The following is a 72089-nucleotide window of genomic DNA, read 5'->3' as shown; positions in this document are numbered from 1 at the left end:
TGTTAATTTGAGATACACAGGTATTCACCTCTGCCTTTAGTGTGTCTCAATCATTTTTAACATTTGAAAGTGTGATCTTTATTAGATTGGTTATGGCAAGTCAAGCAAATAAATTAGCATTGCCTAGAGAACCAAAGGGAAAAAAACCCCAGACTCAGGTTAAAGTCAGAGTCAGGGCAAGACTGAAATATCTTCCTCGTTCTGGCCTACTAGGCATGGAGATCACAGTTGACTATTTCCAGACAAGGTGAATTTTCTCATCTGGAAACAGCGCTTACCTGCAGTCTATCAACAGCCAAGTGAAGAAAAAGGCAGGACTCTAACTTCTCTCCCTGAATCAGGAGAGACCTGAAGAAGCACACCTATTCATCTAATCTTATCTTTTTGAACACTGGCCATGGTCCACACAGAACAGAAAATTTTGTTTTTATGCTGCTGCTGTATGTACATTGATAAACCACACATAGGCTTTATTTGTGTGTTTATGTGTGTTTCAAGTTGGCCTGTGTGTTTTCACATGTACATATCCTGACAACTTCTTGATTCTTCGATTAACATTTTGCTTTAAGACTAATAATATTAAAATATGTGGTATGGTTATGTTCTATTCTTCAGCTGCCATATAGCATTCTACTTTATAATGTCCTATAATTTAATGATCTTGTCCCATATTGGTGGACAAGTCATGTTTTTCCAAATTTTACTGCTATAAACAGTATCACACATATCCCGACATGTGTGTGCAAGAGATTCTTTGGACAATATGCCTAAAAGCAAAATTTCTGGTAAATAGAAGTATTTTCAAGATTACTAAATATTGCTGATTCACTCTATAAGCTTCCCAGTAGTTAGACTTCGTCAAATACCTGATATTTGATAGGAAATCTGGTTTACTGTTCAAACTAGTATTGATAAAAATCCTTAGGTTTTTGTTGATTTAATAGATAAATTTAAAATTTGCTATTGAGTATAATGTTTTATTTAGTATTTTTCTAAGTTTTTAAAATCTAAGTAGTCTAAAATGTGCTTAGTCGCTCAGTCATGTATGACTCTTTGTGACTCCATGGATTGCAGCCCACCAGGCTCCTCTGTCCATGGGGGTTTTCCAGGCAAGAATACTGGAGTGGTTTGCCATGCCCTCATCCAGGGGGTCTTCCCAACCCAGGGACTGAACCCAGGTCTCCCGCATTGTAGGCAGATTCTTTACCATCTGAGCCATATGGGACGCTTGCCATAGTTCATGATATTTAATTTTATTTTAATATTTCTGATTTTTACCAAAAATTAGCATCAGAATTCATTGACATTCTTCAGTATCTAATTTGATAATCATAGCAAATTAGCGCGTTAGTTTTTTAATGTTTAATTTATAACATACAATGCTAAAATAGCTTCATTCTTCAATTAAATGCTACCTAGTAATTCTCTATTTTTATTTGTCATATATTATAGAATATGAGTTGCTTGCAATTTATTTACAAATATTGCAACTTTAATGACAGATTTTTTAAATTTTCTTCTGTTACCTCCGACCAGTTTCAAGATTTTACTAGCATTACAAAGTGATTTTGTTTGCTTATTCTTTATCTAATATTATCTTAATATCTTTAAAATAGAAAGTAATTGCTTAGTATTTAAAGATTTAACAAAATGTTATTAAAATTGCTGGGTTGAATAAATTTAGAGTAATCAAAGATGAGTATGCGAAAGAAAATAAGAGTTCTGTCTTCAGATTTTGATTTTACAACATACAGTTTTGCAGATTCAATGATTTCACAATATACAGTTTTCTCTTTTTGATCATTGGTGGTCTTTCTCACTTTTGTTCTTGCTTTTATGCTCACATATATATTTTTTTCCTTCCTTTTTGTTTATTCTGCGAATGCTATAGCTGTGCCTACAAGTTTTCATACAGAGAACTTTTACTAATTTTAGAGTAAATGTTTCTAAGTCTCACCTATGATTTTCTCTTTTACTCAATATTTATTTGAGAGTACATGCATGTCATTTCTAAAGTTATAGTTCATTATACTTTTATTATAGTATACATTTTTACCATCAGGGCATGTGATCTGTGTGATGTTTTTATATTTTCCTTGCATTGTTCCTAAAGATTGTACTAGCATTATAAAATAATATTTCTTTTTTTAATATATTCTTAAATTTGAGGAAAAGAATTGACAGTTATATAAAGGAGTAGTAAAACTTGTATTGCTATGTGAACCTCCTATTATTTGTTTTTTCTGTAAATATATGGAATATATATTTCTGTCTCTTATGATTGTTGATAGATATATTTGCATTTATGATAACTATTCTACTTATGCTTTTTTGGTCACTGATTTCTCTTTTTCCTTCTTCATTAATATCCACTAAGTTATTCATTGATCTTTCTTTTTTCCCTCTTCATTTCATGGGATTTTTTTGTTTTCCAAGTTCATAGACTCCAGTTTGTCTTATTTCTCAGATGCCAACTCTTAATATACATCTGGTTCCCATAACCCCATAATCTTCTAGTGTCCTTTTATACTGAGTTGATTCTTAATTTGTATGATGCGGAGGTTTCAGTTATTTAAATTGCAGCCACAAAGTATGTTTTAAATGTTATGGTATACCCAATATAATAGTGGGGTTACATTAGGGGGGTTAGGTCATGTAAGCTTGAGTTGGGGTTCAGTCAGAACAGCCCAGTTCACCATATTTATACATCTATGAATCAAAATTAAACACACAAATGTGTATATATATATATATACATATATACATATATACACATACATATATATACATATGTACATATATATATTCACACATACACACATATCTATGTGATTTTTATTATTGCTATTTAATGACTCTCTTTCATAGACAGTAAGATGAATGTATGTAGGAATCATGGCAACACAAAATCCAAACTGCATACACTTGAATTTGTATGGCCCAGCTATGTCAATGTCTGGTACACTTCAACAATCAGCATTTTCTATTTGATTACAAGTGACAAAATTACTGGAACAGGAAATAAAAATGAATAGTACAGTATTCTTTAAAATACATATGGTAATCTGGGGAAAATTCAAAAAAATTCCATTCAGAAACTTATTTAGAAACACAAACACATGAGCCTACCAGGCTCCTCTGTCCATGGGAATTCTCCAGGCAAGCATACAGGAGTGGGTTGCCATTCTCTTCTCCAGGGAATCTTCCCAACCCAGGAATCGAACTGGGGTCTCAGCATTGTGGGCAGTTTCTTTACCAGTTGAGCTCCTAGGGCAGCCCCTAATTAAATCTCTAGGATTTATTAACCTGGAAAAAATAAACACTACATATGTGAGCATGTGTACTCAGTCACTTTAGTCGTGTCCACCTCTTCGTGACCCTATGGACTGTAGCCTGGCAAGCTTCTCTGTCCATGGAATTCCTCAGGCAAGAATACTGTACTGGGCTGCCAGGACCTCCTCCAGGAGATCTTTCCAACACAGGAGTTGAACCCATGTCTCCTGCATTACAGGCAGATTCTTTACTCGTGAGCCACTTTGGAAGTCCAAAATGAACACTACAGGTGACATTTACTTAAGTAAATTATCTAGTTGTCAGAGATAAATAACTGGGCTTAATGTACAAATAAAATAATTTGAAAAATTTCTTTCTCTGTCAAAAATAATTTCAACAATATCTCCAAAATATATTGGTAAAATTCTAGTCATTGAATTTTGTATGTAAATGATGTCCTGAGTAGTTTACAATTCAAACTCCTCATAAGGTGAAACATGAACCAAATAACCTCTTACATGTTTCTTTATATTTACTAAATAATTTTTTTCCAGACTTACATACCAAATGGGGCTTCCCTGGTGGCTCTGATGGTAAAGAATTCTCCCAAATTGCAGGCAGATTCTATGCCGTCTGAGCCACCAGCGAAGCCCAACTGCACAGTATAACAATTCGAATTTCCTAAACAGAGAATTCCTCTCCTTTAATGTAGTGTTGATTTTTTGGGGGGTGTATCTTGGTCTTCTTCTCATCACATTGTAGGAGCTGAGGTTCGGAGAGTTGGCACAAGAAAGTGCTGGTGTTTTGCAACTTTTCTTGCTCTGAGTAATAAATGCCTTGTCCCTGACACAGCTTTTCATGCCTTTCTCTAGGATACATGTGAAACTGTAGCAGGATAACTTGTTAGCTTGCAAATAGGATAAAACCTCATATCTGTTAGTTGTTGACAAACACTAAATAAGATGGAGTTAATTTGTTTATAAACACAACCACATAACCAGATACAAATTCATATGAATGCACACACAAAGCTGAGTTTTTCTTTTCTCATGTGTTTCAGAGTGTACTCAAGGAAATAAAATAGTTAATGCATATACTTCCTTAGAAAATGTCTATGCCAAGTCTCAGGGCAAAATGCTAGTGAGAAAATCTTGAACTGAATTATTATATAGTGACTTTGAACACACTGCTGTGATAATGATTATCTTTTAACATAACATGATCCTTAGAAATTTAGTTTGTTCGACATCGCTATTTAGTTTGTTCGACATCTAGACACCTCAAATAGTGCTAAAGCAAAGCATTTTAAACATTTATGTACATATTCTATGCCTCTAAAATTATGTTTTAGATACAGGTTTCTTTGATCTTATAATAAAATTCCTTAGTTACAAAATCACAGACTGAATGGTCAGAGAGTAATGGAAAGTAATAGAATCTACTTACATAGTCTCTAATATATGTACAGGAAAATAGCAGAGCACAAATAAATGGGGCATATCTAAGCTAATAGCCTGAAGAATTCATTTAAGGGAGTGTTTCCACCCCAATGGTTGATATCATAGAAAACCAAGTCAAATAGCTCTGAACTTTTCAGAAGCAATGGAGGAAAAAGTGTAAAGTTCAAATGAGACTATGTTTTATATTAGCTCTGAATAATTAATTGTAAAACATCTTTTCTCTCCTTATGTTTTAAAAATTGCTACACCACGGAAACAATCACAATCATCACAATATTTGTGAAGGCCACTGATAAGAGCTTTACATGTTTAGTATAGGGCTACTTTAGAAATGGCACTTGTTTCAATTTTCATCAGATTTCTTATCGTGGAGTATTTGGTGAATTAGAAAATGTTCGTCTTTCACTTGTTTGATTCAAATAATACATATGACCAGCTAAACTTTTCAGGACTACTAGGTCTAAGTTAAAAGAAGAATAAACAGTACTCTCTGTAAGTAAGAAAGATTTTTAGTTTTTCCTAATCTTTTCACGTTTATCAAAGTGAAATCATGAGGGTCTGAATATATCATAGATGCTTTAAAGTGTAATTTACTTTTCCAGTAATTAAGCAAAATAAAAACAACTCTTCTTCCTAAATATGGTGGAATACAAATTTAATTTAAAGTGCTTAATTTGTATTTACATGTATTCCCAGTGCACCAGCCCCAAGCACTTGTCTCATGGATCCAACCCGGGCTGGTGATCTGTTTCACCCTTGAAAATATACATGTTTCGATGCTGTTCTCTCAAAACATCCCACCCTCACCTTCTCCCACAGAGTCCAAAGTCTGTTCTGTACATCTTTGTCTCTTTTTCTGTTTTGCATATAGGGTTATCGTTACCATCTTTCTAAATTCCATATATATGTGTTACTATACTGTATTGGTCTTTATCTTTCTGGCTTACTTCACTCTGTATAATGGGCTCCAGTTTCATCCATCTCATTAGAACTGATTCAAATGAATTCTTTTTAATGGCTGAGTAATATTCCATGGTGTATATGTACCACAGCTTCCTTGTCCATTCGTCTGCTGATGGACATCTAGGTTGCTTCCATGTCCTGGCTGTTATAAACAGTGCTGCCATGAACATTGGGGTGCACGTGTCTCTTTCAGATCTGGTTTCCTTAAATCCATGGCTGATTCATGTCAATGTATGGCAAAAACCACTACGATATTGTAAAGTAATTAGCCTCCAACTAATAAAAATAAATGAGAAAAAAAAAAGATAAGCAGGACATACCTAAAATCCCTGAGGACCTCTGTCTGATGTCCTAGGAGCCTAAACCCAGGTTTACCTTTGTTTACACAACAATGAAGTCTGTACCCCACGGCAACTAACAAGCATCTCTATGCAGATGAGGACCCTGGTCAGCAGTTGACTCCAGATCTCCGAATGCTACAGAAGTCCCTTAGGACCTGTGGCACAGAGAGACTGGGTAGAAATAAAATATTTCTGGGTGAAAGATAAAAACATAAAATAAAATAAAATAAAATAAGTGCTTAATTTGTCAAGTTCATTTGAAAATCAATATGTATATCCGTAACTATATGTTTCTCTAAATGCAAATACAATATATACCTCAATCTAAATTGTACTGTTCATCATTAGATAATGCATTTATATTTTAGCATGAGTAAACTATAGTGTAATAGTTTAAGAGTTAGTTACATGTGAAATAAAATGATGACCTCACTCTGTAGATACTTCATAAAAACCAATTTATTAAATTTCTAGGACTGACTTAACTGAACTTAAGTTCAGATTTCCCCAATATCCAGAAGCAGAACAATCCTATGACATCTTTCTTAAGTTGAAACGGCATACAGGAAGTAGAAGAAACAACTACCTTTAGTCGTATCTTACTGACTGATGCACAAAATAAAAGGAGATAAAGCATAAACGCTCACAGACACAGTTCAAAACCATGTCAGTTTGAGGTCATGATGCCAAGTGTAGTTTCCAGGTCAGGAGATGGGCAGTGCCACTCTTTGCTGCCGCGACACTTGGTGCTCAGGACGCATCTTGCCTCAGTAACTGCTGACGACAAAACCAACGCTGAGCATTGTTCTCGCTTTTCACCTTTATTTGTGAAAATTCTCTTTGAATCCTTTTTCAGTTAGTGACAACAGGTACTGATGCGGGTCTTTTGTAAAAGTGAAGTAGTGTACAGTGAACATTTGAAAAGAGGAGGATGCCTGCATCTCAGGCTGGGCAGCTTAAACAACAGATATCTGTTATTTTGGAATGTAAGTTAGAAGTCCAAAATCGAGACGTCCAGAGGCTTGGTACCTTCTGAGGTCTAAGAGGGAAGGATCTGACCCACACCTTTCTTCTTTCTCATAGAAAGCCAAATCATTAAGTCTCTTTTTATCACCTTCATCATGAGAATGGCTCTGTGTCCAAATTTCCCTTCTTAATAGAGACACCAGTCATATTGAATTAATATCCACCATAATGACCTTGTTTTATCTCTGTAAGGATCCTATCTTCCAGGAGGTTACGTTCTGAAGTATTGGGGGCTGGGTCTCCAACGTATACATTTTGGAGGAACACTTGTAACAACTCATAACATCAACTCATAACAACCATTTTGTACCATGTAAATCTAAAAAATCAAGGATGGTATATAAATTTATTATAAGCTGTTTTAAATTATTATTGAAGTAATTATATGATTTTTACATGGGACAAACTGATATTTTAAAATAGTTATTTATTATAATTTTTAACACACTGACTCAAACATATTTTGAGATTTTAACATGATAAAATATAATATTAGTGTATTCCTTATTCTTTATTTTTTGTTTCTAATTTAAAAATCATTTCAAAGCCCAGGACCAGATGGCTTCACTAGTTAATTCTACCAAACATAAAAAGAATAATCATACCAGTGCTTCTCAAATGCCTCTAAAAACTTGAAAAGGACAGAACATTCTATAAAGCCAGAATTGCCATGATTAAAAAATAAAAAAAGCCAGAAAAACACACTGTAAGAAATTAAAACTGCAGACATCTATCCCCAATGAACAACAGGGATAATGCAATTGCTGATATCAGCAAAATAAATATTATGTTTGATGTTAAATGCAATGATAACAGCACTGGTTATAAAATCAGCCAATTAGTCATGTTCTATGTTAATGGCAATTAATCAGGAAAAAAATGTAATCTTCAATGTCTGCTAGACTTGTTTTGCGCTTGAACTTTAACACTCTTATTAGGATATCTCTAGGGAAAATAATCTAGGTATAGAGCACTTTGGATATATTATTACTCCTTTTAAAATAACATATACAGGTATGCATGCTAAGTCACTTCAGTCATGTCCAACTCTTTGTCACCCCATGGACTGTAGTCTGCCAGGCTCCTCTGTCCATGGGAATTCTACGGGCAAGAATACTGGAGTGGGTTGCATGCCTTCCTTCAGGGGACCTCCCCAACCTAGGGACCAAACCAGTGTCTCTTACATCTCCTGCATTGGCAGGCAGATTCTTTACCACGAGTGCCACCAGGGAAGCCCATTTACATGTATATGCATTTTTATATTTATAATTGTGAAATGTTATCAAGGAAATATTTAGAGATACCAAGTAAATCTGACCACAGTAATAGAAACACAAAACAATTTTCATTAATATTACTAAAACAACATCTACATTGCTGTTTCTTGCTGTAAATTTTATTAAATTACTAGAACTGCCACAACAGAGTATGATAGACTGGATGGCATAAATGGGAAATTTATTTTCCCATAGTTCTGCAGGCTAGAAGTCAGAGATATCCCTTTTTGCCTCCTAGTCATGTCTTCACAAACCTCAGGTAAATGAGTGTATCTTCCTGTAGATAAATAAACAAAAATACAAATGTTTAAAAACTGTTCTTCCTTCTTTGCATTGCCAGAGTGAATATGTGTGTTTTTGTTTTGATATTCTTTTCTTTACCTACTTATGTGATACATCGACTGAAACATTACATGAGATTTAGTGCTTGATGTAAGATCATTTGGTATGGTTTCAGTCAGGGAAATTTTGGTTATGTTCCATGAAAATGTATTCTTTATTCTCCTTTTCAAGCTCAGTAATTAGTTTATGAGCACTCATTTTTATTTTTTGTCTAATTTTGGTTCATAAAGTCCATCAACTCAAGTGTGGAAGTTTTACTTAGAGGCACAAAGGATGTTTCATTCATCACACCATTTTGTGTACAGCATAACACATCTCAGACCATAAATGAAGAGGCTTAATTTTTTTTCCCTCAAACTAAACTGATCTTCATTTTTAAAAAAGTACATATGCATACCAAAACATCAAAATTTGTCATGAATTAAATGTACATTAAAAGTAAATAATGGTGCCTAGAAACAACAGCTTCTGACTGCTGCTCTTGCAATTCCCTGAACGATCCATGGATTCCTCTTTCCCATGCCTGGGTTGTGCAATTCCTCCTCCTACCTCAGGAAACCCATTGTCTCTTAAAAATTTTTTTTTTCTTGGCTTAAACTAGCCAGAATTGATTTGTGTTGCTTGCAACAAAAAGAACATTACCCAATTCATTCACTAACAAGGTATTTTTAAACCTCATACCCAACTGATAACTGCCTTCCACTATCTGAAGAAGAGTAATGTGGAAAATAGGCTAAATTTATTCTCTGTAGCTCCAAAGGACCGGTAAGTGGAAGTTGCATGGAAGTTAGATTTCATCTCAATATGGGAAGAAATTTCAAACAATTGAGGCTGCCTAGGTGAAATAATGAATGTTCTGTCCCTGTCAGGAGTTTTCTAGAAGGAACTCTCATGCTAATACGAGTGGGTCAGGAAGAATTTTACCAGGCCTTATTTTCTGCATTTGTTCATAAAAACTGTATGTATGTGAGGGATTCCTAGGTGGCGCTAGTGGTAAAGAACTCACCTGCCAATGCAGGAGATATAAGAGATGTGCATTCGAACTCTGGTTTGGGAAGATCCCCTAGAAGAGGGAAGAGGGCAATCCTTGCCAGTACTCTCGCCTGGAGAATTCCATGGACAGAGGAGCCTGGTGGGCTGCAGTCCATGGGGTCACAAAGAGTGGGGCACGACTGAAGTGACTTAGCACAAATGTATCCGATATTAATAGTGACTTGGAATGATATCACAATCTGATGCGGATTCCTATCTAGAAAAATTATATATTCTCAGTGGAATATTAGATGACTCATTGACATTTGAAGAATAGTTTCTAGGTAACTTTCTGCACTGGGATGTCCCCCTGCTTCTTGTCTCTAGCAGTTTCCATAGCTGAGAATCCTGCCTAGATTTTACACGGCAGTCCAGACAACTTGCCTGAGTGCTGCATTACATATCAGCTAATTGGACCACTAATGAGCTGAGTGACTTTTTCATACCAACTGCCTACAAACCACCCAGTGTGATTGCAGATGGCCTCTTAAAAGCGAGCCACTTCAGGATTAACATGCCTTGTTTCCTGTCAGCAATGTAAAGCACAAGATGGGAATTTAAACATTTGAATAGCAGTCTATCACCCTTCAACACAGCTGGAAACTTGATCTTTTTCTTTCAAGTAATATACAATTAAAATAGCCAGAATAACCATGAAATCAAGAAGTTCATGTAGAAAATTTTATTTTCTCTGTGCTAGTAAGAATTATTTCTACACTAAAGCCAAATGCGTTTCATAATTTTCAGTTTTCTCAGTTAAAGCACAGCTTTTACTTGCAGACATACACCTTTGACATTTTAAAATTAAGGCACAGATTAAGAAAAGCAACCTGATGTTAAAACCCTCAGATGTAATTTTCATAGATGTTTTCTACTTCCTTTACCAAATGGCTGCATCTAGGCTTATATATGTAAGATAAATAAAGCTGGCATAACCTGGCTTGGGTACATCTCTTTAATTTCAAAGAAAAAAAAAAAACTTAAGCTTAAATTTGTGGGGCTTTGTTTGCTTGTTTTTTATAGGCAACCATGTGGGGCCTCCAACTATAGTAATCTACTGTCTCTGAAAATGCTCTATCAATATCGTGGTACAGTGGTAAAGAATTTTGGACTCTGTGGGAGAAGGCGAGGGTGGGATGTTTCAAGAGAACAGCATCGAAACATGTATATTATCAAGGGTGAAACAGATCACCAGCCCAGGCTGGATGCATGAGACAAGTGCTCGGGCCTGGTGCATTGGGAAGACCCAGAGGAACTGGGTGAAGAGGGAGGTGGGAGGGGGGATCAGGATGGGGAATACATATCCATGCTGATTCATGTCAATGTATGACAAAAACCACTACAATGTTGTAATTAGCCTCTAACTAACAAAAATAAATGAAAAAAAGAAAAAAAAGAATCCACCTGCCAATGCAAAAGAGGAGAGGCAACCAATGCCGGTTTGATCCTTGTTTTGGGAAGATCCCCTGGAGAATGAAAGGGCAACTTACTCCAGTATTCTCGCCTGGAAAATTCCATGGACAGAGAAGCCTAGCGGGCTATCGTCCATGGGGTCTCAAAGAGTCAGACAGGACTGAGCACACACATTATATTAGATTAACATTGTCACTAAGAAGGTAGCTATATGATTTTTATTTCTAAAGCATTTTTTGAGACTGTTATTCCCATTCAATTGCACCCCAGAGAGAGCCAATCAATATAAACCAAGGAACGTAATTTCTTCACATTGATAGTGATTGGACTGATCATACGGAAATTGAACTCTTTTTAGGGCGGTAAGATCTAAGGACAGTGTTGTAGGACAAAAATTTCCTTTTCCTTAGTGATTCATAGGACGTCAGTCTCTCCACTGAATACAAATGAAGCTCATGAAGCAATGATCACTAGAAGCAGCCATGTTATGGACCACAGGAAGAATGCATTTAAGTAAAACCAATACTCCCGACCAAGCACTGAGCCAAAAACAAGACTAGCTTGGACCAGTGGATGTGTGGGGAAGCTCTGCACTCCTTCTCAGTTTTGTGTAAACCAAAACTCTTGTATAAAAAAAGTCTTAAGAAAAAAATAGAAGTTTAATTCTTGAGGGTATAATCACCATGGAGATCACAGCATCTCTTACCACAAATAGAAGAAAAAATATATCTTCTACTCACAGTTTTTGCACTAGTACCAGCTTTGGATTTATTAATAAAGTTTCTAGAATATTCCTATACCATTTTCAGTCTGTAAAGAATCTGCCTACAATGCAGGAAACCTCGGTTCAATCCCTGTGTCAGGAAAATCTCCTGGAGTAGGAAATGGCAACACACTCAAGTATTTTTGTTGGAGAATCCCATGGTCAGAGGAGCCTGCTCCATGGGGTTTCAAAAATCAGAGACGACTTTGCCAGTAAACCACCATCTTTTTCTTGATTTATGATTTTACTTCTACTAAAAATGTTCAGGTCATAACACAGCTTTATATTTAATTTCAAAAGAAGCTGCCAAGTGTTTTTATTTTTATTTTTTTAACTGCTCAGTTTATGCAAAGTGGAAAAATAACATCCACTAAGTTTTTTTGCATCTCTATAGAGACTCCAGTCCCAGTCAGTCTAGTTGAATCCTGGGTCTCTTTAAGTTAAAACCTTCCCTTCTGGCTGCCTTTCATTTGGCCCTGGTTAAGACTATTAACTATGCCAGAGCCTTTGATTGTGTGTATCACAATAAACTGTGGAAAATTCTGAAAGAGATGGGAATACCAGACCACCTGACCTCCCTCTTGAGAAACCTGTATGCAGGTCAGGAAGCAACAGTTAGAACTGGACATGGAACAACAGACTGGTTCCAAATAGGAAAAGGAGTACGTCAAGGCTGTATATTGTCCCCTGCTTATTTAACTTATATGCCAAGTACATCATGAGAAACACTGGGCTGGAAGAAGCACAAGCTGGAATCAAGATTGCCGGGAGAAATATAAATAACCTCGGATATGCATATGACACCACCCTTACGGCAGAAAGTGAAAGTGAAGTCGCTCAGTCGTGTCCAACTCTTTTCAACCCCGTGGACTGTAGCCCACCAGGCTCCTCCGTCCATGGGATTCTCCAGCCAAGAATACTGGAGTGGCTTGCCATTTCCTTCTCCAGGGGATCTTTCCAAATCAGGGATCGAACCCAAGTCTCCAGCATTGGGGGCAGATGCTTTAACCTCTGAGCCACCAGGGAAGCCACATGGCAGAAAGTGAAGAGGAAATAAAAAGCCTCTTGATGAAAGTGAAAGAGCAGAGTGAAAAAGTTGGCTTAAAGCTCAACATTCAGAAAACTAAAATCATGGCATCTGGTCCCATCACTTTATGGCAAATAGATGGGGAAACAGTGGAAACAGTGGCAGACTTTAATTTTGGGGGCTCCAAAATCACTGCAGATGGTGATTGCAGTCATGAAATTAAAAGATACTTACTCCTTGGAAGGAAAGTTATGACCAACCTAGATAGCATGTTAAAAAGCAGAAACGTTACTTTGCCAATAAAGGTCCGTCTAGTCAAGGCTATGGATTTTCTGGTGATCATGTATGGATGTGAGAGTTGGACTATTAAGAAAGCTGAGCACCGAAGAATTGATGCTTTCGAACTGTGGTGTTGGAGAAGGCTCTTGAGAGTCCCTTGGACTGCAAGGAGATCCGGCCAGTCCATCCTAAAGGAGATCAGTCCTGGGTGTTCATTGGAAGGACTGATGTTGAAGCTGAAACTCCAATATTTTGGCCACCTGATGCGAAGAGTTGACTCATTGGAAAAGACCCTGATGCTGGGAGAGATTGAGTGCAGGAGGAGAAAGGGATGACAGAGGATGAGATGGTTGGATGGCATCACTGATTCGATGGGCACGGCTTTGTGTGGACTCCGGGAGTTGGTGATGGACAGGGAGGCCTGGCATGCTGTGGTTCATGGGCTCTCAAAGAGTCGGACACAGCAGAGAGATGAACTGAACTGACTGAATCTAAAAGGGTTGGGATTCCTGTCCCTCAGCAGGCACGTTGGAGAGCTAACTTTACCCCAGGCAACTCAGTCTCCAGCCGGAAGTTGCCAAAGTGCCCAGCGGCGCAGGGGCAGGACTAGCTGGGACTCGCATTCGCCAGCAGCAGATCAACCCTCAGCCTTTATGTGTGGTTGAGTTTCCAGAAACTCCTCTTTATGAACAAGAAAAATTATGCCAATTTGGCCCATTTCTACCATCAGAGTGGCATCAGGGAATGGGTGGATTAGGGGTCTGCTGAGGATGCTAGGGGCAGAAAGGCAAGGTGCAGGTTGACAAGGGCGGGTCCAGGAAGGATGCTGGAAGCTTTGGCCCCGGCATAAACCCCGTGTCTGTCCTCACACAGCTGGGGGGACTGTTCAGTAGGGATTTCGGGCACCAACGGGTCATTTCGCAGTATTTTCAGAAAATAGCACCGTGTGTGCCTGAAGAGCCTTGTGCGTCAGCCCTTTTCTGCAACACCTCCTGCTGCTTTCCGGTCGCTGCTTCTGAAGGCTTTCCAGGTCAGTGCTGGTCTGCGTGGGGCCCTATTCCCACCGGATGCCGGAAGTGTTTTTCAAAATGAGTGTATCATTACGTTGTTGTTTAGTTGCTAAGCTGTGTAGGACTATTTTGCTGCCACATGGACTGTAGCTCCCTGCCCTGCACCCCATCCCCCTCGTCTGTCCATGGAAATTCCCAGGCAAGAGGACTGGGGTGGTTTGCCATTACCTGTCCAGGGGGATTTTCCTCACCCAGGGAAGGGATCCCTGGCTCCGGCATTGCAGGCATATTCTTTACCACTGAGTCACCTCCGAAGCCCAATACCATTATACACTGCTGCTAGCAATGCGAGAAAGTTTCAGGTGCTCCACAAATTCACCAAACATTGATACTGCCTGCAGACTGAAATCAGGGTAAATATAGAGGTCTCCTTCTCTGTGTTCCTTCATTCAAGAAGGATAGCCCTATGATGTTTGTTGTCCACAATTATTTGCAATATTCCTCTCTCTGTATTTTTACTGTAATAGTTGATTATGGTAATGTGGAGACCTACTACCAATATTTTAATCCTTGTCTCTGATGATTTTAGTTTTGTTATTGTTTTGTTGTTGTTGGATTTATTTTAAATTGATTGAATATTAGGAACTTAAAACAGCTAATAACTCACCTGAGTTTACCTATGCTTTCTCCTGAATCCCAAGAATTAAAGAGAGATAGCAATCAAATTTTTTTTGCTGTCAAGATAATGTGCGTGCATGCTAAGTCGCTTCAGTTGTGTCTGACACTTTGCAACCTCATGGACTGATACCCACCAGGCTTCCTGTCCATGGGATTTCCCAGGCAAGAATACTGGAGTGGTTTGTCCATTTCCTCCTTCAGGGGATCTTCCCTACCTAGGGATTGAACCTGAGTCTCTCATGTCTTCTGCACTGCCAGTCAGATTCTTTACTGTTACCACCACCTAGAAAGCCTGTCAAGATGATAAATGGTAATTTAATAAGCATAGTAGAAATCGTAGTTTTTGTTGTTTATCGCTAAGTTGTGTCTCCCTCTTTGGCAACCCCATGGACTGTAGCCCACCACGCTCCTCTGTCCATGGGATTTTCCAGGCTAGAAGACTGGAGTGGCTTGCCATTTCCTTCTGCATGGGATCTTTTCAACCTACAGATTGAACTCATGTCTCCTACATTGCAGATGGGTTGTTTCCAGTGAACCACCAGAGAAGCCCCATAGTAGAAATAGCTACAGCTTGATTGTCTGTTGTTTGGTGTGGGGTGTGTGTGTGTGTGTGTGTGTGTGTGTGTGTGTGGGTAGGGAAGTTAAGAAGGAAGCCTATTTCTGCACTACTGTTCCGATATTACAAGCTCCTCTGAAAGCACTTACATTTGTGAGGGAGGTAAAACAAAAACAAGATAGATTGAAAATTCTAGGTCCATTCAACTTTTTCTGAAAGTAAACATCCATATGACCCTCTTTACCAATTTAGGAAAGACATTTACAAATTTCTCACTGTACTTTGTGCTAAAGTGGCTTCCAATGTTTATTAGCTAATGATGGGTTTTAAAACTGAAATCAGAAGGAATAAATGATAGTTCATATGCTGACTATAGAAATGTCACAACCTTATTTCAACTCAGCTCTAAGAAGAGTAACATTAATTTTTATTTACTGTGTGCAAGTGAATACAGGAATCTCTTCTGATAAATATTTAGGTTTAAGTGATAAGCCATAGAATGATGTTTGGAGGGAAGAAAATAGCACTATACTGACGTGTCTTGAGTATATGGTGTTTCCAAAACCTGTAGAAATCGTACGTAACAAAAACTCAGTGTCAACTACTGGTCAAAGAAATCACAGAAATAATTGAGGAAGGGTTGTTACCAATAACAGATCGGAGATAAATGAGTTGGAAGTCAGTTTCATTTGACCAATGAAAGGACAAAAATATAGGATAATTTAAACCCTTAATTACAGGCATTCAAATTACAATTATGGTACAGTACACATTTTGCCAATTCAAAGAAGCCTTTCCAAAACTTTCAACATGTTATTTTGCTCCCATAACCCTTTTAAATACTAAACTCTTATTATTGCATCACCAGTATTATACTTTGTTCATTCAGTCCACGTTCCTCCCTGCAGAAAACTGAAAGTTAAATTTCTTATAGGTAGGATATGCTTATTGCATTTCTTCATTCTTAGTACATTTTTAGAAGTATGATTTATTTTGTTGAGTGGGGAAAATTTGGTAAAGTAGAAGACATTTCATTTCTGATAAGCTACCTCTTCTAATACTAACTGAAAAAAACACTTGTTTGCCAAATATCATCAATAAATACATCTCACAGAATACATTACAAGAGTTGTGGGGTTAGTTTTATAGATTTTGTTGAATTTACGTGGAGAAAATAAAATAATTTGTATGAAAGCATTCACAAAATCTCTCACAACTCAAAAATCTTTGCAGGTTCCTTTCTTCTTTAGTATCAAAGTTCACTCTGCCCCAGGATTTTGATTTATAAAATATTTGGACTCTTGATTTTATTTATTTTTTTTAATTATTCATGGCCCATTATGGTGAGTTACAAATGCATAAATTATGTGTAACTTTGGGCAAAGAAAATTAAAAATTTGCCTTCTATTTTGACTTACTGTGTGCTTAGTCACTTAGTCATGTCAGACTCTTTGTGACCCCATGGACTGTAGCCTGCCAGACTCCTCTGTCCATGGGAATTCTCCAGGCAAGTATACTGGAGTGGGTTGACATGTCTTTCTCCAAGGACTCTTCCCCACCCAGGGATCGAACCCAGGTCTCCTGCATTGCAGACAGATTCTTTATTATCAGAGCCACCAGGGAAGCTTTCTAGACTTACCAGTATTTTATTATTAACATGTATTTTACACTGAAATACATGTCTTTAAAAATGTGATGAATCTCTTTCTAGCTTTTGCTCTTGCTCTCATTCTTCTTTTGGTGATAGTGAAGTGATTAAAGAAATAATCTTTGTTTTAAGTCATGTTAACAATAATCAAAAATTTATTTTCCATAATAATTTTAATATTTCAAATATTTGAACTCTATTTTTTGCTAAATTACATGTGCACACATGGCAGCATATTTATATTGTTAACTTAAACTAATTAAATTTTAAATTCACATTTTTTGATACTACAGATAAATCAGTTTTTTCTTCAAAATTTTCTCTGGAATATTACAGTCATTTTTACACCAAGTTAATTATGATAGTTTGATTCCCATATTTACTTAATTCACATTCTTTTATAACACTATCATTGTACTGTCATAGCAATCTGTAACTAGTATATAATTCATTGACCTCATAATTTTTAAATTTTAGCATAACTGTTTCTCCATATTTCTATTAAGCACAGACATAGAATCAGAAAACTTTTTCTTGTCCTGATTTTAGATCATGTAATGAATAAAATCATAATAAAATATCCAGCTAACAGATACCTTGACCTTTACTTGTTCTAATTTAATTTGGTAAGAATATGAAATGGTGTTTACACTCTCTTTGGGCAGGATATATTTCTCATCCAATGCTCATAGTTGTTTCAAGGACATTTAAAATGGCATGATTTCAATAACAAACATAAAATGTTTCTATATCTTTCAAGTATATTGCTTAAATGTATTTCAAAATCATAACTCTTTCTAAACTATTACTGCTCAGAATACAAATGAGTTTTCATTAACCATTCATATCTTTATCTTCTGTTCACTTGACTTAGTTTTGTTCTATTTATATATTAAGGCAATTTTATAAACCACCATCTAATTATGCTTCCTGAGAGTATATTTTGGACTGCTTAAACTTGATATAACAAATGAAATATCTATTACCCAACTGGCTTTAAAACATATGCATGAAATATTCTGAGAAATTAATAACACACTGAGATGACTAGTAGAAGGTTACCAAAAGTACTCAGGCACTTAACTATAATTTATCATATGTTAGGGTGTCCTATTTTTCTCTACAATCAATATCAAATCCTGAGAAATATATTTTAGCAAAAATTTAATGATGTATTTCATGATAGAGAAAACATGCTTGAAAATGGCATTCTGCTTTGTTAAAACAAAATGAAACAAGTGATAATAATCACTTTTTAATTAGAGGGGTAGAATTTGCCTGTCCGAACACAAAAATCGAATCTAATACATATCTGATTACTAAATTTATTAAAGTCGGTCAGTGATCATTATATGTTAGTCCCCAGATCTTGAGACAGTCAAGACCCATGTATTGATGATTTATACTCACTACTGACCATGAATAGCACCTTATGAAGACAAACACCCCCATTATTTGTAAATTGCTTATGTGCTTTAGAGAGAGCTCAGAGTAAACAAATTTACCTAATTTTCCAAACTTACTTAGTCATTGTTTTCAAATAATTGATACACAGAAGGCAATTGGATAATGATGGAAAATATGGGATATACAGAACTGAAATGATAAATTATCAGCACATTCTGTTTAAAAATAATTTTAAAAGCATGGTTTGAACACATATTTATAAACCTAATTGTGCAGTGAAACAATGAGATTGATATATGGTAACTGCCCTGGAGGATTGTTGAAAGAAGGGGTCATGCAAATAGAATCTCATATATAAGACCAAAAATGATAAAATGGAAATTATATATGGTATGAAAATGCACGGAGAAGGCATTTGAAGGGAAGTTTAGGAGATATGCAAGAAAGAAATAAGAAAGAAAACAACGTAGGCCAGGCTGAAGTTTATTTGCTTATAAAAATGAAATATGATGCAAGGGATAAGCAGCATGATGTTTAAGGAGAAAATATGGAGAATAATTTTGAATAAAAAACTTTAGATGCCTAGAAAATAATTAGAAATTATATTGCTGTGGGAAAGTTAAGAAAATTAAATAGCTAAATCTTAGAGATTTCAATGCTGAAGAAGTCACATTATTGGACAAAAAATAATATTTTTAATTATTTAAACTTCTTTTTTATAAAATTATAATAATGCATATTAGAAAAAAACAATGCAATATTTTGCAGTGCTTTGAACTACTGAGAAGTAATTAATCACATATAACCATACCCATGTCTAGTAAAACAATATATTTTAGTATTTCCAAAGACACTTATATGTTTCCTTATTGCCAAAATTTGGCCTCTGTTCACTAGTGCTGAATAGAAATGGGGAAACAGAGTTGTGAGTGAAGTAGAAAAGAGTAGCTACTATTGCTTTGCTTTGCAAGCAAAGGGGGGCCCAGTGGGCTAATGCCCTCAAGACCATGGGACCCACCGTGGAGTGGGTAGTGAGTTTTATAGTGTTCAAGGAGCAGGGCATGATCAAACTGTGGACAATTCTTGGATTGGTTGCATTCAAGTTATAAAGTTTCAAGCATCAGTTCTTTCCTGATTTCAACCAGTCTAGAGTCTACGTTCATATGGTCAGAATTTTCCTCTGCAGGGGGTCTGCTTCCTGTAAAAACAACTTAGGAATTTGTGTCAAATCTTTATCTATATCTTTCAGGGAACTAGGAGTTCAGTGATTCTGCTTTGTGGTAGAATTATAGTCTAAATTTGTTACCAGTTCCCTAGGCTGATGGCCTACATCTTCGCATTGTTTCTGTATTTTCACATTTCCCAATCATTAACTCTTGAGTCAGCATTTTATGAATACTTCAAAAGACAAGGACACAGGGCCTTGTACATGTTTTCATCCTCTAATCACTGCTTTCTCTCTTTCCCTAAAACATTCAGAATCCTGTTTTCTAAGAGTATAATTCCATTTTGACTGTTATTGGATTTTATGTAATAGATTCATATGTTAGATGTTCTTGCCTAACTTGCTAAACTTGACATTTTGGAGATTTAACTGTGTTGTTGCATGTAGGTGTTGTGTTTATGTGCACTGCTGTATTTTTTCTCAAACTTGTCACATAGTCTAGTGTTAATAGACATTTGTGTGATTTTTGGTTCGATGCTGAAATAGATTGTTTCTCTAACTTCAGACATACATACATACTTATACTTGCAAGCACGTATACTTGTGGGATTTTGATGGGATGGCACAAAAAGTATAACTAATATGGGTAAAAACAATAATTTTTCAGAAGTAGAACTGCTTAAATTTTGCTCTATTTGAATAAATTAATGAATAATAGATTCTGAGACATTTGAGCATAATCTTAGAATAATTCTTTGCATTTATTCCACCTCTTCTTATCTTTTTCAGGCTTTAAAATGATTACTGCACCTGACAAGGGGTGATGTATGGCTGTTGACTTAGGAGTCCCACTATAACTTCTTTGTCAACGCTGGTTTCAACCAATGACCTTATAAAATTTCTTGCTGCTGTCTATGGCGGTAAACTCCCAATTAGTTTCACACATGCAAGTCTTCCCTATTGGCTCAGATGGTAAAGAATCTGCCTGCAATGTGGGAGACCTGGGTTTGAGATCCCTGGGTCAGGAAGATCCCCTGGAGAAGGGAATGACTATACACTCCAGCATCTTGCCTGGAGAATCCCTTGGACAGAGGTGGGCTATAGACCAAGGGTCATGAAGAATCCAGTGTGACTGAACGACTTCACTTTCAATTTTTCTATGACATTTTGTTATGGCTCTACATGATTGTATGTAGTATATTCTGTGTATGTATACAACTTAAAAGTTAGGTGTATACATGTATTCCATATAGTTGTCTCTGTACAGAAATGTCTCCTATACATAAAAAGACAAAAATAAGCTTAAGCTCACCATATCTAATGGATTGCAATTCCCAGAGATCTAGTAGGATATAATATTGTTGGGCTTTCCATTGTGTTCCACTGAGCTGTTTGTTTACACATCCACCAGTGCTAGACTGGCTAGATTGCTATAGTTTTATAGTAAATCTTGAAGTCAGATTTTATGAGTCCTCCAACTTTGTTCTTTTTCAGTACTGTGTTGGATAATTTGAGCCTTTGGCTTCTCCATGTAAACTTTAGAATCAGTTTGTTAATATTCAAAAAGATAACTAGCTAAGATATTGAAGGAAAGTGCATTTAATCTCTAGATCAAGTAATTAGTTTTGATTTCTCCATACACATATTTTAAGGCTATCTAGTGAACGTTCTTGGTGGTGGAACTAAATTATATATACTAAACCTTGTGGTAGTTACAATATTGGCATTAAGATTAATGAAGTCAGTGTGGGCTTAGAAACAAGTAGTTATATATTTGAATTCTAGATTACTGATTACTCATTTATTAGCTATGTGATTCTGGCCAGATTCCTCAAACCATCTGAGCAATAGTAAAATAGAAAAATCATTACATTGTATAATTGGAGATTAAATTAATACAATATGCTTTACCTAAGTTAATTAATAACACATTATGTTGCTTGATATATTGAAATATTTCAAATAATGGGTGGCAGAATAAAATACTTGTACATATAATAAATGTGATGTGAGGGAGGGAGGCATTGATGTTATAATAGTAGCAGATCTATTTTCCTATTTCCTCTTCAAGAAAAATGTAGGGACAGATTATTTTGAGTTTTGTCATCTAATTAGATCCATTTTAAGATCTCTCTGGACAGGGCTAAGTTCAAAGCCAGTAGCAAATAGTCAAAATTTTAAACACTTGATAATAAAATGGAAATTTGAATGGAATTTATCTGAACTTGTTTCCTACATCAAAATTGTTCCTAAAACTTCATCTATGCAGAAAATTTCTCTGGACTCATTCTCAACTGAATAACGCATCTCTTCTACTTACCTTTTATTTTATTTTTATTTTATTAGTTCTGGGGCAGCTCATTACTCAGACTGTGTTTCAAACTTAGTGCAAAATTTTACCTGGGTGTTGATAAGTCTGGCAATTCTCTGATTTATATACTTAGTGTCAGGCAGGCAACTTTCTGACAGCAAAGATAGTTTTCAGTGATCACAGTAGTAGAGAACTCCACTTGCTGGAATATTAACACTTTTAGTCATAAATGAGGATTAATGACTTATTCAGGTTGCCTAGAAATTTTTTTTCACATGGATCTCTCACAGCCACGAAATTATGCAAAATATCTGACATAGTGAAAGAGACATCAAATCAATGAACCATACCAATAAAAATTAGATTGTATTATGCACTTCACTGTTGATATTATTTTAAATGCATGTACAAGGTCAGACAACAATTTTGCCTCTTTAATGTCTGCTTGAGACATTTAAAAATCTTATTTAAAAATAAGATAAGTTCCAAATGGCACTATGAATAAATGTTGGCTATCTTATTTGTGAAAGTAATATAGGAAATCTACATAAAGAAATAAATCTAAAGCTACTTAATGAAATGAATTTGAAAATATGATTCAGTACAAAATTTCTCACTTTAAAAAGTTTTGTCTCCAAATAATATGATTGCTAATGCCAACCCTCGTATGGATTTGCATATGTTGGAATTATATTATATTCCTAAGAGTTTTCATATGTAATACTTAAACTGAATAAAATGCATACTTAGAGTGTTCTGCTCTCAATACTATTGTGTTTTATTGAGTTAAGCAGTCTTACAAAATCTGTGAATTAATAATTTTAAAAATTATTGAGCATGCATTATCCACATGAACAGACATGGGCCCTGATATCAAGGAGTTAGCCCGCTGCAGAAACTGACAGCTGAATAACAATTATAAAATATCATTAAACTGTATGCAAATGGTAAAGAAAACTTGAGTGCCTTTAATTCTTTAGGGAAAAATAGTAAGCTAACAATATGTCAGATGATGAAATGTGGAGGATGCAATCCAGAATGATGTAATTACTATTAAAAAATAAAGGAAATAATAATAATGGTAATAATAATAATAATGAGAAGGTGGAGGAGGTGAGGAGGAAGAAGAGGGGAAGGGGAAGCAGGAGGGAGGGAGGAGAAAAATAATATCATTTGGTTAGATCATAAAAACTGTGGAAAGTTATTAAAGAGATGGGAATACCAGACCACCTTACCTGCCTCCTGAAAAAGCTGTATGCACCTCAAGAAGCAACAGCTAGAACCAGACATGGAACAACAGACTGGTTCCAAATTGGGAAAGGAGTATGTCAAGGCTGTATATTGTCACCTTGCTTATTTAACTTATATGCAGAGTACATCACGCAAAATGCCGGACTTGATGAAGCACAAGCCGGAATCAAGGTTTCTGGGAGAAATATCAATAGCTTCAGATATGCAAATAGCACTAACCTTATAGCAGAAAGTGAAGAGGAACTAAAAAGCCTCTTGATAAAAGCGAAAGAAGAGAATGAAAAAACTGGCTTAAAACTCAACATTCAGAAAACTAAGATCATGGTATCTGGTCCCATCACTTCATGGCAAATAGATGGGGAAACAATGGAAGCAGTGGCAGACTTTATTTTCTTGGGCTGCAAAATCACTGCAGATGGTGACTGCAGCCATGAAATTAAAAGATGCTTGCTCCTTAAAAGAAAAGATATGCCCAACCTAGACAGCATATTAAAAGGCAAAGACATTGCTTTGCTGACAAAGGTCCATCTAGTCAAAGCTATGGTTTTTCCAGTGGTCATGTATGGATGTGAGATTTGGACCACAGAGAAACCTGAGTGCTGCAGAACTGATGCTTTTGAACTGTGGTATTGGGGAAGACTGTTGAGAGTCCCTCGGACTGCAAGGAGATCAAACCAGTCCATCCTAGGAAATCAGTCCTAAATATGTATTGAGAAAACTGGTGCTACAGCTGAAGCTCTAATACTTTAGCCACCTGATAGGAAGAACCTACTTATTTGAAAAGACCCTGATGCTGGGAAAGATTGAAGGCAGGAGGATAAGGGGAAGACAGAGGATGAGATGGTTGGATGGCATCACCGACTCAATGGACATGAGTTTGAGGAAGTCCCAGGAGTTGATGATGGACAGGGTAGCCTGGTGTGCTGCAGTCTTTGGGGTTGCAAAGAGTCAGACACAACTGAGTGACTGAACTGAAGTAAATAGTTCAGAATTTCTGGAGTGTGAATTCAGATGGAGAAAGAGATAAGATTATGCTTGATTTGAAGACAAAGATGAGCATAAAGTGCTAGTGTGATATACAAAATGTTGAGATTTACCCTGTGAGTTATGGATAAATACTTTGAAGCTTGAGGGTGTGGAGAGTGGTTTGTTATGGATGCAAATGATGGGTTGAGACCATGGGTTGTGTAGCAGACTGCTGGTTGCATTTCAAAACCTGCTCTTCTTTCTTCATGTGCACTTAGCGACATTTTCAGTCTTTCTTTACATTTGGTGTGGGTTTTGATTAAGTGATACTTAACATGATGTCAGCAGAAGCAATGTGTGCTACTTGAGGATTCTGGCCAAAGACGCAAGAGTGTACCTTTTTCATGTTCTTTTCTTTTTTTTTTCTTTTTTTCACTGAGAGAAACCAGAACTGAGCAAACACTCCTGGTATCGATAATAAACACTCTCAAGGAATAATAGAAGGACATTTAGAAACACATCAAGCTGTCTTGCAGTCATGAGCCATTCACTTTGGCAATTTAACATGAGAGAGAAAGAAAAGTATTTGTTCTATAAGTTAGCATATAATCAGGTCTCTTGCTTCTTCTAGCTTGACCTTCTACCAATATGGGATCTAAGCATATTAACACAAAATGAAGAAGAGAGTTATTGAAAGCCCAAGCTGGAATCGTTTTGAGGAAGTAGAGAGAAGTAAGAAGAGAAGTAAGATCTAAAAAAAAAAAAGTAGAGAGAAGTAAGACCTAAAAATAAATAATGTATAGGACAAAGGGTTAAGTGGATTAAAATATTAAAAGTCAAAACAGATGCAGGTATTAAGGATTATTTCTAATATTTAAATTTTTTGACCTATAGCACAATTTATTGAGTTAAAAATAAGGTATGTACATTCAGATCTATGGAAAGAATGTTGGGGAAGAGTTTGGTTTAAACTTGTCTAAATTTGAAATGGTGTTAGTACATTTAAAAGTGAAAGTGAAGGTCACTCAGTAGTGTCCGACTCTTTGGACCCCATGGACTATACAGCCCATGGAATTCTCCAGGCCAGAATACTGGAGTGGGTAGCCTTTACCTTCTCCAGGGGATCTTCCCAACCCGGAGATCGAACCCAGGTCTCCCGAATTGCAGGCAGATTCTTTACCAGCTGAGCCACAAGTGGAGGTAAATGTAAGTGAAATTTTGTTGGAATTCAACATACATTTCTAGCTTTGGATTTGAAAATTGTAGAAACTTCTGTGGCAAATGAAAGTAAGCATTGATAGCTTTTCTTAAATGCATGTGAAAAATGAAACAAAAGGGAGTCCAGGAAAATTTTTCTGAATTATGATTTAAGGACCATTAAAAGAAAGTATGTTTCTAACAAGAGAGTTGTTAGAAAAGAAAAATAGAGAAGGACTTCTTGGAAGCCATTGAAAAAAAAGAAAAGAGTTTTAAATTGAGGTGGATATCAATAGCATAAATGCCTCAGAGGTAGAAGAAGTTTAAAAGAAGAGAGAATTACAAAGAGTTATTCTTTCTAGATAAAACTAGGTAAATGCAACTGACCCTATTCCTTGATATCAGAGAGGTATTCTTCAAGAGCACAGAGAAATAAAGTTTTGTGAGTCAGGTGTCAAGTAAGGAGTAGGGCCAACCGAAATTGACTGACAGATTCGATTCCAAAATGTGCAGTTTAATGAGTATGATGGTTTTTTGATCCAGGGGAGTGAGACTTGGAAATCATGATTGTGCAATAATCAGATGTGGAGAGTTAACAACATATCAAAGCTAGAAATATAAAAGTTTAGTTAATGGTTGAGTAATATTCCATGGGGAATACATGTAAATCCATAGCTGATTCATGTCAATGTATGGCAAAAACCACTACAATATTGTAAAGTAATTAGCTTCCAACTAATAAAAATAAATGGAAAAAAAACAAAAAAGTTTAGTTAATTATTCAATATAATTTAACAAATATTCCTTACTTACTCTTTTTCCACTTAAAAGTCAATATATTTTTAAAGATTTCCATTTTCCTGTCAATGAATATAATGTATAAAAACACATAAATTTCTTTATCCTAAAAGTAAAGCAAACTCAAAAAATACTTGTTTTTAAAAAACATCTTGATGTAGGAATGATATGACTCTCTTCTCAGGTCAGACTCTTTGAGACCCCATGGGCTATACAGTCCGTGGAATTCTCCAGGCCAGAATACTGGAGTGGGTTGCTATTCCTTTCTTCAGGCGATCTTCCTGACTCAGGGATCGACCCTGGGTCTCCTGCATTGCAGGCAGTTTCTTTACCACCTGAGCTACCAGGGAACCCCATTTAATGCCTAAAGAACACATAAGTATATTTATCTTAATAATAAAGAAAGCTCACAAAAGACTTGCTTTTAATAAACAACTTGACATGGGAATAATAGGACTCTCTTCTCAGGTATCAAAGTGGCTCAGTCATGTCCGACTCTTTGTGACCTCATGGACTGCAGTGCGTGGAATTCTCCAGACCAGAATACTGGAGTGGGTAGCCCTTCCCTTCTCCAGCAGACCTTCCTGACCCAGGAATCAAACCCTCATGGGCTTCCTTCATACCTCAGTTGGTAAAGAATTTGCCTGCCATGCAAGAGACCCCAGTTCAATTCCTGGGTCAGGAAGATGCCTTGGAGAAGGGATAGGCCACCCACTCCAGTATTCCTGGGCTTCCCTTGTGGCTCAGCTGGTAAAGAATCTGCCTATAATGCAGGAGACCTGGGTTCGCTCTCAGGTATCAAAACTTCTAGGTATCATACACAAGAATCAGATAGTAATATCCACCTTCAAAGCACAAAAACCTCAAGGGATCTAATCCTGGGGTTCAGTTTTGTAACATTTCTGGAAATTTAATTATCAATCTAAATTGAATACTTCTGCTATTTTGAACCCAACCATTTCAATATTTATTTAAGCTTTCCAGTAATTCAACTACCAATAACCTGTTCTTTGACCTATTTATATATCATATTTCCTTCTGTATAATTGTAATATTTGGTATTCTTTTATTTCCTGCTTTTTAAGTTAGGTTTTTGCATTCTTTCTCACTTTTCCTGGTATCTGATTTCAGCACACTTGTGATTTTTGCTCCATGAGCCTAGTCTCAAAGCTCATAATTAATACTAAATTTTCCTTTATCTGTAGTTAATAAAGTTCATATAAGACATTGCATATAATTACCTGTACATCCAGTATTCTGCTTGTAGAATAGTGCCCCCTCCAGTGTCCCTCTGTTCTCATCTATTTATTTATTGAGTACATTTTTCATTTAAGAGAATAAGAAGTAAGTCAACTAGTTTACTCTATTTTTTTAACAACTTTTTGTATATATATATATATATATATATATGTGTGTATATTTATGTGTGTATGTATATATCCAAATATATATGTCATGTATGACATATATTTATATGTACGAAACCTACATATGTCATATGTATGACATATATGTGTCATATGTGTGAGATATATATATATGTATATATACCCTAAGGCATTTGTCCTGTCAACTGTATTTTTCTTATGTTGATGAAAGTCGTACCCTGAGGACTTGAAGGAATAAAAAGCAGAGATAAATAACCTGTCTCCCAGCTCCTCTAGATAGATTGATTTGATTGTTCAAGATTGGAATTTTCAAAAAGAAAAGGAAGCTGTTTTTTAAAAATAAAGATTCAACACTGCTATTTTTCTTTATAACATTTAGAACATTAGTATTGTTGTGTATCTTTCAGAGTTCATGTAATTCATATATATCTTACACACTTGATTGTAAGGTCCATTAAGATAGGTACTGTAATTTTATAACATACAGTCTCCACCACCTGGTTCACTGATTAGTTCAATAAATATTGACTGAATGAATGAACAAATGAATTAATGCTAAGGAAGCAATCTATAAATTAACTTGCCCACTGTCTGTTCAAAGTCATCCTATAAATCTAGTTATTTTATTTTGGACTGAATGTTGCCAGGTCTTTCCTGGACTATGACTTCACTACTTATTGGTACATAGTGTATAGTAGCCAAAATAATAAAGTTGCATATGAAATAATATGGTACAATAAAAATAAATAAAGTTCAGGTTCTTTACATGATTGAACACATAATACAGTTATTCTTTTCTCATTTGGCCCAAATGTCCTAAATTTATTATGTCAGATGTCCTGAATCATAGGCTTATTTATTCCATAGATGTCACTCAATAGAAGTGATTATCTATTTTTCACTCAGCTAGTACATGTATTTCAGTGAGAATATTTACAAATGTAATTAATATTATTTTGTCATAAAAAATGGTAATTTTATATTCTTTGGGATCAGGGAAATCCATGTCTCTTTTGATGTTCTCTGTCTAGAGTATAGACACTCTTCTGTATAGAGTATAGACGCTCTGCTATACTCATGGCTGGGAGCTCTGTAGTGTGGAGAAAACTTTCTGGACCACAGACACTGGTATGAAAAGGAAACGTTAAAGTTCCTTGATGTTGAATTTTGCCAAAAAAAATGATATCAGATTTTGAAGCATTTAAGAATTTGTAGACTGTTTTTAAGCTGTTTATTTCTGGAAGTGGAGATTTAAATTTGGTTGTGGCAGTGTGAGCTCTTTAATTGTTGACACTGATGAACATCTTACATAAGGAGAAAAAATTCTGCACTTTCATTCCCTTAATGGTGTGTTTTAATTTGTAACAGTTTCTAATTTTGATGAAGTCTGTTTATTTGTTTATATTGTTCTAATTATGCCAGTCCAAGATCTTAATGACATTGGTAAGATTTCACAAAGTATACCAGCTTAAGGCTTTACTAAAGGAACAGAAGGAATAAAACATAGACGAGCATCAAGGAGTCCAAAATATCTAGCATCAATATCAAAGTTCCCTCTTTGTCACACAGGACATACTTTATTCACAGATCAAGATATTTGTGAAATAACTTAGGTTCAGGGAAGCCACAGTCTTAACCAAGAAGGGATCTTTTGCATATATCTGCTCATAGAGCTGAAAGTAGACAAGTCATTATTACATATATATAAACATTGGTATCTATGTGATGCATCTGGTATGTCTCAAGTCCTTATGCAGATCTTCACCAGTCAATGAGTATGAATACATTCTGGTTTGGCCAAGTGTTAGCACCATTGATCCAGACATTTGTTGAGAAAACACATGGATACAACAGGCTAGTTGGTATTATTGATTACTTTTGTGTCAAGAAGACATTCTCCTACTTTTTGATCTAAAAGATTTCAAATTTTAAAGTGTCATATATATTTTTTATATTGTCAGACTCAAAGGAATTTTGAGTATCAAGTGAGGCAGAGATGCTGTTTTTTTTTTTAATATGGATACCTAAATATTCTAACTAATGTTTTCACACAGATTTTACTTTCCCCATTGAAAATATAGAGGATTTTGTGAAAAGTCAAAATACCCATTACATAGGTATTATGTAGCATTCCTCTTTGGGATACATATATAATAGATATTTTGTAGGTATTCCTCTCTTGTATGTAGGGTTCCTCTTTTGTTCTATATGCCTGTGTGTATTCGTTTTCCCTTAGGCCAACATCATACTTCCCTTAGTACCCTAGATTTAGTGTAGAATTTGAAGTGAGATAATGTAAATTACCTAGATTTTTTCTTTCATTTTTTAAAAGAGTTCTTTGTATATTCTAGATTTCTTACATTTTTTAGTATATTTTAAAGGTAGTTAGTTTCTACAAAAATGTTTTGATTGCTATAAATTTTGCCTAGAGAAGATTGAGTCTATAAATCAATTTTGAGACAAAGGGCAACTTGAAAATATTTTCCATTCCATAAATATGATTCATGTCTTAATTTATAATTTATGTTGGTCTTTTTATATTTCTCTCTGTAGCATTTTATAATTTTCAATGTAGAGAACTTGTAAGAACTTTCATTCTTTCTTTTTCTTTCTTAACCCTACCTGTTTTTAATATGTTGACACTATTGTAAACAAAACTATTTTTATTTTCCTTTCCTTTCAATGTGTCTTAAGATTACATAAGATATAATTGATATTTTATTTATTAACATTGTAGCCTACAAATTTGCTAAATTTATTATTAGTTTCAGTGAGTTTTCGTAGATTCCTTTATATCCTGATATAAACTAATACTTAAACCTTTCAAGCTAGGCTTCAGCAGTGTGTGACATAAGAACTTCTATATGTACAAGCTGGATTTAGAAAAGACAGAGGAAGCAGAGATCAAATTGCCAACATTCTTTGGATCATAGAGAAAGCAAGGGAATTTCAGAAAAGCATCTACTTCTGCTTCATTGACTATGCTAAAACCTTCGTGTGGATCACAATAAACTGTGGAAAATTCTTAGAGAGGTAAATACTAGATCTCCTTACCTATCTCCTGAGAAACTTGTATGCAGGTCAAGAAGCAGCAGTGAGAACAGGACATAGAAAAATGGATTGGTTCAAAATTGGGAAAGGAGTACATCAAGGCTGTGTATTGTCACCATGCTTATTTAACTTTTATGCAGAATACATCATGCAAAATGCTGGGCTGGATGAATCCCAAGCTGGAATCAAGATTGCCAGGAGAAATATCAATAATCTCAGATATGCAGATGAAATCACCTTAATGGCCGAAAGTGAGGAAGAACTAAAGGTCCCCTTGATGAGGTTGAAGGAGAAAGTGAAAAAGCTGGCTTGAAATTAAACATTCAAAACACTAAGATCATGGCATCCAGTCCCATCACTTCATGGCAAATGAATGAGGAAAAATTGGAAATAGTGACAGACTTTATTTGTTGGGCTCCAAAACCACAGCAGATGGTGACTGCAGCCATGAAATTAAAAGATGCCTGCTCCTTGGAAGGAAAGCTATGACAAACTTAGACAGCATATTGAAAAGCAGAGATATCACTTTGTCAACAAAAGTTCGTCTAATCAAAGCTGTGGTTTTTCCAATAGTCATAGTACAGATGTGAGAGTTGGATCATGAAACAAGCTGAACGCCAAAGAATCAGTGCTTTCAGACTGGTGTTAAAGAAGACTGTTGAAAGTCCCTTGGACAGCAAGGGGATAAAACCAGTCAATTGTAAAGGAAATCAGTCCTGAATTTTCATTGGAAGGACTGATGCTGAAACTGAAGCTCTAATACTTTGGCCACCTGATGCGAAGAACTGACTCATTGGAAAAGACCCTGATGCTGGGAAAGATTGAAGGCAGGAGGAGAAGGGTACAACAGAGGATGAGATGGTTGGATGGCATTATGGACTCAATGGACATGAGCTTGAGCAAACTCCAGGAGATATGAAGTACAGAAGAATGTGGCATACTGCAGTCCATGTGGTTGCAAAGAGTTGGATATGACTTAAGGACTGAACAACAACAAATATTAAACTGCTATAGATTATAAACTGCTATTAAACTAGGGCTTCCCAGATGGCACTAGTGGTAAAGAACCCGCCTGCCTATGCAAGATACCTAAGAGAGGGGGGTTTGATCCCTGGGTCGGGAAGATCCCCTGGAGTAGGAAATGGCAACCCACTCCAGTATTCTTGCCTGGAGAATCCCATGGACATACGAGCCTGACAGGCTACAGTCCGTAGGGTTGTACAGAGTCGAACACAACTGAAGTGATTTAGCATTCACTTTTAAACTATTTCATTTTATGTAAATATGTAAAGCTGTCAGTTTCAAGTTAGTTACATAATTATGCTATGATTCTTGATATGCTCTATTTTTACAATCATTCAGTTGAAAATATTTACTTATTTCTTTAGTGATTTTTTTTCCTCTACATCCATGTGTCATTTTTAACTGCGCTGTACTATTTTCAAGTACCTATAGTTCCTAGATATATTATTAACATGAAGTTTTATTTATGCCATTTTTGGAAGGAAGCATAATCTAATTTTAGTCCTTGAAATGCATTAATATCATTAAAACTCATGGGCTATCGGATACACCTACCTTTTCCATTGAAAATAATGTATGATTGTTCTGTAAGTTAACTGTTTGATGTTGCAGCTACTTATATTTTGTCCAGTTGTTTTATCAATTACTGAAAGAAGTGTTTTTAAAATATAAGCTGTGATTTTGTTTTTGTCTGTTTCTCCCTATCTAGTTCTATTTATTTTGATTCATGCATTTGGAATTAATTGCAAATAATTTTACTTCCTAGTGTAAAATTGCTCCTTTTGGAATTAAGATATTTCTCTTTGGCTGCTTTATTTTACATGAAGCCTATTTTAACTGCGAATAATATAGCCACTCCATCCTGCTCACTATAACATAGTGTATCTTTTTAATACACTTATTTTTTCAGCCTATGTATTTATATTAAAGTATATCAATATAAATAGGCTTTCCCCCCTCAATTCTAACAATGTACCTCTTACTGACATCAGAAATTATTTGTCTATGGTTACCATAGAGCAGAGATTGTATTTCTACAAGTTCATCAAAGTTCATAATAAAAATCATTAAATTATTGATCAGCCTTCAGTTTTCTCATATCATCTGTCCTAGCCAGTATACCCACTTTACAAAGTACCAGAAATCTTATTAATTATTTAGCTCATTAATTTGTTTATTTCTCTCTTACCAGTTTTAAAGCCTTTCTCACTACACATTTTTGTCACACAAAATTAGATTAACATATCTGGTTATGTACTACAATTTTCTCTTTCCTCTACTTTCAGTTATGTCAACTTTGCTGTCAAAAAATAAAAAAAAATTAAAAATGAATGTGAAACATGCAATTACACCAAGTATTTATTACAGTGAAAGCGAAAGTCGCTCAGTCGTGTCGGACTCTTTGTGACACCATGAAGTGTACAGCCCATGGAATTCTCCAGGCCAGAAACCTGAACTGGGTAGCCTTTCCCTTCTGCAGGGGATCTTCCCAACTCAGGGATCAAACCCAGGTCTCCCTGCATTGCAGGCAGATTCTTTACCAGCTAAACCACAAGGGAAACCCAAGAATTCTGGAGTGGGTAGCCTATCCCTTCTCCAGAGGATCTTCCTGACCCAGGAATCACACCGGGCTCTCCTGCATTGCAGGTAAAGTCTTTATCAACCTAAGCTATCAGGTCAACTTAAGTCTTTACCAACTTAAGCCCAAATACTTGTTAACTGAATTTTTTATCTGAGTGCACTAGAAATATTTGGGCTCCAAAATTATCAACTTTTCTGTAAAATTTTTAATCTATATTCATATTATTATTAAGGAAAAAATGTATACTAATCAGAATGAGCAAAATTGGAATGACTAGAATGAACATTTAAGTGTCCATTCTGTTGTTTGAATCTATTATTTATAGTTTCATAAGTCTTTAGATATATTTCAAATTAGAAGAGAAAATCCATAATTGTTCAAATTTTACATTTAAATATTTTAAAGAAAATATTTCAAAAGGGATTTGAGCATCTACTGAGGCTAAACATAATGCTAGGACCTGAATTTGTAGATATAAGTAAGAATTTGTCTTTCTTTGAAGATCTAAGAATTTAGTGACTGAGTGTTCAATAACTTCTAGATATTCAAGAATTTTTAAAAAACTTTAATATTCTTTTACAATACATATCTTAAATACATAATGTTCTTTGTTTTATTCTTTTCTATGGCTAGTATATACTCCTTTTCATCTTAGAAACAGATATTATAGAGTCCCCGAGCCCCCTCATTTTCATAAATTGAAGATGAATTCATATAAAGGAGTCATGGTGTGTGTAATAGAATCATCTTCATATTTAAAGATATAATTGGAATGATAAATTAGTAAATTCTATGGCAAGAGCTATCATACTTTTTAAAAAGATAGAAGTTGGTGAAAAGTATCAAAAATGAAGTAAAGGTTAATGGAAATTATAATGTCAAATTAACATTTCTTTCAATTACTGAACTTCATTAGTGCTAATCTGTGCATGATTTATGGTCAATGGAGACAAATTGAAATGGCAATTGTTGAATAAGACTTGTTAGAACAAACAGACTTTTTCTCATCTTTAAAAGCAGATAATTGAGATATATTCCCTGCTAAAGTATTATCAGAAAATTTCATAAATTTCTCATTTTAAACTGTTAAAATGACTTTCTTTATAATTGCAAAAATTATTTCTGTGTAATTATATTTCAACAGTAAATGGAATATACAGAGTAACCTTAAAATTAATGTGCAAATGCATGATATAATTAACATATTTTCTTTAGGAAGATACCTGGAAAAGCTTATTATTTAGTTCATTGTGCATTCTCCCCTCATATTAAAAAGGTTGTCATCACAATGAGAGCAGTTAAATATCCTGTAAGTCTTAGCTGAAAATAAATTTCCAGCTTAAAAAAAATGAGTACCTATATTATTCCATGTATGACACTAGCCACTAAGCTTTGCCTAAATCATTTGACATTTGTCTAGTGTAGCAGGGATACAGAATATCATACCAGAATTTTCAAAGTGATGTAGAGAGTGCTGTTCCACTCTCAGTGGATATTTTGGTTTGTATTGAGGATCCAGGACTCCAACCTCTGATTGGATTTTGATATTTTATTCGGTATCCTGGGATTACCTTCAGGAAATCTTACACTTGGAAGGTGAGTTAAGTGGACAACCTAGGGGATATGCCTCATGATTTCAACCTCATGAGATTATATTAGTATAACAACAGAATTTAAAACACAATTGATCTGTTTCAGATTTCATTTTTTATACATATTTATTTTTCCCTCCTAATGCTTACATGGGAATGGGGAGCATAGAGCTTTCCTTAAACCAATGATAAAAAATAAATATGATATTTAATCAAGTATTTAGTATTTATTCAGTCAGTTCATGTCGCTCAGCCATGTCCAACTCTTTGCAACCCCATGAACTGCAGCACACCAGGCCTCCCTGTCCATCACCAACTCCTGGAGTCCACCCAAACTCATGTCCATTGAGTTGGTGATGCCATCCAAGCATCTCATCCTCTGTCGTCCCCTTCTCCCCCTGCCCTCAATCTTTCCCAGCATCAGGGTTTTTGCAAATGAGTCAGCTTTTCTCATCAGGTGGCCAAAGTATTGGAGGTTGAGCTTCAACATCAATCGTTCCAATGACACCCAGGACTGATCTCTGTTACGAAGGACTGGTTGGATCTCCTTGCAGTCCAAGGGACTCTCAAGAGTCTTCTCCAAAACCACAGTTCAAAAGCATCAATTCTTCGGTGTTCAACTTTTTTTATAGTCCAACTCTCACATCCATACCTGACCACTGGAAAAACCATAACCTTGACTAGACAGACCTTTGCTGACAAAGTAATGTCTCTGCTTTTTAATATACTGTCTAGGTTGGTCATAACTTTCCTTCCAAGGAGTAAGCGTCTTTTAATTCCATGGCTGCAGTCACCATCTGCAGTGATTTTGGAGCTCAAAAGATAAAGTCAGCCACTGTTTCCCCATCTATCTGCCATGAAGTGACAGGACTGGATGCCATGATCTTAGTTTTCTGAATGTTGAGCTTTAAGCCAACTTTTTCACTCTCCTCTTTCACTTTCATCAAGAGGCTTTTTAGTTCATCTTCACTTTCTGCCATAAGGGTGGTGTCATGTGCATATCTGAGGTTATTGATATTTCTTCCAGCAGCCTTGAATCCAGCTTGTGCTTCTTCCAGCCCAGCATTTCTCATGATGTACTCTGCATATAAGTTAAATAAACAGGGTGACAATATACAGCCTTGACGTACTCCTGTTCCTATTTGGAACCAGCCTGTTGTTCCATGTCCAGTTCTAACACTTGCTTCCTGACCTGCATACAGGTTTCTCAAGAGGCAGGTCAGGTGGTCTGGTATTCCCATCTCTTTCAGAATCTTCCACAGTTTATTGTGATCCACACAGCCAAAGGCTTTGACATAGTCAATAAAGCAGAAATAGATGTTTTTCTGGAACTCTCTTGCTTTTTTGATGATCCAGCAGATGTGGCAATTTGATTTCTTCTTCCTCTGCCTTTTCTAAAACCAACTTGAACATTTGGAAGTTTATGGTTCACATATTGCTGAAGCCTGGCTTGGAGAATTTTGAGCATTACTTTACTAGCTTGTGAGATGAGTGCAATTATGCTGTGGTTTGAGCATTCTTTGGCATTGCCTTTCTTTGGGATTGCAATGAAAACTGACCTTTTCCAGTACTGTGGCCACTGCTGAGTTTTCCAAATTTGCTGACATATTGAGTGTAGCACTTTCACAGCATCACTTTCAGGATTTGAAATAGCTCAACTGGAATTCCATCACCTCCACTAGCTTTGTTTGTAGTGATCCTTCCTAAGGCCCCCATGACTTCCCATTCCAGGGTGTCTGGCTCTAGGAGAGTGATCACACCATCGTGATTATCTGGGTCATGAAGATCTTTTTTGTACAGTTCTTCTGTGTATTCTTGCCACCTCTTCTTAATATCTTCTGCTTCTGTTAGGTCCATAGCATTTCTGTCCTTTATTGAGCCCATCTTCACATGAAATGTTCCCTTGGTATCTCTAATTTTCTTGAAGAGATCTCTAGTCTTTCCCATTCTGTTGTTTTCCTCTATTTCTTTGCATTGATCGCTGAGGAAGTCTTTCTTATCTCTCCTTGCTATTCTTTGGAACTCTGCATTCAAATGGGTATATCTTTCCTTTTCTCCTTTGCTTTACGCTTCTCTTCATAGCTGTTTGAGGCCTCCTCAGAAGCCATTTTGCTTTTTTGCATTTCTTTTTCTTGGGGATGGTCTTGATCCCTGTCTCCTGTATAATTGGTTTGGTGTAATTGTTATATAACTGCAGAATTTTCTTCAGAAATCTTGATTACATTGGTTATTTAAATATGTAAATTAATATGTATATTAAATTAAGTGAACTGGATGATAGTTATCAGGAAATTTTGTGAAGTCATAGGGCATCAATATATGTTTTACAAGTCATCAAATAGTTGCTGGTGCAGAAAAATGGATATTTTTCACAACCTATCATGAGAGGCTTGCTGACTAGTGGGATTTGAATATTTTACTTTTCTTTATACTGATTTTCTGCATTTTCTAAAATTTCTCTAAAGTTTGCAATTACTTTGTTTAAAAAATGATAAATGCTTAACTTTCCCCCTTTTCTCCGTCTTCTTTACCCTCTCTTACTTTCTTCTTTCCTTCTTTTCTTTATTTCTTCTTTCCTTCCTTTCTTCCTGAAAGAAGAAAAGCAGACATAAGAAAAATAAACAAGATGGATTCCATAATTCAAATTGAGCAACATGAATTATTCCTCAAATTCTGACTCACTCCCCAAATCCACTCATATTTATCAAAACATAAATATGTGACAAAGAAAAGCTTCAAACATTAAGGAAAAACTCTTGGATGCTACTTAACAAAGATGCTTTATCTGAACTTCAGAAGTGTGGAACATATCAAATAAAAATTGTTCTAATATTATATTTTTAAATAAACTTCCTTTATTTTTTTCACTATGCCCTTCTTAATTGAAGGTATCAGTAATGCTTTGATAATAATGTAATCTGCTGGAATTTGAAAGACTAGTAATGATTTAACAGCAGTCATGACCAAGTGGTACCTGTAAATATTTAAAATAACCCAGTTATATAATGATGTTTCCACAATTGTAAGACTTGGGCACTGTTAACAAAATTGAAGATTAAAAAGGTCTTCACAAATGTTAACAACAGTCAGTTTCACTGCATTCACTTGCATCATTCAAATCAGACTGGCTGCAAAAGCAAACAGAAAATGAGAAGTTAGAAACCCTAATTGAAGACTTCTGGTTTAAAATTTTAACTGCAGGGAGAGTGAAGATGATATTCAAGATTGGAGTGGTTGAGGTGAAGTACTAGAAGAGACAATGGACCTGTATACCCAAGTTCAACAGTTTTTTAAGTACAAGGACTAAGATTTTGAGAGACATAATTTGGAATGGTGTGGGACTCTCTCATCATCATACAAAATTAGATCATGTCAACTTCATTTCAAGACATATCAGCATAAATCTAGGTCAGTGAATGTTTCAGTTAAGTTCAGTCTCTCAGTCGTGTCCAACTCTTTGCGACCCCATGAAGTGCAGCACATCAGGCCTCCCTGTCCATCACCAGCCCCCGGAGTCCACCCAAGCCCATGTCCATTGAGTCGGTGATGCCATCCAACCATCTCATCCTCTGTCGTCCCTTTCTCCTGCCCTCAATCTTTCCCAGCATCAGGGTCTTTTCAAATGAGTCAGCTCTTCGCATCATGTGGCCAAAGTATTGAAGTTTCAGCTTCAACATCAGTCCTTCCAATGAACACCCAGGACTGATCTCTGTTAGGATGGACTGGTTGGATCTCCTTGCAGTCCAAGGGACTCTCAAGAGTCTTCTCCAAAACCACAGTTCAAAAGCATCAGTTCTTCAGCACTCAGCTTTCTTTATAGTCCAACTCTCACATCCATACATGACCACTGGAAAACCATAGCCTTGACTAGATGGACCTTTGCTGACAAAGTAATGTCTCTGCTTTTTAATATGCTGTCTAGGTTGGTATAATGCTGTATGGAATATTTTAGTGTGCAGTTTATTTCTCAAGCTCTGAGTTCCACTAACAATGATCATCTTTACATAGCTCATTTTCTGCAATAGAATCAACTTATTAATCTATAAACTCAAGGCTAGGTTTAATGTTCGAGATTAGATAGTCTTTTGTCCTACAATTTTCTTCCTTAACAAGGTAACTGAAATTCAAAAAGATACTCTCTGTCTCTCTCTCTCTCTCTCTCTCTCTCTCTCACACACACACACACATACACACACAACTAAAAAGAAGACCGACTCTGATCCTGTAATTGTTATCATTTCAGAACCCTTACTCTTTTTTATTCTGCTTGGTCTCTGACTTAGCTTGGCTGACCTTAATTACCATTCACTTACTTCTTTACAACTAATTTTTGGATTCCAGTACCTTTACAAAATCCATAGTTTTAGCCCATAATTTTTAAGAGTGTAAGACTTAGAGACACATCCATAGTTTTTAAATCTCACTTTATACCTCTCTGGCTTTGCGGGCTTGAGATATTATAAAGTGCTTCTTAAAATTAGGTTGTTTGTCTTTTAAATGGGATAAAATTGTGAGGATTAATGATAAAATGCATATAAATCTATTTGAATGTACAGGTTTCATAGTACTTAATAAATTACAGCAAAACTCTTTAAAAACTGTGCCTTGATTTCTGGTATATTATGTGCCAGAAAGTGGAGGTCAACTTGATTTCTGAGTTACTTTGATATTATTTTCTTCCTTTTTGTTACTGAATAAATCAAAATTATCACAAAGATATGATTAATCACAGTGCTTATTCAGTAATATAGCCTGATAAATTGAATCCTTTCTAATATCACTTTCTAGCAGCTTCTTCAATCCCAGTAAATTATTTTCTACTGTATCTTTATATTCCCTCTGCTTTATTTTCTTCTGGTTCATATTTGAAAATAATTATAAAACATATGACTGTTTTTGATACTGTATATCAACCTTCTCTTTCCTGTTTCTTGAGTTGAATATAAAAAGTTTGCACTATACATGCTATTAATTCTACTTTTCTGTTATGCCATGTCCACAGTGTATTACTTCTGATTAGAATTATATTATGCTATAGAGATATGTCTTCTCTTCTTAATTTCTTTTTTAATTTTAATGTTCCTATTTGTAGCAATTTCACCTTTTTCTAAAAGAAATACTTCCTCATATTTTATTGATATTAGAAAGTACATGCATTTAGAATACATGATTAGAAGTACATGGTATGATCCATTCCCTTATATGTATTGTTAATGTAATTTTTCTGAACCATAAGAGCCTCTTGATGAAAGTGAAAAAGGAGGGAGAAAAATTTGGCTTAAAACTCAACATTCAAAAACTAATATCATGGCACCTGGTCCCATCACTTCATGGCAAATAGACGGGGAAACAGTGAGAGACTTTATTTTCTTGGGTTCCAAAATCACTGCAGATGGTGACTGCAGCCATGAAATTAAAAGACCCTTGCTCTTTGGAAGAAAACTATGAACAAACTAGACAGCATATTAAAAAGCAGACATTACTTTGTCGAAAAAGTCCATCTCGTCAAACCTATGGTTTTTCCAGTAGTCATAAATGGATGTAATAGTTGAACCATAAAGAAAGCTGAGTGCCAAAGAATTGACGCTTTTGAACTGTGGTGTTGGAGAAGACTCTTGAGAGTTCCTTGGACTGCACGGAGATCCAACCAGTCAATCCTAGAGGAAATCAGTCCTGAATATTTATTGGAAGGACTGATGCTGAACCTGAAGCTCCAACACTTTGGCCACCTGATGGGAAGAATTGACTCATTGGAAAAAACTCTGATGCTGGGAAAGACTGGAAGCAGGAGAAGGGGACACTAGAGAATGAAAAGGTTGGATGGCATCACCAACTCGACGGACATGAGCTTGAGCAAGCTCGAGGAGTTGGTGATGGACAAGGAAGCCTGGTGTGCTGCAGTCCATGGGGTCACAAAGAGTTGGACATGACTGAGCGACTTAACTGAATTGAACTGAATCATCTAGAATAATTATAAGCCGTCACTGAACATTCCTATGATATTAATTTTCATTCACCACTGAGGCTCAAAAACATGAGTTAAGATTTCCTGTTTATTTACATATTTTTGCCTTTAGACAGTGAGGAAGGGTTTAAAAAGAGTTGTGAAATTAATGGTTGAACATTATCAACTTCACGATTTTAGAAATTATTTTTCACTATGATGGAAATAGAATTTAGTTTCTTTTTTTCTCTTTTGTCTTTCCTTTCTCTGTCTTTCCTCCTCCTTCCTTCCCTCCCTCCCTCTCTTCCTTCCTTCTACCTTATATTAATTTCAATGGCTTACACAAAAGTTATGACAAATTTAATGGCTTAAAACACCAGACAGTTATCATCTGGCATATAGTTGTGTAAATTAGAACTTGAGTACTGGTCTCACTTTCATAAAATAAAGGTATATGAAAGCCTTCATTACTGTGTAGAAGCTCTGGAGAAAATCACCATGGCCTTCCTTGACTTTCCTAGTTTCAAGAGGCAACCTACTCTCCTTGGTGGTGGCCCTCTTCCTCCCTCTTCAAAGTTAACAACATTGTATCTCCCTGATTATTCTGTAGTGCTGTCTCTCTAGCCATGAGCTCATTAGGGTAAGTTCTCTATTTTTAAGAAATCTCATAATTAGGTTGGGCAGGCCTGGATCATCCAGGATAATCTCCTATCTCAAAGTACATGATATAATCACATCTGCAAAATCTCTTTCACTGTTTAAATTAATATATCGGTTGGTTGCAGAGATCAGGACTTGGATAATTTGGAGAGGCCATTGGTCAGCCTACCACACAATGAAGTACATTTGTTCAAGGAGTATAGTATATAAATATTATCCAGCAAAGATCAGTGGCTAATATATTAATAAATTTAGGATAGAATTTTTTAAATCAGTTTTAGCAATCCAGTTAACCAACTTTTATATATTACTAAGTTATTTTCCCCCATTAACTTTCTAAAGGAATATATTGTACACAGATCCTTTGGCTGTGTGCTTCATAAATTTTGAATCTGGATACTAGATTATTTGCATATATTTCATGTTAATATCAAGGTTTTGGAAATGGCTAGGTTTTTGAGTAGTGGTTCATCTTTTAAAAATACAAAGGAAACACATTGTATAACACCAACAATATTGGGGATAGTTTGAATGGCCTTTTCAGTAGGAATTAATTGCTATGCATTCTAAAAAATAGCATATTAAGGGAAATAAGTGACTTTTGGTTAGAAAAAATGTTTAAAACTGTGTTATTTTTTCCCTGACCTTTGGGACTGAGGGCTTTAATTAACCTCTTAATCTCTGTGATTGTTAAATGCAAAAGATATGGTTAACTTTTTTGGTAGGGGAGTATAGATCATAAGTAACCAACACAGACTGAAAATTCAGTAGCTATATAAAATGAAAAAATTGTAAATAGTCATTTCTTTTAACTATGTGTCATTGTGTGTATTCTATGCATGAATGAAACCTTCACATACACAGAACAAAATTGATTTTTATCAAAAATGGCACAGTATCAGCCTCATCTAGGCATATCCTTCTACTTAGATTCTCTTTATCTTCTGTTCAGTCATTTATGCCTCCATAAAATGTCAAATATCATATGCTAAGTATTTAGCACTTCAGTTATCTTCTAAAACTTGCAGATTTATTTATCAGTAGAGTTAGCATAAAATTCAAAATCAATATCCAAGTTAATTTATAAATATGTAAAAATAATCAATAAAAATCAAAGTGAGATCTTACTTTAATTTTTTATAGTATTGATTTTGAGTATTATATCTCTCTTTCATGGTTTGTTCTATTTTGCATCATTTTGATTAATTTGTTCCCACATTATTAAGTATTGAGTCTCTTTCCAGTTTTCCACCATGAGAAATGGTGAAGCACTGAACATCCTGTTACATGTCTCCTAGGAGTACAATTTTTAGGTCACTTACACTTTTACTGAGTGGCTAAATGCTCTCCAAAACAGCTATCCTTAGCTGTATTCCCACCAGCAATTTCTCAGAATTATGTCTGTTTTGTGTTCTACCTGTTCTATGTACCTTCCCATAAAAGTTGTGTGTGATTGTGCTGTTTTGCTATCGTTGTTGTTTAGTCCCTCAGCCATGTCTGACTCTTTTGCAACCCCACGGACTGTAGCCCACCAGATTCCTCTGTCCCTGGGATTTTCCAGGCAAGATTACTGGAGTAAATTGCCATTTTCTTTCTCCAGAGGATCTTCCCAACTCAGGGATTGAATCTGTGTCTCCTGCATTGGCCAGGGGTTCTTTACCACACTGAGCCACCAGGGAAGCCCTTTACTGCATCTACAATACTCCTAACTCTTTGCTATAAGCTCATCTTAGCAGTCACGCTGCACTTGACAACTTGCCTGCTTCTTTGCTTTGGGATGGGAGAGATGTCTGTCAGTGCCCAAGTATCTAGCTTTATTCCAGTGCGATTGGGATTTGAATGAACTGCTCTAACAGGCAGTCTCCACTGAGGGCATTTTATAGCTTTCCCTAGTTGTCAGCTTCCCAGAGCACAGTCCTGCCTTTCTTACCCCATTTCATGCCCTGCTGTGGATATACAACCTCATCCCTTCAGCTCTTAGGTGGGTGCAGAAATGCATGCAATTAGCAGCCTATTTCCACGCTGGAAACCTAACTTTATCAATCAGTTGTCTCCAGGTCAGTGCCATTGCTCCAGATTTCTCTGAAATAACTCTGTAATGAAGAGTCTGGCTCTGTTTTCTGATGTATGACTGTTGACAACTTTAAACCTCACCCTCCATCTTCTCACTCCGCCCTTCATCTGGACTTGGGGATGAGAATGTCAGATGCTCCCTTCTCTGGCTAAGTGGGAGACTCAGAGCATACCAGCTCCTGCCTACCTAGGAAAACCCCCACCCAGGCTCTACACCTAACCTCAATAAAAAAAAAAAAAACCTGGTCCCAGTTCCCTTTTTTCTTTTAAGCCATTTAGGACTTGCTTGAGAGGCCTGCCCTCCTCGCCCCAGAGACCTCAAGTATATATGTAACACATCTTTTCATACTTTCTTGATATGTGTCGCATCATCAATTTCATTATCTGAACAGAATTAGGGGGGAGTTTCCCTGCTCTACAAAGTTGCTACAATACTATACTGTCCCAGAAGTTGCTGAATCATATCAAAATCCTGTCTCTTGCCTTTCCCCATTATTTCTACTTGCTTCAGTTCTCCCATGGATTATTTTAGTTCCTGTTTTTATGAAGGTCTTGCATTTGTGTGTATGAACAAGATCCTGCATTTGCCAATATTTAAAATATTTTAATAATTACTGAGGTTCAAGTGGAAGTAGTAAGGTCACAGAATATGCTCTCTTGATCAGAAGGCTTCTATTAAACTTTATACAATCCTTCTTTCTAACTCACATGTATATTTTATCTAGTAGCTTTGCACTTATCTCAAACTATGTAGAAAATAATTGACACAGGAGTACAGGTTTTATTATAACTATCAGTTTAATATTGTATGTCAGAAACTGTAATTTTCTTAATGAAGTTTCTACTTGTGCAACTGTTACTATATATCCTCTGAAAACATGTCAGATGCTCTCTTCTCTGGACAAGTGGGAGACTCAAAGCGTACCAGCTCCTACCAGCATACCAGGAAAAATAATTTTGTGGAAAGAAAGTAAATTATGGAATTGTCAGTCAAAATACATATTTTAGTAACAACATGTAGTTGAAAAAATTGTGTCTTAATCCTTTATTTATATTCATTAAATCACAATCATTTAAAATGTTAATATATTAAATATTATTTTCATAATAAATTATGATTAAGTATTTATTGGATGTCAGAAATTTTTTATGAAACTTTTACTTGCCAAACATATTTTCCAGTGTTTGGAAATTTCAATAGTTCTTCCCCTCCCACTGAACTTCTCATAATAATGCTTATTGAAAAATATGACCATAAAACTTAGCTGACATATTATTCTTTTTTTGACTTTAAAACTTTCAGTATATAGATTAATCATTTTCTCCCCTCCCCAGTACATAAACCATTTAAAGAGATATTATCTATTTCTTTACTTATTGTTTTGGAAATACTACCTAGACAGTATCACCTGTCCCATCATTTTCAATCCCAAATGATGCATTGGTAAACATCTGTTGAATACTTTCCAGGACTTTCCAGTCTTGGTCTTCAGATGGTATCTGCATGGATGCTTGTTGATAGACACTCTTGGTGATACCAACACCCGACATGTTGGGTTTTTATACAGAAAGTCATTGTGAACAATGAAGGTTGTCTCAAATTGGGGAATTACTGCTTAGTTGTCAAATAATCCACATAGAGGGAAAAAGCTGTGAGGTCAGTCATTGACTCTTCAAATGAAAAATAATATCTGCTGAACAATGCTGATGTAAAAAATGCCTTGAAATTTCTGAAAATGTAGAAGTGTAAAAAATGAGGCAAAAAAGATGCAATTAAATATATATCATATGGCAATAATTTGTATATGTGTTGCAAATATTGGATTACATAGAGTGCATCAACACAAAAAAATGTTTGGTGTCATGATGTCAGAAATGGTAAACATAAAATAATCTGAAATGAGTGATGAGTACTAACTAATTTCAAATTTGTTCACTTATTCTCTTCTCAAGCTATTTATAATGCATATCAATTATTACATAATTATTGTAACATTATTTAATATATTTAAATTTATTTTAATAATTAGTTTGTCCATTTGAGAGAAGCTGCTTTCCACTTGAGAAACATGTTGCATACTAGCAAAATGAATAAGAAATGTATTTTCGAATAAATTTAAGTGGAAACTTGATAGATAGTATGAGATTTCATTTCATTCTGGCATAATAGTCTATGGTTCATTGATAATTTTCGTGTAATTCAATAGTATTAGGTCAAAATGTATAGTGGTTTTATATATATTTTCCCCTGTAAAAGCCTATGACTGAATTTCTGCTTCTCAGGTTTCCAGTGTAATTATTCTCGGCATATAAACTTGAGAAAAAGCTTTGCTAGAATATACTGTAATAAAACCTGAAGTCTCAAATTACACAGGAAAGCTTGATTTATGTAAGACATGATAATGGAATATTTGTTATTTTAATTTATTCCTAGTTTACTGTTATGAAATAAGAAATCAATTTTAATAATATAAAAGAGTATTTATACAGTGAAGTTTAGAAGCATGACCTAAATCAATTTAAAAAAATACATATATATTCAGTATTAGTTTGCAAGGACTACCATACTAAAATACCTCAGAATGGATGGCCTAAACCAGAGAAATTTATTTTCTCACAGTTTTGGAGGATAGAAGTTGGAGATCAGTGTTGCCAGAGTGGGTTTCTTCCTGGGCCTTTCTTGGTGGCTTGTAGCCAACCGTCTTCTTTGTGTCTCCAAGTAATTCCTTCTGGGTGTATCCTAATCTCTTCTTATAAAGACACCAGTAATATTAGATTAGGGCCCATCCTAATGAACCCATTTTAATTTAATTCCCTCTTTAAAGATGCTATATCTAAATAAAGTCACATTCTGAAATACTGAGAGTTAAGATTTCACCATACAAATTATGAGGGGTCACAACTCAGTGCATAATTTACACATATGTATTTTAAAATACTTTACAAAAATCATCACTAAATTATAATAAAATAAATTTTGTACATGTATAAAATACTTGAAAGATATAGAACCTATAAAATGTCTTCAGTTGCAACTGTGGTCAAATACATAAAACTGAAAGAGTAATATATTTAAGTAATATATTTGATATATTCCTACATGTTTACATTAAATCAAGCTTAAATATAACTACAAGGAACTGAGTTCTGTCCTTGCTACCTGTTTGCTGTGTTACTTTAGGCATGTCATTTAGCGTCTTTACCAATGTAAATAAAGTATGCTGGACATTTGTAAGGTTTTAATGGATCAGTACATGTAAAGTGCTCCTCCTTATTATCAATGTTAATTTCAGTTTTATATTATGATACAGTAGAGGGTTTGAGAAGGAAAAAAATAGCTTGACAAAGATTATACTGACATCTAAGCTATACTGAATTAACGATTACTTTGAAATGAAAAATTTCAAAGCAAATATGTTCTTGTAATCCACATAAATTTGGTATCAACTCATATCCCTCATACCCACTTAAATTCGTCCAAAGTAATCTCTTGCTAGTTGAGTACCACTAGCTGTTAGTTATATCCTTATGTATGGATGAGTGCCTTTGCCAATCTTTTATGGTTTTCAAAGCAGCACTTACTTCTATATTTTTGGAAAATTTTTCTAAGTTAACCAATGCCCATTTTAGAATTTGTGAAATAAAGACCTAAGTACTAGATTGTTTTGAGATCTGATCAGAGACACCAGATAAAACAATTAAGGAAGCAAAGAAACATATAAAACAGTTAAGGAACAATCAAAACGTGGATTATTGAGCACAAGTTGCTTAAATCTAAGTTGTGAAAAATATCCTTGTCTGCCTTAAATCAAATAATATGAGATAAATCTGATACATTCCCTACCCAGAGAATGTTAGTTTTATTGATTTGTCATGTTTTTACTTATTTAATTTTTTAAATTTGAGAGCATTTCATGGTACATTTCCAAGACCCCAGCAAAACTTATAAATGCGTTCACATGTCAAGGTATTATATTTAGTATTACTTTTTTAAAATAGCTCACCACTGCCACTAATTGTATAAGCTTTAAGCCTCATAATGCCTGAGTCTGCATCTACAGTGTTTCGTATACATAAATATCAAAGAAAATGCACATTGTCATTCCCTCCAGGACTGTGACTGTTGTAAATTCTTTTTATTTTTCTCAGGAACTGACTGATTTGAATTTGTGCTGGGAATTTTTAAATACCCTCTCTCTGTCAAGGTAATGCTCCTAAAATAAAACTGAGGCAGTAAGGATATGTAGAATTTTGGATGATTAGAAATGAGAGGAAAAATCTGGACTGAACTGTCACAAGATAATAATAAGGCCTTGTAAAACCCAAGGACGTAAATGCAGATGTATTTTACATGATCAGTACTGTCAATTAACATTCCACCCTTTCATAAACCTTTCCAATATATTTAACCCAGGGGGGGATAGATGTTAAATGAGTATCACATCTCAGAGTTATAGTCTAAACAGAGTCCATGTCTGTCACATGATTACAGAAGGGAAACAAGTCTCTCTTAAGGAGGTATCATGATCAAGTCCTTTAGCTGCTGTCTCCTTCTGTTCATCTCTATTTGATATCAATTGACACTGTATTACTGATACATATTTAAATTGCTTCTTTATCTCCTGCTTTGCTTCTGATATTGGTGTAATAATTGACTGTGGATATAACTGGGTGAAATGGGAATGAAGTACACACTGAGTCAAGGAAAAAATGAATAAAAATGAAATTCATTTCTTTTTTATAGAAAAATTATTGAAAATGCCTGTAAATGATTCATTATCTGATTTTAATGCCAGAGTGGTGTGATTCTGGTGATATAAGTGTATGTTAATAAGGGTATATTAGCTTATTTGTGTGCATATTGTATATTACCGTACAGATAAAATATTATCTCTGTTCCAGATTTAATGGCCACGCTACATGTTTCATCAGTACATCACATGTTTTGCTATGTCATGATTGATTGGTATCTGTTAAAATAAGTCCTCCACATATTCCAGCTCATTTAATTGCGATAAAGAGATTTTGGTCTTTTTTGCATTATGTTTCTGATGAAATAGCCTTGCCAGGAATTATCAGAAACTGGCGTAACTCCAAGCTTGGCTGATAAAATTTCCTCTTTCAAATATATCTTATAAGTAATCATTAAGAAAATATTCCTTCAACTCTTATATCTGGCTGCTACATACACACGAGCTAGTATTTCAGTAAACAACAGAGAGAATATTAAAATAATTTTATACAAGTTTTACCCTCTAAGTATCCCTTACAATTTGTTTTTATCATTGAGACCATTCAAATAGACTCTTTAACTACTGAATTTAAGGGTATTTCCACAGTACTCGTCTTTCCACACAGAAACTATGCTTTTAAATATTTTCCATTTTTCTTCAGTAATATTTTACCTTGACCCTCTTCAGTATCGATTGTTATTTCTCATTCATGGTCAATATTTTTTCTCTCCCATAAAAATTGAAAACTGTCTCTTCATATGTCACTAAAAACCATCAGTGTAAATTAAAAATGCAAGTAAATTAGACAAAACAGACATTAGGATATAGTTTTGTTGAAGGAGGCTATTTAGGCAACAAAATATTCACTAATATTAAAATTTTAAATGTATTATATTGCCTTTAATAGTAATGGTTACATTATCACCTGTCACTTTCTATAAATCATAGACTCTCGGTGTCCATAATAATAGTCCTTGAAAATAAAAATAAAATTTACCTGTTCTTCATAGCTCAGTTAGTAGAGAATCTGCCTGCAATGCAGGAGACCCAGGTTCTATTCCTGGGTCTGGAAGATCTCCTGGAGAAGGAAATGGCAATCCACTCCAGTATTCTTGCCTGGAAAATCCCATGGACAGAGGAGCCTGGCAGGCTACAGTCCATGGGGTTGCAAGAGTCAGACATGACTTAGCGACTAAACCTCCACCAAATACAATTTTAAAACCTACAGTTAATTCCACTTTATCAGAATGCTGTACATTAAATTGGGTCTATGTTGACATATTTTGCTCTCTGTATAATATTATGAATTTTAATGTGGCTGTAACTCTGTAGCCAATCACAAAGAGTTGGACATGACTGGGCAACTGAACAACAACTCTAGCATAGTTCATGTTCAGATTTGGGTTTATTTTTTATATTAAAATCACTTCATAGTGTGTATATGTCATCTTAAAATATAGATAGATTGATAAACATTGAAATTAGATAAATAATATGACTATTATATTTGGTAAATTATGTATATAGTTTTCATTGGAATAACTATTTTATTGTTTTCAAATGTACATCTTACTTGTAGCTGTTTGAAATTAATTTAATTATATAAACAATTACCATTCTTTTCTATTTTGAAAAATCTCACAACACAGATCTATCCTACAGTATCTGTTCTGCAAAACATTTGAATTCTGCAGGCAGCCAAGAATAAAGGAGTCAAAGAGAAGCCTCGTCATTTAACTTCCATGTTTTCTTCTTTCAGGCTATTTAACTTTCCATTAGCTCACTCAGCCTCCTCAGAACTTATCAGGAAGTTAAGTGGAAAAGCAGACTTTTTACTTTTGAGTTCAGTTTATATGTTCTTATTTGAGCACTTGAAAGCTTTGTTAGGAAAATACGAACTGAAACTAAATATTCAGTGGCTCTCCTGACATTTGGATAAAGGGGTCTGCATTAAATTCAACAGAGCCAGAAGAATCAATGTGGAGGCTATTTTCTTAGGAAGTTAGGAAAATGAAATGACCTCATCAAGGCATAAAAAATTCTAATCAACTGACACATAATTTTTAACAACTTTATAACAGTTTTTCCCAAAACACTTGCAAATATTTTTGCAGAGGGTGCCAGTTGACATGTTATAAAGTAATTTTCTACATTATTTTTTCTTAATATTCCAAAATAGATTTTTAACCATGTATTGAAAATAATGAAGTGAATTCCAAATTTGAAATTAACTGAGATATCATATAAGAAATTAAAGTTAACCTAGCTCATTTGATCTTTGAAATGAGTTCGGTTTGTAAACATGAATGTCGATAAATGATTTTGTTAGCTTATACAAAATCGTGTAAGCATCCTATCAATCAGCAGTTGGTAGAAAGAATGACTGTACAAAAGGCTTAGATTCAGCAGGAAGACACCTGTTCATCCCTTCCTGGTGCCTGTTGATCAATGTCCATTCTATGCAAGTTAAATATTTTGAATGTCACCTTGACTGTTAAACATACTGAATGTTACTCTTGAACAAGGAATATTTGTTATACGTAAGTGAATATTTATTAGAAGTATATGTAGTTAATAATTACAGACACACAACTTTTCAAGTGTTTCCTACTGGTTAGAAATAAATTTGCCTCTGGGACCAGACTTATTAGTCAGAAGTAGTTCAACTTTCAGTTTCTAGATTTCCATTACCAGCAGACAAGTATAACCAGCGTGTGATGTTAACAGGAAGAAGAGGATAAAATATTAATATTGCCAAGCTATACCACCTATAAGAGAGAAAACAGAAGTGGTTCATGTCTATTCTGCTTGCCTTTTCTCAACTGCTTTCTCTTCACAGACTAAGCCTCATATGTCTTTGAAAAATATTAAGCATTTAACTAAATTTGGCTGTGCCTTCCTCCATCTTAATAAATGGTACCCTAAAATTCTTCTTTATATCTTCCTCATGCAGTAGGTTGTATAATATAACTTAAAATATAGCTTCTTACTACTCCAAAACCATTTTTTTTTATATATGGGTTGACCTTGTTTTGTTGAGCTTCACAGATACTGCATTTTTCTACAAATTGAAATTTTGTGGCACCCCTGTATTGAGTATGTCTATTAATGCCATTTGTTTTCAACAGCATTTGTTCACTTTGTCTCTGGGTCACAGTTTGGTAATTCTCACACCTTTTCAAACTTTATTATTATTTGTTATGGTTATCTGTGATCAGAGATCTTTGATGTTACTATTCTAATTGTTTCAGAGTACCACAAACAATGTTCATCTAAGATAGTGAACTTTATTGATAAACATTTTGTGTGTTCAGACTGTCCGCTAATCACCATTCCCGGGTCTCTCTCTCTCTCTCCTCCAACCTCCCTACTCCTTGAGATACAATAATATTGAAATTAGACCAATTAATAACCCTACAGTGACCTCTAAAGTGTTCAAGAGAAAGGAAGAGGCACATGTCTTTCATTTTAAATCAAAAGCTAAAAATGCTTAAGCTTAGTGAGGAAGGCCTGCAAATGCTGAGACAGGTCTAAAACAAGGTCTCTTGTGCCAAACGGCCAAGTTGTGAAGGCAAAGGACAGTTCTTGAAGGAAATTAAAAGTGCCACTTTGTTAATTGCCACAAATGATAAGAAAGTGATACAGCCTTATTTCTGATATGGAGAAAGTTTTGTTGGGCTGGATAGAAGATCAAACCAGTCCCAACATTTCCTTAAGTCAAGCCTAAACCAAGGCAAGGCCCTATTTAATTCTATGAAGGCTGAGAGGAGAAGAAACTTCAGGAAAAAAGACTGACACTTTCGGAGGTCGATGCATGAGGTTTAAGGAAAGAAGTTGTAACATAGAAGTGCAAGGTGAAGCAGCACGTGCTGATGGAGAAGCTTCAGCAAGGTGTCCAGAAGATCCAGCTAAGATAATGAAGGGGACCACATTGAACAGCGGGTTTTCACCATGGACCAAACAGCCCTACATAGGGAGGTGCACATAGGACTTTCATAGCTAGAGAGGAGTAGCTGATGCCTGACTTTAAATCTACAAAAAACAAGCTGACTCTTGTCAGGAGCGAATGCAGCGTGAGATTTTAAAGTTAAATCCAATGGTAATTTACCATTCTAGGACCCTGAAGAATTATGCTAAATTTACTCTACCTATGCTCTATAACTGGAAAATAACACACAACATGGTTTATAACATGGTTTGAGTCTGATAAATATTTTAAGTTTGCAGTTGTGGCCTACTGCTCAGAAAAAAAAAAAATATATTACTTTTCATTGACAATGTACCTGGTCACTCAAGAGTTCTGATGGAGATATACAATGAGATTACTGTTGTTTTTATGCCTGCTAACACAGCAGGTATGCCTGAAACTTAAAATAGTGTATCTTATACATTTATGTTGACAATATTTGCCTACATCTTCCCTAAAGTTGAGTTCATCCATTTTTCACATTCAATTTCATTTTTTTCAAATGTCACTTTGTTTTCGTATCAAACAATCATAGATCTGCTGCTGCTGCTGCTAAGTCACTTCAGTCGTGTCCGACTCTGTGCGACCTCATAGATGGCAGCCCACCAGGCTCCCCCATCCCTGGGATTCTCCAGTCAAGAGCACTGAAGTGGGTTGCCATTTCCTTTTCCAGTGCATGAAAGTGAAAAGTGAAAGTGAAGTCGCTCAGTCGTGTCCGACTCTTAGAGGCCCCATGGACTGCAGCCTACCAGATTCCTCCTTCCGTGGGATTTTCCAGGCAAGAGTACTGGAGTAGGGTAATCATAGATCAATATGAGTTTAATGAGGGTAGAAGCAAAAGTAAGGAAAGAGATGTATTTTGGGTCTACAACTGATTTAGATCTGATGGGCTTTAAACATCCAGAGGTATCAAGAAGGGCATATACTCTGAGAAATAAAATACAGAGGGTAACCAATATGTAAAGTGTGTCAGACATACACAGGTTAAATCAAAGAAAACATTAACTTATTCAAAATTCCTGTAGTCAACTAAGACCTCTCCTCTTTTCCAAAATGCTAAAGCTATATTTTTAATTTTATTCTTAGATTCTTATTGATATTTGAAAATACTGCAGGTGTCTGGGAAGGGGAATGCTATGGGAACCAGATAAAACAAATTATAGTAACCTTGATAATAAAAGTAAATTTTGACCCTGCTGATGAGACAATAATAGAAGTCTATGCTATATATCTGCCTATATTTCAGAGTAATAGAGTCTACTCAGGTTTTTCAGCCATTTTTTTTCTGACACAGAAGGAAAAAAATAGTGTAGAAAGCTGTCCACTTGTTAGAATCTAAATCAAAACATCTGTGTCTGGTCTTAGCATAAAGTGTTCTTATTTTAGAGTGTTAAATATGTGTTTGTGAGAAGTAACTTATCAAAGACTTGACGTCTTGGAGGGAGTAGGTCAAACAGCATCAAGCACAGAAGAATTCAACTAATGAAGTATAACCACTGACAAAGGACATCCTGGCACTTACCAAAAAATACCCTGCATCCATAGACAAAGAAAAACCCATAGTGAGACAGTAAGAGGGTCACAACTGGGATAAAATCAAATCCCATACAAGCTGGATGGGCAACCCACAAACTGGAAAATAAGTGTACCACACAAGTCTTCCACAGGAGTGAAAGTTCTGAACCCTATGTCAGACTCCCCAGCCTGGTGGTCTGACAATAGGAAGAGAAGACTTCTGAGAATCTGGCTTTGAAAGCCAGTGGGCTTTGATGGCAGGAATTTCACAGGACTGGGGGAAAGTATTGTACTCTTGGAACATGCATACTTTGCACCAGGACCCAGGGAAAAAAGCAGTGACCTTATAAAAGACTGAGCCAAATCTACCTGCTAGTATTCAAGGGTCTCCTGAGGAGGTGGGAAGTGTCTGTGGCTCACTGCAAGGTCAAGGACCTTGGTGGTGGTAGTTCTAGGGAGTACTCATTAACAAGAGTAGTCTTAGAAGCCACCATTTTTTCACCAAGACCTGATTCCACCAAACAGCCTGTAGGCCTTAGTGCTGGGATCAGTTCAGTTCAGTTTAGTTGCTCAGTCATGTCTGACTCTTTGTGACCCCATGGACTGCAGCACGCCAAGCTTCTCTGTCCATCTCCAACTCCCAGAGCTTGCTCAAACTCATGTGCATAGAATCGTTGATGCCATTCAACCATCTCATCCTCTGTTGTCCCCTTCTCCTGCTTTCAATCTTTCCCAGCATCAGGGTCTTTTCCAATAAGACAGTTATTTGCATCTGGTGGCCAAAGTATTGGAGCTTCAGCTTCAGCATCAGTCCTTCCAATGAATATTCAGGACTGTTTTCCTTTAGGATCAACTGGTTTGATCTCCTTGAAGTCCAAGGGACTCTCAAGAGTCTTCTCCAACACCACAGTTCAAAAGCTCGGATGCCTCAGGACAAGCCACATTTATCAGCATATAGGCTGCTTAAAGTCTTCCTTAGCACACACCTGCCCGGTAATCATCCCCTGACACAGTTCTGCCTGCCAGATGGATAAGAGCTAGCTGCACCCACCAGTGGGCAGAAACAAGTCCCTTCTACCAGCAAGCCTGCACAAGTCTCTTAGACAGCCTCTCCCACCACAGAGCAGACAGCAGAAGCAAGAAGAACGACCTTACGGCCTGTGAAATGGAAACTAAAATCACAGAAAATTAGACAAAACGAGATGGCAAAGATTAGGTCCTCGATGAAGGAACACGTTAAAATCCAAGAAGAGCAAACAAGGGAAGTCAAGATAGGGACTATACCTTAAAAAGGATTCAGAGTAATGATAGTAAAGACAATTCAAGATCTCAGATAAAGAAGGAAGGCACCAACCAAGAAGATACAAGAAATATTTTAAAAAGACTTAGAAGAACTAAAGTACAAACAAGCAGAGATGAACAATATAATAACTGAAAAGAAAAATACACTGGAAGGAATCAATAGCAGAATAACTGAGCAGAAGAACAGATAAGTGAGCTGGAAGACAGAATGGTGGAAAACACTGTCATGGAACAGAATAATAATTTTAAAAATGAATGAAAATAGATGCTGACAGTCTAGGAGACTTTTGGGCAACATTAAATGCAAATACATTGGCATTCTCTGGGTACCAGAAGGAAAAGAGGGAGTGAAGTACCAAGCTCTAAACTCTGTAACAGCTAGAAACTGTCTTTACAAAAGTTTCTCTTGCTCCAGGGCCTCTTGGAATCACTGAATCACAAAATAAACCAAACATCAGGAAACTTTCAGTAGTCTGCAAAATATGCTTTGGCGTTTCTTTTTACTAATATTTTTTTCTGAAATATAATTGACTTCCTTTGATTTCTAAGCATATATTTGGATACAAAATTTAATCTTCCTTAGGTGATTATTTTGAATACTTTGATCTAAGGGAAACTCACTACCATGTTTGAAATCAAGGTTTTAAAAATAAGATCTAGAATTAGCTATATCAATACAGGTGTTTGCTGCTTAAATGCAACACACACAGCCACTTACACAAGCATGACAAATACATAAAAATGGATGAATACTGGCGTTTGGTAAATATAAAGACTGAGACAATAAGGAAAATAAGATACAGACGGCAGATATTCTGTCTGTTCCTCATCAAAATCCCCAGAATTGATGAATGGGGGCAGTGGCTGGGTGAGGGGTGCAGAAGAAAAAAAATAAAAAACAGGATCTTCAGGGGGTACATAACTTAAGGATCCTTAAAATATAGGAGGCATATTGTTTTTGTTCAGGGAGGAAAGCATCAGTCCAGGATATATGTAGGCACCCCACTCCAGTACTCTTGCCTGGAAAATCCCATGGACAGAGGAGCCTGGTAGGCTGCAGTCCATGGGGTCGCGAAGAGTGGGACACAACTAAGCGACTTCACTTTCACTTTTCACTTTCATGCATTGAAGGAAATGGCAACCCACTCCAGTGTTCTTGCCTGGAGAATCCCAGGGACGGGGGAGCCTGGTGGGCTGCCGTCTATGGGGTCGCACAGAGTCGGACACGACTGAAGTGACTTAGCAGCAGCAGCAGCAGCAGCAGCAGCAGGATATATGTGAAAAACATCACAGAAAAAGAGACAAGAATCAGAAATATTAAAATATTAAATATTAAAATATTAAAAGACTGATAGACTGAAACAAAACAGGCACTTTATTTGATTGGCTGTAACTTAAAAGTTATGACCAACCTAGACAGCATATTAAAAAGCAGAGACATTACTTTGCCAACAAAGGTCCGTCTAGTCAAGCCTATGGTTTTTCCAGTGGTTGTGTATGGGTGTGAGAGTTGGACTATAAAGAAAGCTGAGTGCTGAAGAATTGATGCTTTTGAATTGTGGTGTTGGAGAAGACTCTTGAGAGTCCCTGGGACTGCAAGGAGATCCAACCAGTCCATCCTAAAGGAGATCAGTCCTGGGTGTTCACTGGAAGGACTGATATTGAAGCTGAAACTCCAATACTTTGGCCACCTCATGCGAAGAGTTGACTCATTGGAAAAGACCCTGATGCTGGAGTGGTTGGGGGCAGAAGGAGAACGGGACAACAAAGGATGAGATGGCTGGATGGCATCCCCAACTCGATGGACATGAGTTTGAGTAAACTCCGGGAGTTGGTGATGGACAGGGAGGCCTGACATGCTGCAGTTCATGGGGTTGCAAAGAGTCAGACACGACTGAGCGACTGAACTGAACTGAACTTAAACAGTTGCTTCCTTGGGAAAGTTTAGTGACTGCTTATGACTAGTTCTTAAGTTTCATTTTCTCAGAAAGCTCAACATTTACCCTGTCTTAGGTTCTGGTTTCCCTGCAAGACTACAAGGATATTAGAGGCCCCTGTCTGTTGGATGAAACCTTGCTTAATTACTTTAACAAAGTGCCTTTCCAAACTGAGAGAAGGGAGAGGTAGGAGGAGGGAAGAAGTAGGACTTTGGGACACCCCTCAATCAGTGTCACCGGGATGGAGTGGTAGGATAGAATGGGAAGATGGTTGCCAGGATGGGAGTGACATCAGGAGGGTTGAAGGCCGGTAGCATTCAGAAGACAAAGGAAGTCCCCAGGCAAGAAACTTCCAAGTCACTCCCTGGCATACGCCACCAGACAGGACAGCATCCAGTTTTCAAAGTCAGTGCTGGCACTTTGAAATATTGCATCAAAATATTGTGCCAGTGGAGTGGCTTCATACCTTAGAAATCAAGCATGCCCAGCATTGAAATAAAGACAGAAATGAAGATGTCCCAAGTGTCCAAAAGGTACATTATAGAGCACATTGTGAGGGGAAAGATGGAACTAAAATGTTCTCATAAAATGGAACAAAAAGGTCAGTGAATGGGTAACATATTATGCTCATTATAATAGACCAAGTGAAAGTAGCTAATAACTTTGAATATGAAAATATGATCAAACCTCTTTAAAAATAGATGGAAATTACTTTTACTTGTAAAGAATTTCTTCCAGAAACATACATTAATCATCAAGTATGGCGTTATATAATTGGAAGTATTCCCATAAATGCTAAGAGCAGGATGCTAACCAGTATGTATATTCACAATTACATTATGAAATATGCTATGAATATAGTAACTAGTAGATACTTAGAGAATAGCAAAAATTAAAATCTAAAGCTCAGAAAGAGGACTTTGGCTTGTACCAGGAGGACAGTCCCCTATTCAAAAATATTTGCCTCTTCTTGGCCTGTGTGCTGTTCCTATCCAGCTAGTAAGTCTGTCTATCTTATGTTTTCTAACTTCAAAAATGAGTGATGTTTGTTGAGATGTACTCATAATATTTTTTTTCATTTGCTCTCAAAATTCAGATGAATACCATAGCTTTCAGACAGAAGTTTGGGGAAATTTTTTTTTCTAAATTTTAAATTTTAGGAACTTCCCTGGTGGTCCAGTAGTTCAGACTCTGTACTTCCAATGTAGGGGGCACGGGTGTTCCTATTGGAGAAACTAAGATCCCACATGCTGCATGGTGCAAACAAAACAATAAATAAATACATAAATAAAGCATTTATGTATTTGTGTTTTTATCCGCATTTCTATGAAATTATCTTTACTTGTTTTCCATTCTTTAAAGATAAATTCCTCGGGAAAGAATTCTAAGCTTGCAAAGTTTTTTGTGTATATACTTTGATGTTATTTTATCTTACCACCACAATCTAAAGTATTAGTGCTCTCTAATCTCAGTTTCAGTATCACTTTTAAGAATTCAGATATGTAATTAATGATGATCCCCTTATATATGTGGGTGTTTGTATGTGTATCTGTGTATAAAAATATATATTTTTTATAGTATACACATATTTATCTCTGATTACTTTAAAGATGTTTTCATTTAATGTTCTGAAGTTTATGATAGAAATTTCTATTAGGGGATCTCATTTATACTATTTGTTGTTATCTGTGCTTTCTGAAAATGTGGATTCACATTGTTCAGTAATTTAATTTCAAAATCATTAACCCAGCGATGATTTTTAAACTCATACTATTTTGTTTATTCTATAACTGGATATATTTTGAGCCTTCTCTTTCCTAAACTCTGTTTCTATGCACATCTCTTATTCTTTCTTTATCATCACTGCATGCAGTGGAGAATATTCAGATTAGATTTCTATTGTTTTATTTAAGAATTTCACTAAATGTTAATACTAATTTTATATTTTGTTATTAAGAATTATATTTATCTTTCAGCATTCCTGGTCATTTTAATAAGCTCCTGCTCTTGGCTCATTTTTTGTTCTTGCATTAAATTGTATATGTGTAACATTTATATACTGTATACACTGTATACACATATACCTCTGTGTGTGTGTGTGTGTGTGTAATCATTCATTTCTTACACTAGGAATGAGTTTTTTTGGTATCCGGATTTTGTATTATTTGCATTTTTGATGCTTGTTTCTGTTGCCAACTTTTAATCAGTATTATTTCTTTCTGAGTGTTTTTAAATTAAGTTTTCCTTTCATATTAAAAGCATCTATTTGTTGAAACTCTATACTGGTAATTATGTATGCCTAAGACATCAGTTGCATGAATGATTGTGCTTAAGTGTGTGTTACAGGCCATGAAAATCATGTAAAGTGTCCCAGATCATTGTGAGGGCCAACCAGTGGCAAAAACTTTTAAAGGAATTTGTTTTCCTTTATAAAGAGCTAAGTCTGTGCTAAAGACTTAAACATTTTATATCTGCATTGTTTTATGAAAAGCGTTTTCCCTATTGTGCCCCATTTTCTGTATTATAGATTCATGATACATGGTCTTTAAGCTAACCCCTCAGTATAGCTTAATCATCTCCTTGTGCCCTAAAATCCTAAAGCTATTCATATCCAGAGGATCTTCCTAACCCAGGGATGAAACCCAGGTCTCCCACACTGCGGGAGGTTTCTTTACCACCTGGTAGCTGAGCTGCCAGGGAAGCCCAAGAATACTGGGGTGGGTCGCCTGTCCCTTGGAGTGGGTCGCCTGTCCCTTCTCCAGGGGATCTTCCCGATCCAGGAATCGAACTGGGGTCTCCTACATTACAGGCAGATTCTTTACCAGCTGAGCCACCAGGGAAGCCCGACTTTCAATAGCTTCATCCTTTCCCTTCCCTAAAATCCTAAAGCTACTTCTGTCCACAGATAAGCTTGTGACATATTGCAGATTAGAGAATCCTGTACCTTCATAGATCTATGTTCCAGGTGTGCTTTTGGCCTAAGATAATTTCTCTCTTAATTTATTTCAAGGCATTTACTCATTTAAATTTTTCTATAACTTAGTAATTTGTAGCAATGTTTGTAGTGCAAGGATTACACAATATTGCTGAAAATAGAATTCAATAAAAAGTTTTCTTAAATTCAATCAGCACTTTAGGCACATAGTTCTTATAACCAAACTGAGAAAACCAAGGATACATATTTAATTTGTGTTAAAATCAAGATAGAAAATATTAATATTTACTTTGATACAGATATGTTGCTAGAACATAGCACAGTTGCCATATAAATTTGATTTAGTGAACTCAGATTTTTTTTTTACAAATGAAGTTTTTCATTTGAATCATGAAAAAAAATAAAAATTTAAATAAAACTATGAATATTCCCATGTATTTATAACATACACAATTTAACATTATATTTGAAACTGCATTTGAAGTTCTTAGGAGATCAATATTCTTAAGAGTAATGGAAAATGTTCCTGCAATCAGAAGTTTTATTACACTACAGTTAATAAACATAATTTGTACAACATGATTGTACAAAAATGCACAATTTCTCTTGACAGCACGTTGGAACACATAAGATTTTTGGAAGCTAATTGCACTCTCAGTTAGTTTAATGAACATTTTCAGTAACAATATTATGATTCATGTTTATCTGGGAAAGAGCAGCTTGATACTTTGGAAGTGTTGAGTTGTTCTGTGCAAGACATGTGGCTACTTTGGGAATATTTTTTACCAATTAGCTCAGTCTTACACTGCCAATTATTTCTTAAAGAAATGTGTTCTTATATTGCAAATATGTTCTTAATGCTTAGAATAATGAAACTAGACTTCCAACAGTAAAATAACTATTCTAGAGAGAAATTTTGCTTGGTTGTATTAGCCCCAAATCTTTCTTTACTTGCAAAATTCCCTCTGAAACACATCATCAACTAGCCATCTCATCATTTAATGGGAAGTAAGGAAGGAGAACCTTTCTAAAACTCTCTAGAAAGTGTTTTTCATTTTCTTTTTGTGGATTTTTAAATCATTATCTGTAAGCAAAATTATCATAAAATTGAAATTTTAGAAGAGTCAAATGTTAACACTATTTTTTTCCATTTATTTTTATTAGTTGGAGGCTAATTACTTTACAATATTGTAGTGGTTTTTGTCATACACCAACATGAATCAGCCATGGATTTACATGTATTCCCCATATCCCTCTGGCTCTACCCAGTGCACCAGCCCCGAGCACTTGTCTCATGCATCCCACCTGGGCTGGTGATCTGTTTCACCCTAGATAATATACTTGTTTCAATGCTGTTCTCTCAGAACATCCCACCCTCGCCTTCTCCCACAGTCCCAAAGTCTGTTCTGTACATCTGTGTCTCTTTTTCTGTTTTGCATATAGGGTTATCGTTACCATCTTTTTAAATTCCATATATATGCATTAGTATACTGTATTGGTCTTTATCTTTCTGGCTTGCTTCACTCTGTATAATGGGCTCCAGTTTCATCCATCTCATTAGAACTGATTCAAATGAATTCTTCTTAATGGCTGAGTAATATTCCATGGTGTATATGTACCACAGCTTCCTTATCCATTCGTCTGCTGATGGGCATCTAGGTTGCTTCCATGTCCTGGCTATTATAAACAGTGCTGTGATGAACATTGGGTGCACGTGTCTCTTTCAGATCTGGTTTCCTCAGTGTGTGTGCCCAGAAGTGGGATTGCTGGGTCATATGGCAGTTCTATTTCCAGTTTTTTTAAGAAATCTCCACACTGTTCTCCACAGCAACTGTACTAGTTTGCATTCCCACCAACAGTGTAAGAGGGTTCCCTTTTCTCCACACCCTCTCCAGCATTTATTGCTTGTAGACTTTTGGATAGAAGCCATCCTGACTGGCGTGTAATGGTACCTCATTGTGGTTTTGATTTGCATTTCTCTGATAAATGAGTGATGTTGAGCATCTTTTCATGTGTTTGTTAGCCATCTGTATGTCTTCTTTGGAGAAATGTCTGTTTAGTTCTTTGGCCCATTTTTTGATTGGGTCATTTGAGCTGCAGGAGTTGCTTGTATATTTTTGAAATTAATCCTTTGTCTGTTGCTTCGTTTGCTATTATTTTCTCCCAATCTGAGAGCTGTCTTTTCACCTTGCTTATAGTTTCCTTTGTTGTGCAAAAGCTTTTAAGTTTCATTAGGTCCCATTTGTTTATTTTTGCTTCTATATCCAATATCCTGGGAGGTGGGTCATAGAGGATCTTGCTGTGACTTATGTCGGAGAGTGTCTTGCCTATGTTCTCCTCTAGGAGTTTTATAGTTTCTGGTCTTACATTTAGATCTTTAATCCATTTTGAGTTTATTTTTGTTAACACTATTTTTTAACCATCTCAAGTTTGGGCCTAGTTGAGTGACGGAAGTATAAGTTAAAATGTCATCAGTTTTATTATTAATAAAAGATATTCCACTCGGGCAGCACAGTGTGTGTGTGCATGCTTAGTGGTGTCTGACTCTTTAAGACCCTTTGGACTAGAGCCCATGAGTCTCTGCCCATGAGATTTTTCAGGCAAGAATGCTGAAGTGGGTTTCCATTTCCTCCTCCAGGGGATCTTCCTGACCCAGGGGTAGAATCCGCATCACCTTTGTCTCCTGTATTGCTGGCAGATTTGAACACAGGATATCCCTATTTCCAAAATTTCATGATCTGAATTAAAGAAATACCCTGCAAAGAATTTTTTCCAAGATACCATCATTTCTTGATGGTTGGGCAGGCCAGTGGGAGTGATTCTCTAGGGGATGTTGTTAACTGTATAAAGTATCTTTTATTTTATAGTTAGAAAGTTATAATCTCTAAATGTTAATTTAGTCTAATGGCTGAGATCACTTTAAAAGTCTTGATTTAGGTTTTCCTTCATATACACCAAATTTAGCCTATTCCACGAGCCAGTGTCTTAAAATATTAATGTTTGAAATGTTAGAATTTTCAAATTCAACACAATGGTATTTCACTCTATGGATGCAGTTGTTTATTTAAATTTCACTGTCATTTGGGTTACTAGGGTGGTATAATCAAAGCAGCATTTTTAGATTCAGTAAGAACTCAGTTCAGAATTTAGCTAAATTGAATACTGTGTGATCTTCTGTGCATTAACTTTCTCATCTAGAAAATGAGTTTATTAATGCCAACCTGTTGAGAGAATTTGTTGTTGTTGTTTGGTTGCTAACTGGTGTCCAGCTCTTTGTGACACTGTGGACGGTAGCACACCAAATTTCTCTGAATTAACTTAATATGGCACCATAAATATTTCATAAAATAATAATCCATATATACCCATATATGTTCATTGTTAATCTGCCTAAGAATAAATTTCACTTCACATCATTTTTTAAACTACATATTTTAACAATAATTTCTGTTCTATGAAACATATGAAAAGTTTCTCAAGGTAACATATTACACCTACACAATTAAATAATCACCACAGGCACAAATTATTATTTGTCTATTTTTAACTATTTCTCTTCCACATTATCTATTGAAACAATTATCTCATGTTTTACCACACCAAAACATCCTCATACTATTAAAATTCTCTTTAATACTATAATCTCTATTTTTGTCAATAACAGGTGTTTGTTCATATTTCCCTCACCATTTTGAAAAATTTCTAAAAATCACTGCTAATTTTCCTATGATTTGAATTGCTTAATTTCATTGCCATCCATATATTAATGTACTTCATATATTGTATATTACATTACATATATTAATTTAGGGGGCTGTATGACAGAAAGAAAAAAATCAAATGCCTCATAAAAATCCTATTTTGAAGACAATGGCTTAAATTGAAATATGTTAAATTATAGTTATAGCAAAAAATTGCTCAAACATCCTTACTAGTATCAATTTAAATTTCAGAACTATTTCCCAAACCTATTTCCCTTAGAAATAATATAAAAAATGATCACATTTAATCTTTATAAGTAGAATTAACAGAAATACCTCACTGGAAAATTTTAACAGAAAATCAAAACTATTTATATGGAATAGAAATATTGCCCAGATTATTATCTGTGAAAAATTAAAATATCAAGTTAATGCTATAAAACAATCATAGAATTGAGATACTATAATAAGAATGGAAGCTGCTATAGCAAGAATCAAGATGCGATAACAAGAATCAAAAAATCACAAATATAAAATTGTGTTTAATTATGTTCATTAGAATAAAGTAACTTTTAAAAACTTTTTTCATATTTTCAGTTTAGTATTAGGCAAACAATTGTAGTATAATTAGTGTGTTGCTATGACTCCTTCTGTCAGCTTTCTCATTTTCTCAATCATTTTAAGTAGGCTTCTAGTCACTTTTGAAGTAAACTTTTTCATTGAAACTTCATATATGTTAGATTATGACTGATTAGCATTGTTGTATGGCAGAAAGCATCACAGCATTGTAAAGCAATTTTCCTCCAATTAAAAAATGAATTAAAAACATAAGATACACAGAGAAAAGAGCACAAACTTTACTTGTTGTTTAATGAATGTTTGCTTATTAAATAAACCAATATAGCTATTGCTCGGATCAAGAACATTACCATAACCTTAGAAACTTCTCTTGTGTCACTCCTGAGTCCACTACTAGCTTTTCTGGTCCAGCTAGAAAGTGAGAAGTTAAAACTACTGACCTATAACCTGTTTCTCTTCTGATTACCTGTAAATCCTAATAAGAGAACCAACTAGGCATAATTTCACTTTAAAACTTTTTTTTTACAAAGTTTGCCACATATTTGGATACTTTAATAACAACATACTAAAAGGTATATTTTATACAAAAAAATAAATAAATAAAAGGTATATTTTATACAAAAAAATCTCTAAAGAGGAAACAGAAAAAAACAGAATCCTTTGATGGACAATATATAGAAGTGTTTAAGGTACCAAATTGTACAAAAATGCAAAGGTTAGTGTTGTTATGTATCAAATCATAAAAATATTGAATAATGATTTGCCCATTTGTTTTAATATAATTAAGTAGACCCGGCATCTATTCCCTTAGCCCGCTCACCAGGCTTAACCAATTATTCTTGTTCTATATATTATTATTATTATTTCTTCATCACTGCCACACACAAAAAAAATGTGAGAACAAAAGTGATGCATACAATGCTGATTTTAATAACAATCTGGAAAATGTGTAGAAATTGTAGAGCATGAAGAGCCTGAGAGCATAAAGGAATATGTTTATTTAAACTGTAAAGGTGTACTGAGTTGATTTAGAATTATAGACATTATCTTCTTTTTAAAATGATAACTAAACTTCTGGGTAAAGAGATGAATAGCACTTGCTAAGAGAAGGATATTTATCTATGGAATGTCCTAAAAAGGTTGTCCCTGATTAAGAGCTGTATATAGTTAATAAGCCCAGAATCAATGAGTTAATGTGGCATGACTCCCGAGAAAATGGCACGTAGACAGTAAAATAAAATGGAGATGACTCATAACCTGAATGCTTTTCTGCTGTGTATTTAAAATCACAAAACCTCACCTGGAATCTTGTCAATAATTCTAGGCTAGATAGTCTAGTTTTGGTGTAGACTCAGGAGCCACCCTCTGTATGTAGACTTACCAGGCTTTTTCTGACATTACCAATTGCCTGTAATCTGGTACTTACCATTAAAGCTTAATTTTTTGTAAGACCTCAAATTTATGTGTTTGATTTGACAAGTTGACCCTTCATGTTAGTTTAATCAGAGATTAGTTTAGCCTATTTTTGAATTGTACTTAAGTAGCATTGTACATGATATATAAAAACATTGTACACAATACATAAACATTTATATATGAATTATTTGTCTTAATATTAACTTTATGACATTCATCCATAGCAGTGTATTTGTCTGTGCTTGTCAGTTACATGTATGTGTGTATATATCCATTCACATATATGTATGTATGTGGACATAAATAATATCTAAACTTCCTTCTTCAAAATTTGTCAGAGTCAGGTATGTAGTAAGAGATGTCTTTAAGGAAAAGAGAACCACTTTTATTTCTTTTAGTCTTTTTTTGTCCTGTCCTAATGACTGAATTACAAAACTCATGTAAATATTTTAATACAAAATTTGCACCCAGTTAATATACTCTTCTAAAACTGAAAAAAGAGTAGGGAAGTGATTAAAAATTGTTTCAACTGTATTGCAATTTCCAGTGTTATTTCTAATAGAATTTGGACTTTAAATCATGGATTTGCTCTCAAAGGGTTTATTATAGAAATGTTTCACATGTCTTAAAATGCATGCCTGAGGCATGATTTGGTAATACTACCCATTTTTGTGGTTATAGTGTGCATCTACTTTGTGAGAGAAAAATCAATGAAAGTATTTCAGGGAGACACCTGTAAAATGAGTTTTACATGTTATTTAAGGTGAAGCTCTCCTCTCCATAAAGTTCCACTGTATTAAAGCAGGAATGCATTGAATTGTCAGCCCCATATCCCCCACCAAGATGTTATAAAATAACTCAAAAAAAAAATGATAATAAACCAGAAGGAAAATGCCCCACCCCTCACACTAAGCCTTGCAATTACACTTCTTCCAGTTTTGGTTGCCTCTCCTGTGACTGGACTAGAACACCTTTCTGATCTCTTTGTCTATGTGCAGAGCAGAAGGTTTAAAGCAATTTTTAGAGTTATGCTGATTGGGATAATCTCCTCCACGAGGTGCTGATCTCAGAGTTTGGTGTCCCTGGGGTTGAATTTGGAAAGATGTAAATCGGTTTCCTAACACTACATTTTGCAATGTGTAAATTAATAACTTGACATTTCACAGCTGTTTTACAGGCTGTGCTTTAAAGAATGAAATATCAATCACAAATATACACCTACCCAGAAATGTCAAATCCCACCCAAATGAATACCACCACAAATTAGCAGCAGGTCACATTGTTCTGCTGCCTTTCACCTGTGATGCATTTCCTTCCTTTCCAGGTTAAGAGCTCCCCTGGAGAGGCTTAAACCTATTTTCTGCCTCATATAAAAGATGGGTGGTGAGCTGCTTTAATAACAGAACATAGTATCCAAATGTTAAACCTATTTGTTAGAGACAAGGCTGGTGTAGTAAAAGGAGAAATTAAAATGGGAGTCAAAATACCTGTACTGAATTCCCAAAGCTGTACTAAAATGTTGTTTGTTCCAAGGTTCTCCAATGGCCTCAGTTTTCACATCTTTAAATTGGCTTTGCCACTTTCACAGAATTACTGAAAATTGCCCTGCTGGGGCTTACACAGTTTGAATGAGTTAATAAATATTCCATTTGAATTAAAAAAAATAAGCTTACAGAATTACAAAGGATTATCAGCACTCTAAAGAATAATGTTTCCTCTCTGGATATATGTGCTTATGTCATGATATATACTCTGCCCATCAGGTCATTGGAGGAATGACATTTTGTCTCATGTAAGGACTCTCTGCGATCCCGTGGACTGTAGCCCACCAGGCTCCTCCATCCATGGGATTCGCCAGGCAAGAATACTGGAGTGGGTTGCCATTTTCTTCTCCAGGGGATCTTCCCAACCCAGGGATTGAACCCGGGTCTCCCACATTGCAGGCAGACGCTTTAACATCTGAGGCACCAGGGAAACCCAAGGAATAATTTAGTTAAATAAACTGTCATCAGCAATTGAGTGCACATGAGGAAATAGTCAAGAACTGCTTGCCTACATTTCATATCTAAAGGGCATTATCTTTTCACTAATTTTCAAAATACAGTTCAAATTCTGTGTCTCTAATATGCCACTTCTGATTCCCAATAGCGGTTAATTCTTAGAATTCTATAGGATATTTCTATAATTTTACCATATGTAGGGAATGTATATTATATTATAATTATTTGTTGAATTAAATTTATATTTCACTAACTGGACTATAAATGTTTGAAGATGGGAAGAATGCTTTATTGACTTCTATGTACCATTAATTGAACAGTGATATGTACATGTAGGATTGAACAGCGATGTGTACATGGAGGATTCAATGAAAACATGCTGAGCGAATGAATAAGACACAAGCTGGCTGAACATTATCTCAATTATATGATTATTGGAAAGATACTCCAATCTTTGATCTGAGAAATTTAGGCATGATGCAGATTATACTTAATTGCACTCAGCCCCGGGCCAACCAATATTTTTTGGTATCTTTTTATTTTAAAGAGTTATCAATATGAGGGATATTCTTAAAAAAATATGTTCAACCACTCATTAATGTATTCTTTTGAATAGGTTATGCTTACTTGTTTAATGTCAAGTATTTTGCTGGTAAAGCTTTCTATCGAAGCACTATGTTTTTAAGTACACGTTTACCCAAACCATATGATTCACTAAGACTTCCCAGGTGGCTCAGTGATAAAGAATCCATCTCCCAATGCAGAAGCAGCAGGAGATACCAGTTCCATTCTTGCATCAGGGAGATCCCCTGGAGGCGAAATAGCAGCCCACTGCAGTATTGTTGCCTGGAAAATCCCAAGGACAGAGGAGACTAGTGGGCTACAGTTGATGAGGCTGTAGAGTCAGACACAACTTAGTGACTGAATATATGATACATTAAATATATCTTTTTAGGTTTTGATACTTTTACTGTAAACAGAATGAATTTACCAAACACATGAGAGTGATTCAAGAAGTATTATGAATGCATGTTGCTTTTTGTTTCTAAACCATGTCCAGCTCTTTGCTATCCCATGGATTGGAGCCTGCCAGGCTCCTCCATCCATGGGATTTCCCAGGCAAGAATACTGGAATGGGTTGCCATTTCCTCTTCAAGGGAGCTTCCCAACCCAGGGATGGAATACACATCTCCTGCATTAGCATTGGATTTTCTACCGCTGAGCCACAAGGGAAGCCCCAGTGAATGCATGCATAGGTGTCCATATTTGTCAATTGATTGAGTAGAATCAATTTATACATGAGGGTTTAATATTACTGTTTCATAAATTATTTTTATTTAGCTCTGTGTTAGATTGTGTGAAACAAGTTACTCAAAAATGAAAATTAAAATGCTTCTTTTTCTTAAGTGATATTTAGGAGCACCATATTCTATTCACAAGATGCAATTTGTTTATAAAGTGGGGTCTCAAATTATAGAAATCATTCAAAGGAACTATTAAACATTGAGACTCATGAGAACATACATCTCTAAAAATTATCAGAATTGCTTACGGATGCTTGCTTTCATATTTTATACAATTTTACTAAAATAATACTGTAAAGTGAGTCTATGATCTGTGTCATTCTTCTCCATCTTTACACAATAAGTAGAACTATGGACCCCTGGAGGCTCAGATGGCGAAGAATCTGCCTGCAGTGCATGAGACCTGGGTTCAGTCCCTGGGTCAGAAAGGTTGCCCAAAGAAGGGAATGGCTACCCACTCCAGTATTCTTTCCTGGAGAATTTCCTGGACAGAGGAGTCTGGTGGGCTATAGCCCTTGGGGTCTCAGAGAGTGGGACATGGAAACTAACGCTTTCACTTTCACTTCACTTCAGAGCTATGGAGGATGGCTTCATTTTTTAATGTTTCTAGCAGTAGACATTATGTTGTGTTTCTTGTCCTGGAATGAAATTAGCTTTACATAATTATCTCTACACTAATACAAAATAAAATCTTATTTTGGGTTCTTCACACTAATATAAAACCAATTTTCAAGATATACTTATTAAAAGGATGGTTTTCTGATACACAGTAGGACTTTGCTGGTATTCCCGTGAAGATTCAAATACAGGGAAAGGCTAAAATACCATAATTACACATAAAACTAAGTTGGGTTCTGATTGCCTAGTGAGTCGTAATTAAAAAAAACAATCGTTCCTACAAGGACATAATCATTGGATATTCTAAATTTTAGGAATGCAGGCATGCACACCCTAACTCATAGGCATACTTTCTTTTTGTCTTTAAACAGATTTAACTTTTAGTTGTGTCTCTAGAATTGGGCTGAATTTCCCACCACTATTGTCCACATGTTTAGTGGTAAATCACCTAAACTTTTATAAGATAGAAACCAAAGGAGTTGGTAAATATATGAACTATTCATTTTGGTGAATTCCTAATTTTTTAGGGGTAGACAATGATTACATCAGAGTAATAAAATTTTAAAGATGTACAAAAAATTATCTTGTTTCCTCTTTCCCTCCATGGGAAGTCAATCTCAAATTGTTTTTACACAGTTTTTACAAAGGCTCCACGTATGTTTTAAAATTTCATAAAGGAGCCCCATAGATTGTGCAAACTTAAACCTCTCACAGCTTCCCTGATAGCTCAGTTGGTAAAGAATCTGCCTGCAATGTTGGAGACCGCGGTTTGATTCCTGGGTCAGGAAGATCTGCTGGAGAAGGGATAGACTACCCATTCCAGTATTCTTAGGCTTCCATTGTGGCTCAGCTGATAAAGAATCTGCCTGCAAACCTCTCAAAACCCTTTCTATTGGTGGAGCAGTTTTTATTTTTCAAGTATAATATTTGAAACATTTGAATGAAGAGAAACAATATTTCTAAAAAGTATTTCTGAACACTGACATTTTATTCCATTGAGAAACCTCATTGAAATATTCAAGGAACAATCATAAATCAAGGGGCTCCCTCCACCTCCACATTTACTAGTTCTGTGTTCTTGAGCACTGTGCTCTTTCTTATCCTGTAAAACAGGGATGAACTGATACTTTGCCACAGTTAAGTAAGATAACGAGAACTTTTATGACAGTGAGTGGTGGGTAGTGGGTGGACAATAACTACTAGTTGTTAGTTGTAGGAGGAGTATTAATAGTAGTAATGGCAGTAGTGTTTGTCTTTGGGTGTAATAAAAAAAATATTTAGGGGCCATACTGTAATCCATAAACCCATGTTGATAAAGGTATTCCAAAAAGATGAGATGTCGTAAAAAGACATCTTTCCTAGTTCCAATATTACCTCCTCAATATGTATTACAGACATCCTCAAGTTCTTCCCAACTTATTCTAATTAATCATTAGGGATGTTTTGCTTGTATTTTTTTGGAAATATTTTAGTTACTACTGCATGAATCTTCCCAGTTTTGAAATTTCTTCTTTTTGCTTATATCAACTCTTGTTATATCATTAATCCTGAGTGCTCGGAAACAAAGATATTCAAGCCCATGTTGCTGAGGTCTGAGCCAAGGAAGGCCTGACCTGCCATCATTTCCAGAAAGGATAGTGACTCATGTTCCTGATGAACAATAGAGATGGTTATAGCAGTTTGAGTAAGGTAAATTAAGTAGATAAAACCTACGTAAACAGAAGCTCTTTGGGTGCTCAGTGATTTTTAATAGTGCAAGGGGGCCTGAGGGAAGCAAAATTATAATGAACATGCTCCTATTTAGAGCAGAAGTTATGTAAATGTACCACTAAAAGAATAAGTCCTGACCATAGCCCCTGACAACTATAGGATTGATTTCATGGGGATGGATTAGTTGATGAGCTTGACCTTTAAAACAACTGCAGTTTCACAAACAGCAGCAGCTGAGTCAACATCCAAGAGGCATCCTTGTGTTTCCCATCACCCATCACTTGTATCTTGTAGGACAAAGCCCACGTGGACCTTCTTGCCAACAGTGAGAAATTGAGAGATTTGCTTGATGCCACTGCATCTTTCTTCTAAAAGTCTTGCTGTAAAAAAATTACATTTGAACTGCTCTTGTGGAATCATGGGCATGCTTACTCTGCCATATTGCTGTGCTTGCTTCATTTCTCTGGTTAATTCATGTTAGAAAAATACATGACACATGATGAATATTCAGTCAATTCACAAATTTCTGTGGAAGGTAAAATCTTCAATTCTGGAGCTTAGTTGAATGATTAGAATGGAACGCACTGCACTGCTTTTGTTATTCTTCATGGCTCTGTATAACGTTTGTGTATCCTTTGTGGCTAGGACAGAATCTGGAACTGGCTCTACATACAATGAACACATACTGAAAGCATAATCGTCAACTTTCAACAAAATTTGACTGTAAATTTCTTACATGAACAAGGTGCAGACCAAATGATACCAGTCAGAGATCCACTTTATTTTTGTTTGTTTGTTTGTTTCTTTAATACAAATTTATTTAAATACATTTTGGGGTTTATCTGTTATTTATAAAATGAAACTTTGCTTGCTGGA

Source organism: Cervus canadensis, chromosome 9, assembly GCF_019320065.1.
Source record: "Cervus canadensis isolate Bull #8, Minnesota chromosome 9, ASM1932006v1, whole genome shotgun sequence".
Taxonomy (NCBI): Eukaryota; Metazoa; Chordata; class Mammalia; order Artiodactyla; family Cervidae; genus Cervus; species Cervus canadensis.
This window is presented reverse-complemented; position numbering follows the sequence as displayed.